The sequence below is a fragment of the Myxine glutinosa genome, chromosome 8 (assembly GCF_964187855.1).
Source record: "Myxine glutinosa chromosome 8, kmMyxGlut1.1, whole genome shotgun sequence".
Classification (NCBI taxonomy): Eukaryota; Metazoa; Chordata; class Myxini; order Myxiniformes; family Myxinidae; genus Myxine; species Myxine glutinosa.
This window is the reverse complement of record NC_136268.1, coordinates 93,055,657-93,127,089: the sequence shown is the minus strand read 5'-3', so window position 1 is coordinate 93,127,089 and position 71,433 is coordinate 93,055,657. Positions and strand designations below refer to the sequence as shown.

The following is a 71,433-nucleotide window of genomic DNA, read 5'->3' as shown; positions in this document are numbered from 1 at the left end:
AACCTGTTGTGCATTTTGTGATACAAGCACCAAATTTGGCACAAATGTACATTAATATGTTGCGAACATTTTCAGATATTGGGCCACTTGAAATTCCGTAATTTTTTTTTTCAAATTTTTTCAAATTTCGTAATTTCAAATTTTTCGGGTGACACCGTCACAATTTCGGTCTTCGAGGCCGGCCGATATAGTGGGGCGGCTTAGCCCAAATATTCAAAAGAATTGTGCATTTTGTGATACAAGCACCAAATTTGGCACAAATGTACATTAATATGTTGCGAACATTGTGTGGTCAGCAATGAAGACGAGAGTCTGAATTACATGTATGCAAAAGACCTTGTGAACCAGTGAAGCAAATACACGGGTAAGCATGAATTAAATCTAGGGCATGATATAATTTCCATGATGTTTACCTCTACACTCAATGGTGGAAGGAGGTAATGTTTTGATCCCAGCTTGTCTGTATGTCTGTTTGTCTGTTAGTCCACAAAATTCCAGACAAAGCTTGTAGTAGTGGTAGTTGTAGTGGTAGTGGTGATAACAGAAATTGTTATATAGAACTGAACTTATATTATTATTATATGCAGAAAATAACTTCATTTCTATATGCCCTGCAGTGGACAGGTTAATTGGTTTATGCACTGAAGGGGTCACCCTGGTGTGCACTGCTGTGTTCTGCCTCACTGAGTTGTTCAGGTATGATGTACTCAGCACAAGCTTCCGGTCGGCCCGGAGGTGGGGGTGCGGGGCCTGTTACGGAACGTCAAAACAAACGGCCTGCCGGGGCCGCCCAAAAGTCGGGCGTGAGGGGCGCGTCCACTAATGGAACGCCTCTCGCTTCCCAGATCGAGGGCCACGTGGTCAGGAGAACCTCGTCCCTTCCGGTCACACTTTGCCTATCGGCCGGCCTCGAAGACCGAAATTGTGACGGTGTCACCCGAAAAATTTGAAATTACGAAATTTGGAAAAATTTGAAAAAAAAAATTACGGAATTTCAAGTGGCCCAATATCTGAAAATGTTCGCAACATATTAATGTACATTTGTGCCAAATTTGGTGCTTGTATCACAAAATGCACAATTCTTTTGAATATTTGGGCTAAGCCGCCCCACTACAGCTGATGATCCAGTTGGGAAACCGGCAATTGCTCACAGGTTAAGGTTCTTATTTCAGGTAAATAAACTGTTGAAAGTTTGCAATATAAATAAAGTTGAATTTAGGAAGTTGTGAAAGTAGCATGATTTACATCAATCCTTTGAATTATAATGTGTTTGAGGAATTATTTGAGGAATTTTTGTGCGTAATATTAATAATAAGTATAATTGTGAGAAGCAGACATTTAAGAAAAACAAGATGTGTGTGTGTTTGTGTTTTAATTTAAAGAAATTGTTGTTAGTTTTAGTCAGCGAGCCTACCTTCTCTCAGTTGTCTCAACGGTAAAACTGCTGTGGAGAAAGTTGCGTGAGCGCACGGACGTGGAGACCACGTGACTTTCGCGCGCTTTGCAACCAAGAACCAATCAGGTTAATTAACCCCGCCAAAATTGGCGCACGTTTGTATGATTTGTCCTCCTCCCACCAGGAGCGGCGCTATGTCTATGTGCCATATTTACCTCAAGATAATTGTGGTTCTTCCCACCCTGAAATCCCGCAGTTATTAATTTGATTTCTTGCCTAAACCTTCCCTTGCACACCCCGATTACAACCACCAGTTTTCAACTCGATCTGTCTAGCGGTTCAAGAGTACATAGAGGTCAAACAAACACACAAACGAACACCTCTCAAATTATAGCATGATGTTAGGGAACCTATAATTTAGCACATGCACGATTATTATTGCTTAGTTCACAATTGCCTTCGTTGTAAATGCGTCGAGACTTGTAACTGCCTCTAGCACTCACTACACCGTCAGGCGCATCGAGACCGGTTGAAACACCATATGCCAGCACCTACAAACGGTTTGTCGGTTTGGTTTGTCCGTTAGGTTTGTCTCACCAACAATGTGGCACGAGTCCTGCGGTTATTGCACGGATTGCCCCTGCATGGTCACTTCAGTTTGGTTGAATTTGAATTCAAATTCAGGCAAAATAGCGGCCATTAGCTCAGGTTCATCCTCGGCAACACAACTGGTAGACAAACGCGGTCTCGACGGACAATCTGCAGTGTAATTTCGTTTTCGTCGGTCACAGCATAAGAGAAGCAATGCCCTTTCTAGCCAACAGTGTGGCCGGTGTTTAGTGGTCAGTTCAAAAGGTGAAGTGACACCCCAAAGGTGTGTACTCCACTTTTCCACAGTCCAGACAGACTAGAGCAAACTTCTCGATAACGCATTAATACAACATGACTTGGTAGATGTAATATACTGAACTAACGTTCACGTTGTAGCGACCCATGGGTCCCCCAAGCGAGACCAGCAGCAGAATCTCCTTGCTCCAGCCGGTGAAGTCACCGGCGGACAACCTCGGCGCCGGGGTGGCTGGTCACGTGACCACCAAAGCGTGCCGCGCGTGCGGTTATAATCCTTTGCACCTGTCGGTCACGTGACCACCGAAACACGCCTCGCCTGAGGGGCGTGGCTTTCGGTTTCGGTTATGCTTTCTGGTTTGGATATATATGCAGGCCGATAAACGGGCTTTTCAGAGTTCCCGAGTTGGTTTTTACAATAAATATCTTCTAGGACGAGTTTGTGCCTTGCCCATCATTTTGTCCGTCTCATGCCGGAGCACGGGCTCCTTCAACGTCGACGTTTCAGTATAGGAGCTGGGCCGAGTGAAGGAGACAAACACTGCCGACTGGCGCCATTACAGGACTGCTTTATTATGGCATGCGCCACCCCTCAGTCCGTCATCACATCATTCAACACAATACTGCAGTAGTGTGGCGGACACATTGTCAGTGGGCAATAATTCCGCGCACCAGTGGGTGGCGCGAGCGTCCGGGCGTGGAAGCGCAGCTCGGGCCATGCCCGGAGCGAAGGCGTCACGAGGCGCAGGGTGGAACTGAGGACATGCCCCGCCTTTCGGCCGACCGGCCACGATAGTCGAGCCCGCCCAGTGCTTACGTGTGAGCTGTTAATAAAGCATTTCAGTTTGTACAATGCGTTGTGGCCTACCTTCTTGGCAAACGAATCGTGTGTGCACAGCACCACACTGGTGACCCCGACTGGTTCAGCCATAGCTGACCCCTGAACGCGCTATGGCTACCAATGCTGTCGCCGTCAAACTCCCGGAGTTCTGGGAAGCGCAACCCGATGTTTGGTTTGTGCAGGCCGAAGCTCAATTCCAGCTCCGGGGCATAACGGCGGACGAGACCATGTACTACCACGTGGTCACCGCCCTCGGGCCAGGCACTGCCGCCCGCGTCGTGTCCATCCTTCGGCGCCCGTCGGGTGACCACAAGTACGCGGCGCTCAAACGTCTCCTCCTCACCACATTCGGGCTCACGGAGGTCGAACGCGCCGACCGCCTCCTGGACCTTCCCGCCCTCGGCGACACACGACCGTTCGTTCGGATGGATTTTATGCTGTCCCTACTTGGAGACCAGCGCCCGGATTTCCTGTTCCGAGCGCTTTTCCTCCGCCAGCTACCTGTGCAGGTGCGGCTCGCGCTGGCCGGTTCGAAATTAACGGAACCCCGCGCCCTGGCCGGAGAGGCCGACAAATTTTTCGCGGCCAGCGACACGCGGTCGGTGTATGGTGCTGCCGTAGTGGATCCCGGTGCGGAGGCTACAGCGCCCCCTGCTTCCCTCGTGGCCGCAGATAAGCCCCGCCCACTACCGCCGCCGCCACCACCACCGCCGCCGACGCGGCAGCCACCACCGCAAACCTGGTGCTACTATTATGCCAGGTTCGGCCGCAAGGCTAGAGCATGCCGCCCGCCGTGTTCTTTCGACGGGTCGGGAAACGACTGGGCCGGCACTCACTTGCGGCCATGAGCGTCGGCCATTCCGGCAGCCTCCTGTTCATCACGGACACCTCGTCTGGTCGTCGTTTTCTGTGCGACACGGGAGCGCAGGTGAGCGTCCTCCCTGCCTCCGCGTCCGACAAGCAAGCCGCGGGCCGGGGCCCCGCCTTGCTCGCCGCCAACGGAACACCCATCCGCACATTCGGGAAGCGTTGCCTCTCACTGCGGTTCGGAGTGTGCCAATGGCCCTGCTCGGTGCGGACTTCCTTTGTGCGCATGGGCTGTTGGTGGACGTTAAGCGTCGACGTCTCGTCCAGGCCGAAACCTTCAGCTCGCTCGCTTGTTCGCTGAGCGGCTCACCGAGCGGCTTATCAAGCGGGTTGCTGAGCGGTTCCGTCCCGGCGAAGTTAGTCTGTACGCTTCCGGCAGCGGACGAGTTTACCCGCCTCCTCGCCAGTTTCCCGGCACTCACACGGCCCACCTTTTCAGCGGTGGCCGTCAAACACGGGGTGGAGCACCATATCCCCACTGTCGGACCACCGGTCTATGCCCGGGCACGCCGCCTCGACCCCACGAAGCTCGCCGTGGCGAAAGCGGAGTTCACCACGCTGGAGCGGCTGGGCATCGTACGGCGCTCCAACAGCGCATGGGCCTCTCCTCTGCACATTGTGCCCAAGCCCGGCGGCGGATGGCGGCCGTGCGGTGACTACCGCCGGCTCAACGACGCCACCACCCCCGACCGCTACCCGGGCCCGCATATTCAGGACTTTTCCGCTCGGTTGGCAAACACGACCGTTTTCTCCAAGGTGGACCTCATCCGGGGCTACCACCAGGTGACCGTACAACCGGACGATGTACCAAAGACGGCCGTCATCACCCCTTTCGGCCTCTTTGAGTTCCTGCGGATGCCTTTTGGGTTGAAAAATGCGGCCCAGGCATTCCAGCGGCTCATGGACAGCGTCTTGCGCGACTTACCTTTCATCTACGTCTACCTGGACGACATCCTAGTCACGAGCGCGTCCCGGGAGGAGCACCTGCTCCACCTCCGCACGCTCTTCGAACGCCTGGGCTAGCATGGCCTGATAATCAACCCCGCGAAGTGCCGTTTCGACGTCACCGCCATCAACGTCTTGGGGCACCGCATCACCAGGCACGGGGCCATCCCTTTACCGGCCAAGGTGGAGGCGGTCAGGAGTTTCCCACGCCCCCGCACGATCAAGGGGCTCCAGGAATTCCTGGGCATGGTGAATTTTTATCACCGCTTCGTGCCCCACGTCGCCCAGCTCCTGCGCCCCCTGCACGAGGTCCTCCGGGGGAAGCCGGGCAAAGGTGACATCGCCTGGACGGAGTCGATGGCCGCGGCGTTTGCGGGCGCAAAGTTGGCCTTGGCCAACAACACCATGCTGGCGCACCCAGCGCCCGATGCACCAATCGCCCTCACCACCGACGCGTCGGACTACGCGGTGGGCGCGTTGCACGAGCAGTGGGTGAGTGGTGCTTGGCAGCCGCTGCCGTTTCTTAGCCGGCAGCTTCGCCCATTCGAACGCCGCTACAGCACCTTCGACCGCGAGCTGCTCGGGCTCCACGTGGCGGTCCGACACTTCCGCCATCTTCTCGAGGGCCGCCCGTTCATGGCTTTCGTCAATCACAAGCCCCTTGTTTTCGCGATGGCCAAGGTTGCCGAGCCATGGTCGGACCGGCAGCAACTTCACCTCTCGGCAGTGTCCGAGTACACGACGGACATCCGTCACGTCGCGGGTAAGGACAACCCGGTGGCGGATTGCCTTTCCCGGTCTGTCGCACACGCGGTCCACCTCGGGAACGACTATGCCCGGATGGCGGAGGACCAGACCGCCGACCCCGACGTCCAGGCCTTGCGGACCGTCGTCACGGGCCTCCGAGTCACCGAGGTGCCGTTCGACGTCGCGGGCACTGCCATCTTGTGCGACGTCTCCCTCGGCCGGCCTCGCCCCATCGTGCCCGCTGGTTGGCAGCGCCCGGTTTTTGACGCCATCCACGGCCTGTCCCACCCGGGCACGAAGGCCTCCCAGAAGCTCGTCGCGGCGAAGTTCGTCTGGCATGGCCTCAGGAAGAACGTCCACGACTGGGCCAGGACGTGCCTCGCGTGCCAGCGCGCAAAGGTCCACCGCCACACCCAGGCCCCCCCATTGGCCCCGTTTACGGTGCCCGAGCATCGGTTCGACCACGTCCACGTCGACTTGGTGTCACCTCTGCCCTCCTCACCATGGTGGACCGCATCACCCGGTGGCCGGAGGCCGTGCCATTGTCGGCGACGGCGGCGGCTGATGTCGCGCAAGCCTTCATCGCCACGTGGGTTGCCCGGTTCGGTGCCCCCTCGGACATCTCGTCCGACCGCGGCCCCCAGTTCACCTCGGAGCTCTGGGGAGCGGTGGCGCAAGGGCTCGGCGTCAAGCTGCACCGCACCATGGCCTACCACCCCCAGGCCAACGGCCTGTGCGAGCGCTTTCATCGCTCAATGAAGGCCGCGCTCTGGGCCAGCCTCCGCGACGGCAGCTGGGCCGACAGGCTCCCCTGGGTCCTGCTGGGCCTCAGGACGGCGCCCAAGGACGACCTGCGCGCGTCCTCGGCGGAGCTGGTCTTCGGACAACCACTGCGGGTACCGGGCGAATTTATCCCCGACTCCACGGCTCCTTGGTCCGCGGCGCAACAGCGCTCCACCCTGCAGGAGACCGCCAGGAGGTTCACCCCATTGCCGACGGCACACCACGGTTGCCCGTCCTCCCACGTCGCCCCGGAGCTTCCCACGGCGGAGTACGTTTTCGTCCGGCACGACGCCCACTGGGCAACGCTGCGGCCCCCGTACGACGGGCCCTTCCGCGTGCTGGAGACCGGGGACAAACATTTCACCGTGGACATCGGCGGTACACCAGATCGTATCTCCGTGGACCGCCTCAAGCCGGCCCACCTCGATCTGGACCACCCCCCGCAAGCAGCTCTGCCTCTGCGTCGAGGCCGCCCCCGGCGCACCGCCCCCCGGCACCCCCCAGCCCCGCCGTCGTGCTACCCCCCAGCCCTGCACCCATCGCCAGAGGGCGTTTCGGCCGGGTCATCCGGCTTCCCCGCAAGCTCACCCTTCAGGTGCGCGGGAATTTCTGGGGGGGCGCGTGTGGCGGACACATTGTCAGTGGGCAATAATTCCGCGCACCAGTGGGTGGCGCGAGCGTCCGGGCGTGCAAGCGCAGCTCGGGCCACGCCCGGAGCGAAGGCGTCACGAGGCGCAGGGTGGAACTGAGGACGTGCCCCGCCTTTCGGCCGACCGGCCACGCCCGGGGCAAGGCGTGGTCTCGGGACATATATGCGGGCTCGATAGTCGAGCCCGCCCAGTGCTTACGTGCGAGCTGTTAATAAAGCATTTCAGTTTGTACAACGCGTTGTGGCCTACCTTCTTGGCAAACGAATCGTATGTGCATGGCACCACAGTAGATACTGATATAAATACCTCCCCTCCCCTCTTTTAAATTTTTTTTTATTTTGTCCTCTTTCTTTGAAAATCAAATATGGTAACCCTAAATATGACCCCAATTAGAGTATAGGGGTGTTTTATGTATGCCGGTGGTCTTCGGGGAAGGGAAGAGGATTAGGGGATGAAATTCTCCATGTAAATGTGTAGGCTGTGGCGGACACGGAAGCTCACTGGCGTGGTGACATCATTCCGCGCACCTAGTGGGCGGCGGCCACGCCGAGGGGTAGGCGTGGCCTCAGGATATACACCGGGCACGCAACCCGGAGCGCGCCAGTGCTACAGTGACCTCTTGTCAATAAAGACTCTTTTGTTTTACCCGCGTTGTCCGCTTCCTTCTTGGTAAGCAAGGAGCGTGCGTAGCACCGCGCTTTATTGGTGACCTCCGACGTTCTGGTCAGCCGTCGCTGACCACCCGACATGGCAACCAACGCGGTAGCAATGAAGCTCCCCGGGTTCTGGGAAGCTCAGGCGGAGATCTGGTTCCTGCAGGCCGAAGCCCAGTTCAAGCTTCGAGGCATCACGGCGGACGAGACACGTTACTGCCACGTGGTCGCCTCCCTCGGGGCCAGCACGGCCGCCCGCGTCGTGTCGGTCCTGAGGACCCCACCGGCCAACGACAGGTACGAGGCGATCAAGAGTCTCCTCCTCGCCATGTTCGGCCTTACGGTGGACGCACGGGCCGATTGCCTTTTGGACCTCCCCGACCTCGGGGACACGCGACCGTCGGTCCGTATGGATCATATGCTGGTGCTCATGGGCGACAAAACCCCGAACGCCCTATTCCGGGCATTATTTCGACGCCAGCTGCCGGCACGGGTCCACCTCGCGTTGGCCGGTTCCGCCTTAACGGAACCCCGCGCGCTCGCTGCCGAGGCCGACAAGTACTACGCGGCTTTGGACACGCAGGCGAGTCTTGGCGCGGTCGCCGCGGCTCCCGAGGCTTTCCCTGATGTACCGCACCTCGTGTCCGCCGCCATGCCCCGCCCACCACCGCCACCGCCGCGAAGAAAACCGCGGCCTCCGCCGCCACAGCCGCCCACCGGGTGTTTCTTCTACGCCAAGTTCGGCCACGAGGCTCGGCAGTGTCGCCCGCCGTGCTCATTCGGCAGGTTCTGGAAAGGGGCGAGCCGACGCTCGGTGGTGGCTTTGAGCGTCGGCAATTCAAACAGCCTCCTGTACATAACGGACACCTTGTCCGGGCGCCGTTACCTGTGCGACACGGGAGCACAGGTGAGTGTCGTTCCTGCCGGTACGTCCGACAAGCAAACCGCGGGCCGAGGTCCCGCGCTGCTTGCGGCCAATGGTACGTCTATACGCACTTACGGAAAACGCTGTCTCTCTCTGCGGTTCGGAGGGCAGGTTTTCCGTTGGTCGTTCGTTACGGCCGACGTGCCCATGGCACTGCTCGGCGCGGACTTCTTATGTGCGAATGGATTACTGGTGGATGTAAAGCGCAGAAGGCTTGTCCAGGCTGAGACGTTCAGCTCGCTCGCGTGCGCGCTGCCCGGCTCGTTGAGCAGCTCACAGAGCGGCTCATCGAGCGGCTCGCCGAGCGGCTTGCTGAGCGGTTCGGTTCCGGCCAGGTTCATCTGTACGCTTCCGGCAGCGGACGAATTCACCCGCCTCCTCACGGGTTTCCCGGCCCTCACGCGGCCCACTTTCTCGGCGGGGGCCGTCAAACACGGGGTGGAACACTACATTCCTACCACCGGGCCACCGGTCTACGCCCGGGCACGCCGCCTCGAGCCGACGAAGCTTGTGATAGCGAAAGCGGAATTTGCTACGCTGGAGCGGCTCGGCATCGTGCAGCGCTCCGAGAGCGCGTGGGCGTCCCCGCTCCACATCGTGCCCAAGCCCGGCAGGGGATGGCGACCGTGCGGGGACTACCGGCGCCTCAACGACGCCACCACCCCCGACCGCTACCCCGTCCCCCACATACAGGACTTCTCCGCCCGGTTGGCAGGGATGTCCTTCTTTTCAAAGGTGGACCTCGTACGCGGCTACCATCAGGTCCCTGTCAGGCCGGAGGACATCCCGAAGACGGCTGTCATCACGCCATTCAGGGTTTTCGAATTTCTTCGGATGCCCTTCGGTTTGAAAAATGCGGCTCAGGCGTTCCAGCGCCTAATGGACAGCGTCTTGCGCGGCTTGGATTTTTTGTACGTCTACCTGGACGACATCCTCGTCGCCAACGCGTCCCGCGAAGAGCACCTTCATCACCTCCGCACGCTCTTCGAACGCCTGGGCCAGCATGGCCTCATCGTGAACCCCGCCAAGTGCCGGTTCAGCGTCACCGGCATCGACTTTTTGGGGCACCGCGTCACCAGGCACGGGGCCGTCCCCCTACCGGCCAAGGTGGAGGCGGTGAAGGGGTTTCCGCGCCCCCGCACGATCAAGGGGCTCCAGGAGTTCCTGGGCATGGTAAACTTTTACCATCGGTTCCTGCCCCGCATCGCCCAGCTCCTGCGCCCCTTACACGAGGCCCTTCGAGGGAAGCTGGGCAAAGGTGACGTTACCTGGACCGAGCAGATGGACGCGGCGTTCTCGGGCGCGAAGCTCGCCTTGGCCAACGCCACCATGCTCGCGCACCCGGTGCCCGATGCACCGATCGCCCTCACCTCCGACGCCTCGGACTACGCGGTGGGCGCGGTGTACGAGCAATGGGTGCGTGGTGCCTGGCAACCGCTGGCATTCTTCAGCCGGCAGCTTCGCCCGCCCGAACGCCGTTACAGTACCTTCGACCGCGAGTTGCTTGGGCTTCACCTGGCGGTCAGGCACTTCCGCCATCTGCTCGAGGGCCGTGACTTCACGGCCTTCGTCGACCACAAGCCGCTGGTTTTCGCGATGGGCCAGGTCGCCGAGCCGTGGTCGGCCCGGCAACAGCGTCACCTCGCGGCCGTGTCCGAGTACACGACGGACATCGGGCACGTCGCGGGAAAGGACAACCCGGTGGCCGATTGCCTTTCCTGGGCCGTCGCCCACGCAGTCCACCTTGGCATCGACTATGCCCGGATGGCGGCGGACCAGGCCGCCGACCCCGGGGTCCAGGCCCTGCGGACTGCCATCACGGGCCTCCGCGTCACCGAGGTGCCCTTCGACGGCGCGGGCACGGCCCTCGTTTGCGACGTCTCCCTCGGGCGGCCTCGCCCCATCGTGCCCGCAGGCTGGCAGCGCCAGGTTTTTGACGCCATCCACGGCCTGTCCCACCCGGGCACGAAGGCCTCCCAGAGGTTGGTCGCCGACAAGTTTGTCTGGCATGACCTTCGGAAGGCCGTCCGCGGCTGGACCAGGACGTGCCTCGCGTGCCAGCGCGCAAAGGTGCACCGACGCACCCAGGCCCCCTTGGCCCCGTTTATGGTGCCAGAACGTCGGTTCGACCACGTTCACGTGGACCTGGTGGGACCTCTGCCCCCCTCGCGGGGTTTCACCCATGTCCTCACCATGGTGGACCGCACCACCCGGTGGCCGGAGGCCGTGCCTTTGGCGGCGACGACGGCGGCGGACGTCGCACAGGCGTTCATCGCCACCTGGGTCGCCCGGTTCGGCGCCCCCTCGGACATCTCGTCCGACCGCGGCCCCCAGTTCACCTCGGAGCTCTGGGGGGCGGTCGCACGGGGGCTCGGGGTCCAGCTGCACCGAACCACGGCCTACCACCCCTAGGCCAAAGGCCTGTGCGAGCGCTTCCACCGCTCCTTGAAGGCCGCGCTCCGGGCCACCCTCTGCGACGGCGGCTGGGTCGACAGGCTCCCCTGGGTCCTGCTGGGCCTCCGGACGGCGCCCAAGGACGACCTGCGTGCCTCCGCGGCAGAGTTGGTTTTTGGACAACCGCTGCGGGTGCCGGGCGAGTTCCTCCCCGACCCCATGGCACCATGGTCCGCGGCGCAGGAGCGTTCCGCGCTGCAGGAGACCGCCCGGAGGTTCGCCCCGGTGCCGACGGCGCACCACGGGCACCCTCCTACACACGTCGCCCCGGAGCTCCGCATCGCGGAGTACGTCTTCGTCCGGCACGACGCCCACCGGACACCACTGCGGCCCCTGTACGACGGGCCTTTCCGCGTGCTGGAGACCGGGGTGAAACATTTCACCCTGGACATCGGCGGCACTCCTGACCGGGTCTCCGTAGACCGCCTCAGGCCGGCCCACCTCGACGTGGACCACCCACCGCCGGTGGCTCGGACCCCGCGTCGGGGCCGCCCCCCTGCGGGCGGACCCCCGGCACCACCCAGCACCGCCGGCACGCCGCCCCCCGGTCCGGCACCCATCCCGGGTACAGCCGGGGGCATCCCAGCTGGCATCCCTGCACCCCGGACGCCGCCGGTCGCCAGAGGGCGCTTCGGCCGGGTCATCCGTTTGCCCCGCAAACTGGCCCTCCAGGTGCACGGGAATTCTGGGGGGGGCGCGTGTGGCGGACACGGAAGCTCACTGGCGTGGTGACATCATTCCGTGCACCAAGTGGGCGGCGGCCACGCCGAGGGGTAGGCGTGGCCTCAGGATATACACCGGGCACGCAGCCCGGACCCGGAGCGCGCCAGTGCTGCAGTTACCTCTTGTCAATAAAGACTCTTTTGTTTTACCCGCGTTGTCCGCTTCCTTCTTGGTAAGCAAGGAGCGCGCGTAGCACCGCGGTTTAAGGCTATATATTGTGTAGTGCCACCTCCAGCTGGGAGAGAGTATTACAAATACAAGTCCCACCCTTTACGGTATTCCTGTCCTCACGTTTTCCAATGCAGTGAAGTGTTTTGAATTATAAGCAGTGGACATATTTTTGCTTCGTGCACGTAACTCGGATTTTTTTTGGGAAGGGGGGGGGGGGGAGAAGGAGGGTTAGGGTGAAGGTTATCGCTACACGGCACATACATGGTATGCAATTCAACGACTAGAAGACACGACATTGACAACATAGTATGAAATGTGTGTGTTTGGGCCCAGGTAAGGGCCTGAAATGACTCCTGGGGGGAGTCGTAATGGGGGCGACAGGCCCCGGGGGTGTCACAAAAGACACTCAACACGTGCCCACGTGTACCCGTGAGTGCAAAACCGGGTGCCCACCGACGCGCATGACAACAAATGGAACGAATGTCGTGGTCCTTTCGAGGGACGCTAAAGAAGATTGTGCTTGTGCTTGTGGTGTGTGTGCTGAAAATGGAAACGTTAAAAAAGTAGTTATATTTAGTTAACCCGACATGCTGTTTTGTTCTTTAAAAAAAAAAATTATCCACTCTAAACTAAGGGCTAAAGTGCTTTTAAAAAGACCTATGGTATATGGTGTGGTATGATGCAATCGACGATGGATGGAACGTCGTTACGTGTGCGTATACGTGCTTCAATTCAACAAAACGAACTTTGGATGGGTAGATATTTATGGATGGAGCGTCTGATGCAATAAAGAATAAAATGCCTCTGCCAGTGTTTTGTGGTGTGGCATGGTGTGTGTTGGTCCCTTCATCGTTATACATTCATTATGGCATGACGTGCTGTTTTTTGTGCGGGATCACAAAAATCGATGTGCTTCCATCATGTACGTATGGATGTGTCACTGAAAAACATTTCTTTTTTTAAAACTTGGAATCTCAAAAACATTCATTTCAACAATGAATGATAGTAGTCGTTTAAAAAGTAGTTATATTTAGTTAACCCGAAATGCTGTTTTGTTCTTTTTTTAAAAAGTATCCCCTCTGAACTAAAGGATAAAGGGGGGTGTATTCTGATAATGCCTAGGGTTTGTCTGGTGTAGTTGGCACACTAGGCAAAAATAGCAAATAACATGATGCATGGAGTGCGGTGGGATAGTTTTGTATTAAAGCGCGGCGTTACGCGCGCTGCTTGTGAGCAAGGAGGAAGCGGACAAGCGGTAACATATAAACGTCTTTATTGTAAGAGCACACTGTAACACTCAACTCCTCCGGGCTGGTCGCCCGGGGTATATCATGAGGCCACGCCTACCCCTCGGGCGTGGCCACCGCCCACTCGGTGCGTGGAATGATGTCACCACGCCAGTGGGCTTTTGTGTCCGCCACACGCGCCCCCCCAGAATTCCCGCGCACCTGGAGGGCCAGTTTGCGGGGCAGACGAATGACCCGGCCGAAGCGCCCCCTGGCGATCGGCGGCGTCCGGGGTGCAGGGATACCAGGTGGGATGCCCCTGGCTGCCCCTGGGATGGGTGCAGGACCGGGGGGCGCCGTGGCGGCGGGGCTGGGCGGTGCCGGGGGTCCGCCCGCAGGAGGGCGGCCCCAACGTGGGGGTCGGGCCACTGGCGGTGGATGGTCCACATCGAGGTGGGCCGGCTTGAGGCGGTCTACCGAAACGCGGTCAGGAGTACCGCCGATGTCCAGGGTGAAGTGCTTCGCCCCGGTCTCCAGCACGCGGAAAGGCCCGTCGTACGGGGGCCGCAGTGGTGTCCGATGGGCATCGTGGCGGACGAAGACGTACTCCGCCGTGCGAAGCTCCGGGGCGACGTGCGTCGGTGGGTGCCCGTGGCATGCCGTTGGCACCGGGGCGAACCTCTGGGCGGTCTCTTGCAGAGCGGAGCGCTGCCGTGCCGCGGACCATGGTGCCGTGGAGTCGGGGAGGAACTCGCCCGGCACCCGCAGCGGTTGCCCGAAGACCAACTCCGCCGCGGATGCGCGCAAGTCCTCCTTGGGCGCCGTCCGGAGGCCCAGCAGGACCCAGGGGAGCCTGTCGACCCAGCCGCCGTCGCGGAGGGTGGCCCGGAGCGCGGCCTTCAATGAGCGGTGAAATCGCTCACACAGGCCGTTAGCCTGGGGGTGGTAGGCCGTGGTTCGGTGCAGCCGGACCCCGAGCCCCTGCGCAACCGCCCCCCAGAGCTCCGAGGTGAACTGGGGGCCGCGGTCGGATGAGATGTCTGAGGGGGCGCCGAACCGGGCGACCCAGGTGGCGATGAAAGCCTGCGCGACATCGGCCGCCGTTGTCGACGCCAAGGGCACGGCCTCCGGCCACCGGGTGGTGCGGTCCACCATGGTGAGGACGTAGGTGAAACCCCGCGAGGGGGGCAGAGGTCCCACCAGGTCCACGTGGACGTGGTCAAACCGGCGTTCCGGCACCGTGAACGGGGCCAACGGGGCCTGGGTGTGCCGGTGCACCTTGGCGCGCTGGCACGCGAGGCACGTCCTGGCCCAGCCGCGGACGGCCTTCCGGAGGCCATGCCAGACGAACTTGTCGGCGATCAGCCTTTGGGAGGCCCTCGCGCCCGGGTGGGACAGGCCGTGGATGGCGTCAAACACCTGGCGCTGCCAGCCCGCGGGCACAATGGGGCGAGGACGCCCGAGGGAGACGTCGCACAAGAGAGCCGCGCCCGCGCCGTCGAACGGCACCTCGGTGACGCGGAGGCCCGTGACGGCGGTCCGCAAGGCCTGGACGTCGGGGTCAGCGGCCTGGTCCGCTGCCATCCGGGCATAGTCGATGCCGAGGTGGACTGCGTGGGCGACGGCCCGGGAAAGGCAATCCGCCACCGGGTTGTCCTTCCCCGCGACGTGCTGGATGTCCGTCGTGTACTCGGACACGGCCGAGAGGTGACGCTGCTGCCGGGCCGACCACGGCTCGGTGACCTTGCCCATCGCGAAGATCAGCGGCTTGTGGTCGACGAAGGCAGTGAACGCCCGGCCCTCGAGCAGATGGCGGAAGTGCCTGACCGCCAAGTGAAGTCCGAGCAACTCGCGGTCGAAGGTACTGTAACGGCGTTCGGGCGGGCGAAGCTGCCGGCTAAAGAACGCCAGCGGTTGCCAAGCTCCACGCACCCATTGCTCGTGCACCGCGCCCACCGCGTAGTCCGAGGCATCGGTGGTGAGGGCGATCGGTGCATCGGGCGCCGGGTGCGCGAGCATGGTGGCGTTAGCCAAGGCGAGCTTCGCGCCCGTGAACGCCGTGTCCATCTGCTCGGTCCAGGTAACGTCGCCTTTGCCCGGCTTACCTCGGAGAGCTTCGTGCAGGGGGCGCAGGAGCTGGGCGATACGGGGCAGGAACCGATGGTAAAAGTTCACCATGCCCAGGAACTCCTGCAGCCCTCTGATCGTGCGGGGGCGCGGAAACCCCTTCACCGCCTCCACCTTGGCCGGCAGGGGGACGGCGCCGTGCCTGGTGACACGGTGCCCCAGAAAATCGATTGTGGCGGCGCCGAACCGGCACTTTGCGGGGTTCACAATCAGGCCATGCTGGCCCAGGCGTTCGAAGAGCGTGCGGAGGTGGCGTAGGTGCTCTTCGCGGGACGCGCTGGCGACGAGGATATCGTCCAGGTAGACGTAGACAAAATCCAAGTCGCGCAGGACGCTGTCCATCAGTCGCTGGAACGCCTGAGCCGCATTCTTCAGACCGAAGGGCATGCGCAGGAACTCGAAGAGTCCGAATGGAGTGATGACCGCCGTCTTCGGGACGTCCTCCGGCCTGACGGGGACCTGATGGTAGCCGCGTATGAGGTCCACCTTCGAGAAGAAGGACCTGCCCGCCAAACGGGCGGAAAAGTCCTGAATGTGGGGGACGGGGTAGCGGTCGGGAGTCGTGGCGTCATTGAGACGGCGATAGTCCCCGCACGGTCGCCATCCCCCGCCGGGCTTCGGCACGATGTGCAGCGGCGACGCCCAAGCGCTCTCTGAGCGCCGAACGATGCCGAGTCGCTCCAGGGTAGCGAACTCCGCTTTTGCCACCGCCAGCTTTGTCGGCTCGAGGCGGCGTGCCCGGGCGTAGACCGGTGGCCCGACGGTGGGGATGTGATGGGCCACCCCGTGCTTGACGGCCCCCGCCGAGAAGGTGGGCCGCGTGAGGGCCGGGAAGCCGGCGAGGAGGCGGGTGAATGCGTCCGCTGCCGGAAGCGTACAGACCAACGTGGCCGGAACCGAATCGTTCGGCAAGCCGCTTGGCAAGCCGCTCGTTGAGCTGGGCAACGCACATGCGAGCGAGCTGAACGTCTCGGCCTGGACAAGCCGTCTGCGCTTGACGTCGACCAGGAGCCCATTAGCGCACAGGAAGTCCGCGCCAAGCAGTGCCATGGGCACGTCGGCGGTGACGAACGTCCATCGGAAAACCTGCCCTCCAAACCGCAGAGAGAGGCAGCGTTTTCCGTACGTACGGATGGGCGTCCCGTTCGCGGCAAGCAGCGCGGGGCCCCCACCCGCGGCGTGCTTGTCTGACGTGCCGGCGGGAATGACACTCACCTGTGCTCCCGTGTCGCACAGGTAACGGCGCCCGGAGAAGGTGTCCGTTATGAACAGCAGGCTGCTCGAACGGCCGGCGCTCATCGCCACAATTGAGCGCCGGCCCGGGCGTTTCCCGACCCGTTGAAGGAGCACGGCGGATGACACCGCCGAGCTTCGTGGCCGAACTTGGCGTGGAACCAGCACCAGGTGGTGGAGCTGGAGGAGTGCGGCTGGCTCCGCCAGGCCGGTGGAGTCGACGGGTTTCCCCGCGGTGGCGGTTTTCGCCGCGGCGGTGGGCGGGGCGTGGCGGCGTTCATGAGGTGCGTATCAGCATGCTGCTGAACCACAGCGTGCTGTAGAAGATGATGCTGTGGAACATCAGCGTGCTGTAGAAGATGATGCTGTGGAACATCAGCGTGCTGTAGAAGATGATGCTGTGGAACATCAGCGTGCTGTAGAAGATGATGCTGTGGAACATCAGCGTCGAAGGCCGTGACGGCCACGCCAACGCTCGCCCGCGTGTCCGAAGCGGCGAAGTACTTGTCCGCCTCGGCCGCCAATGCTCGGGGTTCCGTTAGCCCGGTCCCGGCCAACGCGAGGCGAACCTGCGCTGGAAGTTGGCGACGGAAAAGCGCCCGGAATAGCGAACCGGGGGCTTCGTCGCCCAACAGTGACAGCATATGGTCCATTCGGACCGACGGGCGCGTCTCACCGAGCTCGGGGAGATCCAGGAGGCGGTCGGCCCGTGCGTCGTCCGTGAGGCTGAACGTGGCTAGGAGTAGCCGCTTGAGTGCCTCGTACTTGTGGCCGTCCGGTGGGTGGCGAAGGACGGACACAACTCGAGCGGCCGTGCCGGGCCCGAGGGAGGCGACGACGTGGCAGTAGCGCGTGTCATCGCCGGTGAGGTGCCGAAGCTGAAATTGGGCTTCGGCCTGGACGAACCAGACTTCGGCCTGAGCCTCCCAAAATTCCGGAAGTTTGACGAAGGCGGCCATGGCGATGGCGTCGCGTGTGGAAGGATCGCTCCGGCAGATCCAACGTCGAGGGTCACCAGTAAAGCGCGGCGTTACGCGCGCTGCTTGTGAGCAAGGAGGAAGCGGACAAGCGGTAACATATAAACGTCTTTATTGTAAGACTACACTGTAACACTCAACTCCTCCGGGCTGGTCGCCCGGGGTATATCATGAGGCCACGCCTACCCCTCGGGTGTGGCCACCGCCCACTCGGTGCGTGGAATGATGTCACCACGCCAGTGGGCTTTTGTGTCCGCCACAGTATGACATATGACGTATGACGTATGACGTTGTTGTGTTTGACAAATCCTGGAATACAAAAACCATGAAATCCTGAAAACTAAACTACACTTACTTGTAGTGACGATCGTGTAATTCAAGTTAAATGAACAAAAACAAAATTTACCAAGCGACTCTTTCTTTCTTGAAAAAGGGGTTGTGTTGTGTTGTGTTGTGTGCGACACGACACGTCAGGTCACATTACATTGTGTGTTTATTCACATTCACAGCAAAAAATGGGTTGCTCTGTTGTCAGGCATGCATGGGTCATGGATGTGCATGTACCTCGTTGTCGTGGTTGGCCTTGGGGGGAAAAAAAAAAAAATCAATGTGTTTGGGATGCCTCGAAAATGACGTTGTCACCTCATCGTTGGTTGGAGATCTCGCGAGATCTTGGAGACGGCGGCAGGGATTTTCGAAGCTCCACACGGTCTCCACGTTTTTCGAAGTTAAGTCTGTTCACAATTGTATTTTGTCGAAACTGTATTTATCTTTCGGTGTGTGAAGTTATTGTGTGCAACTTTGGTTGTTTCTCGGTGTTTATCTTTCATAAATTGATCGTCTGTTTGCCGTGTCGCGAGCAAGGCCTTGTACAGTGTGCACTGTACAACCTTGAGGCTTTGTTTTTCTCTCAGTGGTCCGTCGTTTGTGATCCAATAACTTTCGTTCTCTGTATTCCCAGGCTTTTCACCCATAGCCTACCTACTTCCTTGTGTAAATCTCAACTCAAAAAAAAAAAAAAAAAAAAAAAAAAAAAAAACATTTCCTTCTCTGTTCTCATTCGTTTATTCATTCTTATTCGTTCGTTCGTTCTTCGACCACGTGTTTCTCCCCCATTTCCCCAGATAGTTTTCACTCATTAACCTTCAATGTTTACACTTTCCCCTCAAGTTATGTATTCCGTCATATTTTATAACACCTTTTTCTTCTTCTTCTTTAAAAGGCTGCTTTCGACTTGCTCACCAAATCAATTCATCCCCAAAAAAATATCCATCTCCTATAGTGCCTTTGTTCTACATTCCCTAAACTCTCCTGCACTCCATCCTCCATCCAGCGTCCTTAAACGTATTTTTAACTCGAAGGTCACAAGAAACTCATTTTGCAATAAATGTTCGTTTCCCATAAATCGTACACTTTCAAAAATCCAATCTCACCCCTCCCCTCCAAATCTTCCCCATAACCCCTCCCCTCCAAATCTTCCCCATCACCCCTCCCCTCCAAATCTTCCCCATCACCCATCCCTTTCAAATCTCCCCCCTTGCCCCCTCCCTCCTAAACTACTCCCTCACCCCTCCCCGCCAAGACGCCTCCTCGCTCCTCCCCTCCTAGACTCCTGCCTCACCCCTCCCCTCCAAATCTCCCCCATATCCCATCCCTTTCAAATCCCTCCCCTTGTCCCTTCCCTCCCAAACTCCCCCCTCACCCCTCCCCTTCAAATCTCCCCACCCTCATTGCTTCTCAATTTCCCCCCGCTCACTCCCCCTCCTCAAAGCGTCCTCCCCGCTTCTTCCCCCTTCAAACTCTCACCTCCATCTCCCCCAACCTTCTGCCTCGCTCTTCCCCCTCCTCAAATAACACCTCATTGTGGCTCACCCAATCACCATCAAACCTTTTGTCCGCCCCATCCTTCCCTTTCTCCGAGCTATTCTGAAATCTCTGACACACCTTCAACAGCTCTCCCTACCTCTTCCACCTCTTCCACATCTTACCCTACCCCTCCTCCCCCCTGTTCTGTATCTGATGCTCCCCCTTCCTCTTCATTAACGGTATGGACCTCAAACATCCGGGGCCTTCGTTCAAACTTAACTGATCTCTCCATACAGGTTGCTTCTGTCAAACCAGACGTGATCTGCTTAACAGAAACTTTCCTCCTTTATGATGTCTCTGATTCCATAGTATCTCTCCCGGGCTACTCCCTCCTCCGGTATGATAGACCTGAGCCTCGTCCTGGAGGCGGGGTTGCTATCTTTATCAAAAACTCTCTTCCTCACTCGCCCTGCACTGCACTCTCTCCACCTCACCCCCAGGAATACCTCTGGCTACGGCTTCCCCTTCGCTCCCACCTCTTGTTCATATGTGTGTTGTACCGTCCACCAAACAGTGATGACTCCATCTACATCTCGCTGTCTGATGATATGGACCAACTTCTATCTACTCATCCCAACTCTCTCTTCCTCATATGTGGTGATTTCAACTGTCATCATGCCAGTTGGCTGGGTGTGGGTACCTCTCTCACCAGCCATGGCTCCTCAGCAAAGGACTTCTGCGACTCACTGGGACTGACACAATCTGTCAATTTCCCGACCCGGATCTCAGTCAACGGAACATCTTCTCTTCTGGACTTGGTTATGACTAACTTCCCTGAAAATGTCTGCTGCTCTTCTTCTGCTCCGATCGGATCATCTGATCATGTCCTTGTTAAAGTGGACATCTCTCTGACCATCCTCAGGGAGCCTGCTCAGCGTTGACGAGTCTGGCATTTCACTCAGGCCAACTGGCACGGTCTTCAAGCAGCCATCAATCATCTGGACTGGTCTCCCATCTCTACCACCTCTGACATCAACTCATCCTGGGAATTCTTCCAAAGTAAATTGCTCTCTCTCATGCACAGATTTATCCCATCTCGTCTTCAGTTGTCATACCCTTCCTCCCGTCCATGGTACACGGAATCTTGTGGTGAGGCTGTTGCCCAGAAACAACTTGCCTTTGTCTCCTGGAAAGCAAATCCAACGGAAGGAAATCTCATTTCCTTTCACAAAGCCCGAAACAAGTGTGTGTCCACCCTCAGGAGAGCCAGGAAACAATATCTCTCCGTTCTCAAGACCGAACTCTCTTATCTGTCTCCCTCTTCCAAATCCTGGTGGCGTCTGGTCAAATCCGTTTCTGGTGTTTGTTCCCCCTCCATCCCCTCCCTTACCTCAAACGGCTACACAGCTGACTCCACACGTGAAAAAGCTGAATGCCTCAACTCTGTGTTTGCCTCTAAATCTTGTGTCCCAAACCCATCCCTCTCTGTACCCACTATACCCAGTCGTACCCTGCTGCTCCTGGACTCCGTGTCCTTTCCTCCTGACAAGGTGGAAAAGTTTCTGTCAACCCTCGACTCTGATTCTGCAACTGGACCCGACGGCATCAGCCCACGGGTCCTAAAATCCTGCTCTGCTGCTCTATCTCACCCTCTCTCTGTTCTCTTCACCCTCTCTTTTGCTCAAGGTCAACTGCCATCTGCTTGGAAATCAGCCAACATCACCGCTTTGCACAAAAAAGGTGCAAAAACAGATCCTAGCAACTACAGACCAATCAGCCTTCTCCCAATTATCAGCAAAGTCATGGAATCCATCATTGCTTCTGATATGAAATCTTTCCTCTTCTCCAATGGCTTGATCTCTGATCATCAATTTGGTTTCAGACCAGGTCACTCTACTCTGGACATGCTGCTTCTGCTGTCTCAACAATGGATGGAGGTCCTCAATGCCAAACAGGAAATTAGAGCTGTCTCCCTCGACATATCACGTGCCTTCGACACGGTCTGGCACCCCGCTCTGCTCACCAAACTCTCCTCCTTTGGTATCCATGGAAATCTCCACGCATGGCTGGCGGACTTCCTCTCTAGTCGTCGTCAACGTGTGGCCCTGAATGGGTTTCTCTCATCTCCTCTTCCTGTTCAGGCTGGAGTTCCCCAAGGCAGTGTTCTGGGCCCCGTGCTTTTTCTGGTCTTCATCAATGATCTCTCTGACTCTCTCGAAAATCCTCTCTATCTCTTTGCTGATGACTCCACTCTCTGCCGCTCCATTCCTCTTCCCTCAGATCGGCAGTCTGCTGCCTCCTCACTCTCTGAAGACCTGGACAAAATCACAGACTGGTCAAACAAGTGGAACATGTCTTTCAATCCTGACAAATCTCACACTCTTACTATGTCTCTCCGAAAAGATCGACTGGACAACCCTCCCATCTACTTTCTCAACAATCCTCTCCAAGAAGTTCTGTCGCTCAAGATTTTGGGTCTCACTATCTGCCATGATCTTTCTTGGGAAAACCACATTTCCAAGCTGGCCTCCAAAGCCAGTCGCCGACTGGGCATCCTCCGTCGTGCGAAGTCCTTCCTCGGCACACCTGAGCTCCTCACCACATATAAGGCTTTCATCCGCAGCTCAATGGAATACTGTTCTCCCCTATGGGCCGGTGCTCCTGCCTCACACCTAGCTCGGCTTCACGCTGTTGAAACCAAAGCTTTCAGAATTATTGGAATCTCCCGCGATGAAGCTATCTCTGAGGGCCTTTCACTCACTCACCGCAGGCAGGTAGGTGGTCTTTCTGTCTTCTACCGACTCCTCTCCGGCCTTGCACCCCCAGCTCTCTCTGTGCTCTGTCCCCCAAATATTCCTACAGGTCGCACAAGATCTGCCAGCAACCCTCTGATGGTTAAACTGCCGAAATCTCGGCTCTCCGCTCACCTTCACTCTTTCATTCCTCTTTTCTCCCGCCTCTGGAACAAACTCCCTCACTCCCTTCAATCCCACTCCTCCCTCCAGGTCTTTAAAACAGCTGTTCACCACCATCTCTTATCTTCCCCCATCCAAAACCTTGATCTTTTCTACCCCCGCTAATTCACCCCAGATCCACCTTGTTTGAAATTCCAACTTCTTTCCTGGAAGTCCTGGCAGTGTCCATATGTTTTATACCTCTCCCACTGCCCCCTTCCCACGCGCCCCCCCCCCCCAAAGCCCTCGCCCTCTCTCAGATCTCTCGATGTCTCCATGTCTCTCGGTCCCTGCTCTCAAATGTTGTGTTTGTGTCCTTCCCCCTCTCTCCCCATCTTGTCTACCGCTCCCTATGTTATATGTTTTATGTGTCGGTTTGTCTTTCTGTGTGATTAATGTTCGCTCTTTCACGAGCCTCGATATTGTATACAAAAAAAAAAAAAAAAAAAAAAAAAAAAATCCAACAACAGCAGGTGGCACAACATAGATCGCTAATTATTATGATTGTGCAAATTAATATTATTGTGGTGGCACAAAATAATATTATTGTGATTAAAGCAATGTTTAAAATATACATATCTATGTCAACGGCCATAGACAAGCAAACTCCAAATGGACAAAACTTGTTTATTAAACAAAAAAAACAACAACAAACAAACACCATGTACGTATGCATGTATACAGGGAAAAACAAACGAACACCATGTACGTGTGCATGGAAAGGTATATGTAACAAAATGTGTATATTTATTAAGGAAAAAATTGCGAAATTGCAATAAAGCAAATGTCTTTCAATTGACATTCTTTTCAATGGGAAAGAAAAACCAGAAATGTCTTCAATGATCCACACGCTTGCTCCACTCGACGCACTTGGACGGCAACCTCAACTTCACATGTTGCCCATGCATTTGCAAAGTCTGCAAAAAAAATGTTTGTAGTAGCAGAAAATCAGTGAAGTATACAAAAGTTTTGTATGACATATGACGTATGACGTATGACGTTGTTGTGTTTGACAAATCCTGGAATACAAAAACCATGAAATCCTGAAAACTAAACTACACTTACTTGTAGTGACGATCGTGTAATTCAAGTTAAATGAACAAAAACAAAATTTACCAAGCTGCTCTTTCTTTCTTGAAAAAGGGGTTGTGTTGTGTTGTGTGCGACACGACACGTCAGGTCACATTACATTGTGTGTTTATTCACATTCACAGCAAAAAATGGGTTGCTCTGTTGTCAGGCATGCATGGGTCATGGGTGTGCACGTACCTCGTTGTCGTGGTTGGCCTTGGGGGGGGGGGGGAAAATCAAGGTGATTGGGATGCCTCCAAAATTACGTTGTCACCTCGTCCAACAAGAGCAGGTGGCACAACTTGGATTGATTCCCCGATGTCTTCTTGACTTTGACAAGGGTCCTCTGTGTCATCGATTGCGCTAACTGCAGGATTTGGCAAGGCCTTTTTTGGGGGAAGCATTATCGGCGCGTCGGCTTGACCAGGGACAAATGGAAAAGTCTGGACACCGCGACCGTCTGTTCACTTTTTTTGGAAGGTTTGCTCCATCCAGCAATAATCCATTTGATGCCAGCACTTGCATAATGATGCAGGACTAAACGCACGTGTCTGCGAAGGTCGTCTTCGTCCCAGACGGACACATCTTCTCCAGTCTGCAAAAGGAGCACACGATTTGTTTCACATGCGTGTTGCAACGATCACTACTTTCATCGTCGTCTTTATCAATATCAAGGACCATAATATCACAGTAGTAGTGTAGTGTAGTGTAGTGTTAAACTTTAGTGAGTTTACTTACACAACTATTACATTACATTGCATTACTTACTGCACATGTTGGTGGCCCCTCATTACAATCATCTATCTATAATTCCAGTAATCTCTGTGTGTATGTTTGTATGTCTGTGACCGCTGTTTCTCGACAACCACGGGTCCGATATACTTGAAACTTGCCAGGTATATTGCTGGGGACCCGAGGATGTGCCTTTTCAAGGTTTGAAATTAATCGGACAAGTAGTTACCGAGCTATGGCGATTTAGCCGTTCGCCGTTCGCTTTGGCGTTGCGAATGGACCAAACCATTTCATGTAAATAGAGGGGGGGGGGGGGGGTTCTGTGGTCGTTGCGAATGGACCAAACCATTTCATGTAAATAGAGGGGGGGGATTGTCACTGTACTCGCAAGCCGTTCGCCGTTCGCTTTGGCGTTGCGAATGGACCAAAACATTTCATGAACCAAACCATTTCATGTAAATAGAGAGGGGGGGGGGATTGTCACCGTACTCGCACCCACGTACCCACGTACCCACGTACGGGCATTGCACCCACGTACGGGCATGCCCTAGTAATTTCAATTACAATATTACACTGACATCACACTAACACTAAATCTTTTGCTTCACCGAGATATAAACGCCCTTATGTAGTTACAAGAACATTTCGAATAACAAATCAACCAAGCATTTTTTAATAAAAGAAGAAAAAATAAATTCTAAAGGGCCAATGTTGTTGAACGTCGATGTAAACAAAGTCTTACCATGAGGTAAGCTGGGTGCAAAAAGTAAGTCCCCAGATCTCGCGATGAATACTTCACGGCGACGATGTTCATCTCCCGAGACGATATCCTGCTACTAAAAACAGACATAGCAGTCGACATTCCTCCATCCAGCGAAAAGCAGGTTTTTGTGTTGGAATGGACACCATCACACGCTGCATTGCCACATCCGAGCGGCAGTGGACATATTTTTGCTTCGTGCACGTAACTCGGATATTTTTTGGGAAGGGGGGGAGGGAGGGTTAGGGTGAGGGTTATCGCTGCACGGCACATACATGGTATGCAATTCAACGACCGGTCAGTTGCCTATACACCGCCCAAATAAAGATTTGCGTCAGGAGAACGTGTTGCATGCTTAAAACAAGATTGCCCGTAAGGCGGGTACTCTGCTAGTAAATGTAAAAATGTGTCTTTTTAATAAGCGGTTCTTGTGGTTCGTTGCCTGTTTCTTTACCACACGAGGTTCGTGACAAACGTTTCATGATACGTACTTTGCATGCATTGCTGAGAGATTCAAATAACAATCGATCCGATGAAAGAGGTCCGTCCCACAAACAATAACAACAACAGCAAATCCAGGAAGTGTTGCTGCCCCTCGTACTTCCTGTATTGATATCATGGCATGCTGCTCGTCCGTTGGTTTAGATAAGTTGAATTGTATTCATGTTTTATAACATATTAACTCCTGTGATGTCTACCTCAGCTTCAAAACCTTACTAGAGCGACGAATTAGACGAGAGAGAAAAAAGAAAAAGAAGCAGAAAATAACGTCGTTTCGACACGGGAGATGCGTCTGCCGTTCTCATCCATTGTGCTCGTGTCCATCGGCGCCGCCGTTGCAGCGCAATTCTCTGTGCGTGGTCGCAATGCTCTGGTGAGCGGACGCTTCAGAATTCAAGCCTTGACCTCTAATGTAATGAAGTGTTTTGAAGGGATATTGCTGAAATGTTTGTGCACTCAAATCGGCTTGTTTGACCAACGTCATTTAGCATATCAGAGAAATCGAGGTGTCGAGGATGCCATGCTTGTTTATCTTCCGATTGTACCATCATTTAGAACTCCTAAGTCCTTTGTAAGATCATTATTTATTGACTTCTCTCGTACCTTCAATACCATCATACCACACTATTAATTGACAGATTACTGAAATTAGATGTTACACGTCTCGAATTTCAAGATTAATTCACAGTTTTCTTACAGGATAGACCACAATGAGTGAAGTATAATAACATGGTGTTGTAGTGGTTACCTTATGCACATGTCACGGTTACCTTATTCACTTATCCGCATGTGACGGTTACCATTACGATGGGTTTGTTCTAACCCACGCACACAGGCCGGGCACGGCTACTTCGTCGCCTTCGCGCACACAGGCCGGGCACGGCTACTTCGTCGCCTTCGCGCACACAGGCCGGGCACGGCTACTTCGTCGCCTTCGCGCACACAGGCCGAGTACTGCTACTTCGTCGCCTCCGCGCACACAGGCCGGGCACGGCTACTTCGTCGCCTTCGCGCACACAGGCCGAGTACTGCTGCTCGTCGCCTCCGCGCACACAGGCCGAGTACTGCTGCTCGTCGCCTCCGCGCACACAGGCCGAGTTCTGCTACTTCGTCGCCTTCGCGCACACAGGCCGAGTACTGCTGCTCGTCGCCTCCGCGCACACAGGCCGAGTACTGCTGCCTGTCGCCTTCGCACACACAGGCCGAGTACTGCTACTTCGTCGCCTTCGCTCACACAGGCCGAGCACCGCTGCTCATCGCCTCCGCGCACACAGGCCGAGTACTGCTGCCCGTCGCCTTCGCGCACACAGGCCGAGTACTGCTACTTCGTCGCCTCCGCGCACACAGGCCGAGCACCGCTGCTCGTCGCCTCCGCGCACACAAGCCGAGTACTGCTACTTCGTCGCCTCCGCGCACACAGGCCGAGCACCGCTGCCCGTCGCCTTCGCGCACACAGGCCGAGTACCGCTGCCCGTCGCCTTCGCGCACACAGGCCGAGTACTGCTACTTCGTCGCCTTCGCGCACACAGGCCGAGTACTGCTACTTCGTCGCCTTCGCGCACACAGGCCGAGTACTGCTACTTCGTCGCCTCCGCGCACACAGGCCGAGTACTGCTGCTTCGTCGCCTCCGCGCACACAGGCCGAGTACTGCTACTTCGTCGCCTCCGCGCACACAGGCCGAGTACTGCTGCTCGCCACTCCTACTACTGCTCCTACGGCGGATCCCGAGGCTGATGCTGCTCATCTCTTGCGCATGCACGGCTGCGTTGTTACCTTCGCGCGCACTGGAGCCTCGTTGTCTTCGCGCGCACCGCTGCTCGCCGCTCCCGCATTTCCTACTGCTGCAACTCCAACTGCTACCGCTGCTCAGCACCCGCGGCCCGGCTCGGTTCCACCCACGAACTACGTACACGCCCGTGGCGTGCCTTCTGGGGGGGCGCATGTAGTGGTTACCTTATGCACATGTCGCGGTTACCTTATTCACTTATCCGCATGTGACGGTTACCATTACGATGGGTTTGTTCTAACCCACGCACACGGGCGTTTGGTTGTGTCATCGTGACGCACGCGCGGCTGTTGGAGCCACGCCCTCCGAAGAAGGTGCTTGTTTTATATAAGCCGTTACGACTTCCGTTCGTGAGCAGTTGCTGGAGATTTCTGTACAATAAACTACCTCTTGTACCCAACGAAATGGCCTCTTCTTATCGTCTTCGGCAACCGCTAAAGTGTCACGTGTCAGACTTTTGAGTCTAGGGGCACCACAATGTTGTGTTGTCTCCCCTATTTGGTTTTCCTCGTATACAGGTGACTGTTGCAGTTCAGGTCCGAAATGTAGTATCTATATAATAATAGCGTAAGGACTCGACTTTGTTATCCCTTTTGCGCTGCACCCAGTGACCCGATGCCCACTGCACCACATACGATCTACGAACCGCGCTCTTTGTTGATCACGTACAGCCATACTCGAAAAATCTGAATTAGCCGACGTTGGGGCCCAAAAGCATCCGATTAACTGCCGATACGACGCCATCTTACGACGCCATCGTATTGGCGTCTGCTGGGCGAAGGCGAAGTCCGCTGATTGGACAGGCGAAGGCGAAAGCAAGCCGTCCACTGAGTGGACAATCCAGGGCATGCATTTGTGCCGGTGATCGTTGTTCATATACGCACTCTTCATTCTCATCTTTCTTCCTAACTCTTACTCAGACAAGCAAATCCCCTATGCCATCCATAATGGTACACTCTATACATACACCACATCCTCCCTTCCGTGGATGTTCCACGGGTTTCGGCTAGTTATGAAATATGCTGATGATACAGTAATTAGTGGGCTCAATGATAACCATGAATACGTGAACTTCCTTCACAAGTTTGTAGACTGGTGTGACATCATTATTTGGTTCTTGATATCAACAAGACAAAGGAACTGATTTTTTTTTTTTTTTTTCAATGCAAAGCAGGTGACCATCATGCCAAGACCTTTTGAATACTCATGACCATAGTATAGAACAAGTCCCTGAGCGTATAATTATTTCCGATTTATGAATGAATGAATGTTAATATACGAGAAAACAAACACGACATAATAACAATAACCGAAGCTTTTGGTGCTGTACTCCTCAAGGCGATTCACAACAAAAGACCGGAAGATATGAGAGATATTGCATTTATACTTGTAGCGTGCTCTGTTCACAAGGATGTCTCTCCTATTTTTGAGCAGAGCTCTGAGGATTTGCTCACCTTGTAATCTTCCTGCTGAAATGCACAAAATCGTGAATGTACTCGGTGACATAATTAGGAGATATGTACACACATTTGTAAACACAACAAAGGAACCCGAGATCGGTCCTGACAAATGTCCGCAATATATTGGGATGCCATGGAAAGGACAATCATCACGAAGGTTTGAAGAAGAAATCAAACATGCGGTATCAAACACCTACCTGGCTGTGGAACCTCGAGTAATCTTCACCTCTCGCCGTCCGCTCAGGTCAGTCAACAAGGATGTTCTGCCCACCTCACAAATCAACAACGTTATCTATAAGTTTAAATGCCGATGTGAAGCTCGGTACGTGGGCCGTACAACCCAAAGGTTGGCTGATCGTATCAAACAGCATGTCCCCCTGGCAATTCGAGCAAAGAACTTGGGAGTGAGGACTCAACCGGTACAAGCATGCAAGAACGTTCAAGGACCGTCGGCCATTTCTTCTTCTTCTGCTGCCATTGCACGGCACTTGGCTGCCAACCCCGGTTGTGCACAACAGTACAATGCGGATATGTTTAACATATTGAGCCGAGATCGGAGTACGTTACATCTACGTATGTTAGAAGCAACCTTTATCCATTACACGGACCCATATATTGTGTCGTCAAAAGGAATTTGTACATTCTCTCGTTCTCTTTCAACACAGAAAGATTAAACGTATTTCCCTGACCGCTGTCCATGGTATGTCTGCAAATGTGGAATCCCCAGCTTTGGCGGAACCCCATCCTCCCTCCCTCCAATGTAATGATGCAAATCATCTTTAACGACTCAGCTCCAACCAATCTGAATCGGGGATAGTGGTGACTGGGTGGACCATTGGGTGTTCAGAATGCCAATGACGTCATGACTGAAGAACCAATCGGTGTCGCTGTTACTTAGACATGCTTAAAAATGCACTAGTTCTCATATCTTCCAGTCTTTTGCTGTGAATCGCCCTGAAGAGTACAGCACGAAAAGCTTCGTTGTTATTGTTATTATGTCGTGTTTGTTTTCTTGTATATTAAAGTTTTGTAGTACCAAACATCTGTTTAATTAATTAATGATTTACAATAACTAAAGGAAGCCAAACATGCTTTTGTAATTTGGAACTTGTTATATATATATATAGTTATTTTTATATTGTCTTGCAGGACAAAGCTGAGCAGAAAGCAGACGATGGCCACACAAACAACTGGGCAGTACTGGTAAGCACTTCAAAATTTTCCAACGTTTTGGCAGTGGAGCTCCAATTCCCCCTGCGCACCCAAACCCCTCATTTCAGAAAGTTAAATATACTTTGGATTCCTCTTGTGAATGTGGTGATTCCATTTGCCAACATTGTCTTATTCAGGTGTGCGCATCTCGCTTCTGGTTTAACTACCGCCATGTGGCCAACGTGCTGTCAGTGTATCGCAGCGTCAAACGTCTTGGTATCCCGGACAGGTTTGCCGTCTCTCATCTACCCACTCTTTTTAACCCCCTTTGAACAATGAGAATGTGGTAGAAGGTAAAACGCGCTTACTGTGAAATTTTAGACACTTTTTTAGCGTACGGTACTTTTAAAATCGACTGTACAAATATTACCAACAAAATGTTTTATTTATGTACTGTCACTGATGCGTTTCTAAACCTATGAAAAGATTTGATTTTGCAATTAGGTTTGTCACATGTGTTTTGTTGTAACATTTTTTTTCTTGTTTTCCAACCCCCTGCATTTTCCCATCTTTTTATACTTGTTTAAAGCCATATCATCATGATGCTCGCCGATGATATGGCTTGTAATGCACGAAACCCACGTCCAGCTACAGTCTTCAACAATGCCCATGAACAAATCAATGTCTACGGAGATGACGTCGAGGTGGATTACCGTGGATATGAGGTTTGTATTACCTGTTTTATTGATTTCATTTTTGACTGCCTTCACTGGGGTGGAGCAGATATTTTTGCAACTTGGAATTTTATTTGTCTGTTTGCTATGAATTTGCCTTCAAAGACATCGTAAAGATCTATTGATGTTTAATTTAAGGGGAATATTTTTGAACAGGTTTGCACAGGAACCTCATGCCTCAAAATGTTAAAAACTCAATAAACTAAGCATTGACAGGATATTGATTTGATGGCTTCAAAGTCTTTCGGCTTGTTTTTAAATGCAGGTTACAGTAGAAAACTTTGTACGCCTTTTGATGGGACGTGTTCCTCCCAACACTCCAAGATCGAAGCGCCTTCTCTCCGATGAGAGAAGCAACATTCTTATCTACATGACAGGTGTGGGATGGTCTATTTAAAAAGAAACACAATCAACACTAATAGAAGAGGAAAATGACAAATATGGAGGTTTTGTGTACAACAAAGGTCAATCCTGGACCGCCAATTGTAGAGTATTGCAGTGATCGTACATTGTATGATGTGTGAAGCCACATCTGGTATACCTTCTCATTGAAAGGAAATTGGTATTAATATTTAACGTTGTCGAGATCCCAGTTAAGATTAATGTTTGTTCAGAGGAATGGTATGTTGAACTTGAAAATTTGGCTTAATGAGAGACGACTAAGAATGATGCCTAATTTCTGAAATCGTCAAGAGACTTATTTACACGATAGGACAATGATGCTTCCTCTACTTTTAACCACCTGTTGACCAATACATTGAATGCAGCTGGCTACTTTATTTGCAATCCTTTTACTGCATTCAGTCATTGGAGGTCAATCCTGAGTTTGAATCCCTGTTGATCGCTGAATTAATGCCAGGGGGGGTTGACTCAGCCTGTCATCCTTCCAAGGTCGGCAAATTGAGTACCAGCTTGCTGGGATGAATGATCACGGTGTGTACCCAGATTTAGAATAGGTACACCGTATCCCTGCGCATCGTAAAAGGCGACTAAGGGTTGGCGTCAGGAAGGACATCCGGCCATAAAAACATTGTCTCAAACAGGGAACCATGATTGTCATGGGGCCCACAAGGCTAACCCCTGCTCTAGTGGGGAAAAATGGCCTTAAAACGATCATTCATTCATTCAGACATTGGAGGTCATTTTTGAACAACAAAAATAGACGATGCATCGCATGTTGCCAACAATCGTGGCCAACAGCACTCAGAGTTAAAATCGGTGTTTTCGGGGACGTAATTCATTAAGAGTTAGAATGTCCGCTCAAAAGAATAGAGCATGGACATATAGAGAGAGTGGGGAGGGAAGGGCCACGCTGCGTTTGAAAACCTCACCGTTCCCTTTTGAAATGATGGAAGAACAGGCATAAATAATGTTGATGCTAAATTTTATTTTGCAAGCAGGATATTTTGCCCTCTTTTTAGACAAATGTAACCTTAAGCTGCCAAATTGTGTACCACCTCCCGCCCAGAGCCTGGTGTTGGTTTAATGGTTAGGGTGCTGGTTTAGGATCCTAGGATCCTGAGTTCGAATCTCGGTCGATCGTTGAATTAACGCTAGGGGGGTTGACTCAGCCTGTCATCCTCCCGAGGTCGGCAAATTGTGTACCAGCTCTACAGGAATTGGGGCATTGCATCAGCAGCACAAACCCGCTTCCCGAGAAATGATTCAACCAGCCACCACAGACTGCATACCAAACAACAACAACAACAACCTCCGCCACCCGATGTTGCACCACCATTTTGCAGTGGGCGGTAGAAGTAGCTCAGAGCTTTTGGCTCTGAGTGAAACCAAGAGCGCAACACAAGCTTTCGAAAGTCCATGAAATAATTTAAAATCATAGATTAACTTCAACTTTTCCTGTCACTGGGGGGACGGGTACTTTTTCTTGTTTTCCCCATCACTAGGGAAGGGTTCACGGGTACCTTTCCTCGTATTATGTGATAACTCCACCTTTTGTGCACATATATATGGGAATTTTTTTTTATGTACCTGCTCCAAATTCTGCTTGCAGGCCATGGTGGTGATGGGTTTCTTAAGTTTCAAGACTCTGAGGAGATAACTAATATCGAGCTAGCAGATGCTTTTGAGCAAATGTGGCAAAAGAAACGGTGAGTAATAATGATTGTTATTTTGTAACTGAAGTGAAAAGTTCGATATTTGTGTGAAGAAGCACATAACTGTACACATTGTTCCTTCATCTATGTTCTCCTAGATATCATGAGATTGCTTTCATCATAGACACCTGTCAGGCTGTCTCCATGTATCAAAAGTTCTACTCACCAAATATTGTGGCTTTTGCTAGCAGCCATGTTGGCGAGGATTCTCTCTCGGTGAGTTGGTGTTGTCTTTGATATTTTTGTTGCCACCATGTTGAATGGTGCCTTTTGAAAGCAAAATGCATCTCAAAGACCGAGTTACTGGGGATGCGTGACCAGATTAATTTTATTGATACAAACATTTGCGGGCTGTTTCACAGCACCACTTGGTTGTCTGTGACATCAGGGTGAAAGGTGCGAGGAGAGCTCGGTGGGTGAAGTACCAACCGAGAATGAAGGTGTGGAGGTTGAAAGAGGTGACAGTAAGGGAGGCATTAAAAGAGAGGCTGAGTAGGGTAGAGGATGATGTGGTTGAGCTTGAAAGTGGTTGGATGTCAATGAAAGATAGTCTGTTGGGAGCCGTTGGTGAGGTATGTGGATGATCAAAAGGACCACAGAGGCACTCGGAAACATGGTGGTGGGATGATGAAGTTGGAAAGAGGATTGACGAGAAGAGGAAGAAGTTCAAGGAGTGGCAGAAGGCGAAGGGTACGGGAGCAGAAAAAGCAGAGCATGAAAGTTATAAGGCAGCCAAGAAGGCTGCAAAGAAAGGGGTAGCAAAGGCGCAGGACGCATGTAGGAAAATGTTCGGAGAACGCTTGGATTCGGAAGAGGGTCAGAGAGCGGTATTCAGGATTGCAAGGCAGATAACGAAAGAGAGGTGTGATGTGATGGGGGTGAGTTGCTTGAAGGATGAAGTGGGACAAATCGTTGTGGACCCAGATGGAATTAAAGGAAGATGGAAAAGATACATGGAAATGCTGTTGAATACAGAGAATGAATGGGATGGCAACATAGAGAGTAACCCAGTTTTAGGACCGGCAGAGAAGATAACTGAAAAGGAAGTTGAGGAAGCGATAAAAGCAATGAAGAGTAGAAAAGCGGGAGGGCCGACGGGAGTTGTGGGCGATATGTTGAAGGCAGCAGGAAGTTGGGGTGTGAAGAGAATGACACAGATCTGTAATCTGGTGGTGAAAGAAGGCCGCATTCCAGTGGATTTGGAACCGAGTACCCTCGTCCCTCTATACAAGGGGAAAGGTGACCCTCTGGAGTGTGGCTCGTACCGAGCGATAAAGTTATTGGAGCATGGAATGAGGGTATTGGAAAGCGTGTTGGAGAGGCGGATAAGGAAGAAGGTGAAGATCGACGAAATGCAGTTTGGATTTATGCCAGGAAGAGGAACGACAGACGCGCTCTTTATTGTGAGGCAGTTGCAGGAGAAGTACATGGAGAAGAGGAAGAAGTTGTTTCTTGGGTTTGTTGATCTGGAGAAAGCATTCGATAGGGTTCCACGCGAAGTATTGACATGGGAATTGAGGAAGTTAGGAGTGGAGGAATGGTTGATCAGAGTCGTGATGGCAATGTACAAAAGAGCGCGCACAGCTGTAAGGACGAAGGACGGGAACAGTGGTGAGTTTGAGGTGAAGGTGGGAGTGCATCAGGGGTCGGTACTAAGTCCACTACTATTTGTAGCTGTGATGGAGGTGCTGGCTCAGAACGTAAAGGAGGGTTTACCGTGGGAGTTGTTGTATACCGATGATCTGGTGTTGATTGTGGAAAGTATGAATGGACTGAAGGAAAAGATGAACAAGTGGAAGGAATGTATGGAGACAAAAGGTCTGAAGGTGAATATCGGAAAGACGAAGGTGATGGCAAGTGGTAAAGCATGTGGTGAGGTGGAAAGAACTGGGAAGTGTCCATGTGCTGTGTGCAGGAAGGGTGTCGGAGTGAACTCCATTCAATGTACAATGTGCGCTGAGTGGGTTCATCAAAAATGTAGTGGTCTGAGAGGGTCATTAACCAGTGTGGCAGCTACATTCAAATGTAAGGTGTGCACAGAGGGAGCTGCAGATGGAGGAAATGTTGAGTTGGATCTTGGAGACGGCGTGAAGCTGGAAGGTGTGAAAACATTTTGCTACCTCGGAGACATGCTGAATGGAGAAGGTGGATCAGACTCGACAATGGTTGCTCGAGTGAGATGTGCATGGAAGAAGTTTCGGGAACTGAGTGGCATGCTGATGAGGAGGGGAGTGTCGTTGAAGCTGAAGGGAAAGGTGTATGCTGCATGTGTGAGAAGTGTTATGATTTATGGGAGCGAGACATGGCTAATGAACGTAGAGCAGCAACGAAGGCTGGAAAGGGTGGAAATGCAAATGGTTCGGTGGATGTGCGGAGTATCGTTGAGAGAGAGAAAGACAAATGATGAATTGTGAAAGATGATGGGAATAGAGCCTGTGATTGATGCTGTGAAGAGGAACAGGTTGAGATGGTTTGGTCATGTGTTGAGGAAGGATGAAAGTGACTGGTTGAGAAGAGTGATGGAAATTAATGTAGAAGGAAGTAGAGGACGGGGAAGACCGAGAAAGACTTGGCTAAAGATGGTGGAAGAAGAAATGCGGGCAAGGGGGTTAACAAGGAGAGAGGCAGAAAATAGGGCAAAATGGAGAAGATTGTCATGGGGACCGCAAGGCTAACCCCCGCTCCAGCAGGGAAAATGGCGTTAAAATGCATGTTGTTGTTGTTGTTGATACAAACATGCTGCCATTATTTTGTCTTGACCCGTCGTTCAGCATCGCTTACATACCATTATCATTAAATTTAGATGACAAAGTGACGTAGCAAGAATGAGATGGCGCCAGAACATCTTTCCATCCAAAATTGCGCAACATCAGCTGCCAGAATTAAGTGGAAATCTCTGCTGTGATAGTACCTGTGGGCACGCCTGACTGACATATGCCTGGAGGAGAATTGAGGGTGATCTTGATGGCATATTTTGGTGTATAAATAAATTGATTGATAGAACATGAAACTGACCAGGCACATTTTGTACCGTGCCTTGTGAACTTGGATCGCTGCTCACTTGCCAAATGAACTTGGATCACTGAATTTTAAAAAGTGGTTCTTCACCGTTGCGAAATAGGGCCAAAAATGATATTTAGCCGGATATCTCAAAGAGTTGTGGACGGATTCAGACGAAACTTGGTGGATAGATTGGGTGTGTGACAAGACCGAATCTATTTGATCTTGGTGAAGATCTGAATATGGATTCGGATATGAGAATTATTTAATTAAGCGAAATTGGGTGAAAAGCGATATATAAACATAGTTAAAAGGTTGTGGATGAGTTATGACAAAACTTGGTGGACGAGTTAGTTAGGTGACGAGAACAAGCCAATTTGATTTTGGTTCAAGTCCGAATCCAGATCTGGCCTATCAGTGGGAATGAAACCATAAACTGTTCATCCTGGCGGAAGTATGTGCTCCTCCGAGTTCCCTTGTAGTTTGAAACTGTATTGTACCAGATCAAGTTTTGTAGGTTGGTGAACACATGATTGGTGAGCACTCTGCTAGTTGCAAATAGTGTGGACTCGCTGAGCACCAGTAAATTCCTCTAGGGGCAGAATACAGAGTGAGTTTTCTTTACCATGGAACCATTTTTTTTTTTACTCGTCATGTGATGTGAATAGAGCTGTCAAGTTGGGGGTGGCATGCGACACTGTTTCATTGGGGAGAATTGTCTTATCCTTCTTCTATAGTTTCTTATATTCCCTTATAATTGCTTTTGTTGGAGTGCAGCAATGAGGTTTTTATCACTTATTGCTTGCTCTTCTGCTCAGCATCATGTCGATCCCAGTATTGGTGTGTACGTCATCGACCGTTTCACCTACTACCTCCTCGAGTTCCTCGAGAAAATTCACCCGGCTAGTCAGAACACGATGGATGAGCTGGTATGGCTGAACAGGCACTATACGGCACAATATTCATGTTGTATTTAAGAAAATGAATTGAATGTCACAACAACAACACCATTCAAACACTACTTGATATACAATTTGCATTCTTTATTACCTCCGCCACCAGAGGTGGATGGAGGTTCTTTTCACCCCCTGTCTGTCTGTCCGTTTGTGAACAAAATATCTCAAAAGGTTGTGGACGGATTCGGACGAAATTTGGCAGAGATGTAGCGTATGTGACGAGGACGAAATGATTAGATTTTGGTGAAGGATCCGGCTACTCGAATTTTTCAAGTGATTCTTCACCATTGGGGTGATAGGGCCACAAACGATACATAGCAGGATATCTCAAAACGTTGTGGATGGATTTGGACGAAACTTGGTGGACCGGTTGGGTGTGTGACAAGAATCGATTCAATTTTGGTGAGGATCCAGAACCGGATCCAGTTAGTCGAATTTTTAAAGTGATTCTTCACCATCGAGTGATATGGCCAACCAGGCGGAGGTATGCTCTCTATAGAGTGCCGTTCTAGGTTCTTCTTTTTTGTCAATATATCCAAACGGAATCTTTATTGAATGTAAACGCTTCTTTATTCCTTTAAAATCATTTTAAAACATTTGGAAATGCTTCACTTTCCTTATTCGTCTATCAGGAGTACGCCACATATTATTGTTCACCACTATCAATTTCTATTCTTCCTCACAGATGATTTCCCAAAACTGTCTGTCAGCTAAGCGCTTGATGCATCAACCCTCCGCCCATACCTACAATACCACCTACCTTTCTCTTTGTCTTCAACATAAATTATTTCCACCATCACATTATCTTTATCTCCATATGTCCAATTTGGGAATCTTGAGAAGTCCAGTTTGCAGAGTTTGTCTGTTCATGACAATCAAATCACAATCGCATCCGTTAACGGTGTCGGTACCCTTCCACCCTTCTTCTACAAGCCTGCATCCTTCAAACCCCACTCTTTCTATGTCCCCCTCTTTAGCATTCCTCCACTTCATGCCCCCTCTTTCTCCATCCTCCCCCACCCCCCCTCACGCACATCCTTAAAGCTTCACATCCCCTCTTTCTGCATCACTCCTCACCCATCCCCTTAAAGCCTCCCCACACCCCACCCTCTCAAAGCTTCCCCCACACCGTGACTGGAACCTTCAACATCAAAAACCCTCCTAGCTACTTCCTTAACAATCCTCTTGAGGAAGTTCAGTCACTCAAACTCCTGGGGATGATTCTTCATGTGGCACCTTTTTTGGCCGACAGGGTAGAAATGAACATTGGGGATGATCTGAGATGTTGATGACAGTTACAGCTCTCTTGAAGCCTGGGAGTGGAAAATGACATTGAAGTGAATGTGGAAGTTGGTTACACAGGGGTAGGGGGAGAGGAACGAATGAGTGGAGGTGAGCAGTGATTCTGGATTTTTGGGAGCTTCACAAGAAGGGGGTTGATGGTGGACCGTGTGTTCCCTGCATAAACCTGGGGGTCGGGGGGTTGGGGGAAGAGAATGGGGAAGACAAAGTATGGTAATGGCAGAGGGTGCAAGACCAGAAAGGAGGTGGTAGAAGACAGAGAGACCACTGTCCTGTTTGTGATGGCAAAGTGATAGGCCCATGGACTTACATGTTCTTCATCGGTGGACAGGTACGAGGGCGTGTTGGAAAATAACGCCTCTTATTTATTTTTCTCCAAAATAGGTAAAGATATTCGAATGAAACAAAGACATGTACGAACATTAATCTTTATTCTACTATGGGTGCAGATTTATTTCTCAGCGTAATCACCACTGCTGTCCATACATTTCTGCCAATGTTCAAGTAGTTTTGTGATGCCGTCACGATAGAACTGTCTGTGCATCCTGATGACTTGACAAGCACTTCACAGCGGCCTTGACATTATCCTCGGAAGAAAAAATGTTCTCCAGGAAGGTGTTGCTTACTTTTGGGGGAAGAGATCTGTTTGGGAAAATGTCGTAGCCAAGTTAAGGCTGATGATCCTTTGTGGCAGTACTCCATTGAATGTATCTTACTCTCAGGATCGTAATGGTGCACACTACTCTCACCTCCAGTCAGTCATCCCAACTCTCACCTCCAGTCAGTCATCCCAACTCTCACCTCCAGTCGGTCATCCCAACTCTCACCTCCAGTCGGTCATCCCAACTCTCACCTCCAGTCGGTCATCCCAGCTCTCACCTCCAGTCGGTCATCCCAACTCTCACCTCCAGTCAGTCATCCCAACTCTCACTTCGAGTCAGTCATCCCAACTCTCACCTCCAGTCAGTCATCCCAACTCTCACCTCCAGTCAGTCATCCCAACTCTCACCTCCAGTCAGTCATCCCAACTCTCACCTCCAGTCAGTCATCCCAACTCTCACCTCCAGTCAGTCATCCCAACTCTCACCTCCAGTCAGTCATCCCAACTCTCACCTCCAGTCAGTCATCGCAACTGTCACCTCGAGTCAATCATCCCAACTCTCATCTCCAGTACTTCACAGCACAGACATTGTGCTGTCCTCTGCCATCTTGACTAACATAGCACTGAGACATCTGGTGTCAGAATGACGAAACGTCATACCTAGTAGTGGGAATAATTAATGTGCGGACTGCGCTTTGTTTCATTTGAATATCTTTACCTGTTTTGGAGAAAAAGAGGAGGCATTATCTTTCAACATGCCCTCGTATAATAATGGATGCAATCGATAGTGCGTTTCTTGAAGTTTACTCAGCACCGTCGGACGCAAGTAGAAGCTCTGATCTTTTTTGGGGTTAACCCAGCCAGGGCAAACTAACTCTGGTAACATGCACCTGTGCTTCAATTGTACATGCTGTGCTATACGTTTGCCTTTCCTCATTTTGCGCTCACCCTTCACATCAATGAATAATCTAATGCTGAATACCCCCAGCTGTACGTTTCTAATTTAGTGTCGTTTTTCTCATCTCTTCCTGGCACTGACTTTCCATGTTCGTTTGAGTTTTGCTGCCAGTGGTGTGCACTTCCATGATTGGTTGTTTATCACTTTTGTTTTTTTAATGAAGAAGGGCTGATGGGCTTTTGTCGGCCATACTATCTTGTCTGTTGCAGTTTCGTGTATGTCCCAAACGAGACTGCATATCCACTCCTGGCCACCGTACAGACCTCTTCTCGCGTGATCCCAGCACCGTGCTCATTACCGAGTTCTTTGGAAGTGTGCGGAAGGTGGAGCTTGTGACGCGTGTTGTCTCTGTTCCTTCATTGAACGACCTGCTGACTGCAGTGCCTGGGTATGATGAACTATTTAATCGATGGTATGGTTTTGTACCAGGTGTGGTTACTTCATTGGAATGCTGCCATTTGGAGTTGTTTTTTTTCTTTCGCTTTGTCCGCAGACTTGTGTACTGCTGCGGATTATTTGAAAATCTGTCTCATGTTGCATTGCTCAACTTAACATAAAAAATACCATAGATTCTGTTTGAATCGTATGCCCATAGTATTTTTGTGTGCATTTTGTGCCACACTTTTGAATTCTCTTCTTCGTGATCTTCTCAATGAGTGCATCTAATGGCCATTGTTCATTTTTGTCCCCAGTCGGACCGCGGAGTGAAAGGGGGACTATGGTTTTCCCGTCCGTCTGTGCGTGCGTGCGTCCGTCCGTGCGTGCGTGCATAAGCGAAGGACCGAATTCTAATTTGGTGTGTGGGTGCAACCCACGTCAAAATCCAAAATGGCTGCCGCCATGTATGTCTGAATCTTGTGAGCGGATTATCTTGAAAAATAAGCGAAATACCAACTTCTAATCTGGTGTGTGGGTGTATCTAGGCATAAGCAAGAACGCTATTGAAAATTGGGTCGCCACGTCAAAATCCAAGATGGCCGCGGCCATGTACGTCTGAACCTTTTGAGCGAAATATCTTGAAAAATAAGCGAAGTACCAACTTCTAATCTGGTGTGTGGGTGTATCTACGCATAAGGAAGAACGCTATTGAAAATTGGGTCGCCACGTCAAAATCCAAGATGGCTACCTTGCATCTTCCACTTTGTCAACTCGCATCACTTCACCGACGGGGGACCTAGGCGTAACGCTTGTTTTTATTATTTAAACCAATAGCATTATTATTACAATTTAATAATGGTTTCTTGACCACATGTGAGAGAGTTGTGCTCTTCCTTGTGTTTGAGGGTTGTACAAATAAGCCATAATCCACAATATTATGACGTTTAACAAGCTGTTTTCTGTTTTATTTACCATTTTAATGTATTGTTTGTTTATTTTGGCAAATGTTTTCGGTTACAACAGCACAGTGTCCATGTTTCGGGAAATCGGCAAACGTTTCAGAATTGGTACTCGTTCGTACGTTCATATGCTCTCACCTAAAGTCGCAGCCATGCAACACGTGGCTGCGAGTTTGCATCGGTTCCTGCAGTGGCACGGCAATGTCTCTGATGCGGTGCCCCCTATAGGTTAGAGCAGGAATTTGTAATTTTTTCAGGGTGCCGGCGATAGCTCGTCTCCTCGTCGTGAAGGACACCATGGGATCTTTAACCTCCACCAACTTATGCCGACAAATAGAACAAATAGAACATACCTCTGAAGTCGAAGCTATCCTGCCAGTCCTAGGGTTGGTACCGTAATAACAGCTATGAAAACAAGTTAGTCCCTCAGCCTCAGCCATGATGCAAAGCTGCCTTTGTCCACTGGAGTTCATTATTTTGTGATTTGTAGCGGAGGTTTTGGACGAGATGTCTTTCATAAAGCTGATTCAGCAATGCATATACATTGTAAGTAAAACCATCTAGTTGATTTTGGATCAAATTTATATGCTACTTTAGGAAATCTTATTCTTAATGTGGCCAAAGCTAATGAATGGATATATGTACATATTATTTTAAGGCCTTTGTCACTGTGTTTGCTTGGAACGAACGTGTGTGTGTGTGTGTGTGTGTGTGTGTGTGTGTGTGTGTGTGTGTGTGTGTGTGTGTGTGTGTGTGTGTGTGTGTGTGTGTGTGTGTGTGTGTGTGTGTGTGTGTGTGTGCGCGCGCACTTGGAACAGAAAAAAAGATGGCGTCAATGAAGATGTGACTTTGAGTAATGACTTTGCTGACCAGCTGCCTGTTGCTCAGATGGTGCAGAAGGTGAGCTGATCTCTCAATTCATAACTTTGTGATTATTCTTTTTCATTCACTGTAATTAAAACAATTAATTATGAAAGGTTTTCCATTGCTATAAATGTATTGCACACTTTTTGTTCCAGGGCAAGCAGAATGAATGGCACCCACCTGATGGCTTCATTCTTGCCTTCTGGGCGCTCGTGCTTCTTGTCTTCTTCAAAACCTATGGCATGAAACACTTAACCTTCATTTTCTGATGCTTCATCTCTTGTGTGATCTAGAATTATTTTGGACCCGTCTGTTCGTATTTGCTTTTATAACTCCATGGTTGTACTAGGACTGATATCAATAAAGAAAAAAAAATTGTGAGGATGTCACAGCTTCTTTAAGGAGCCAATAAAAACCACCTTTAGAGGCCATTTTTCCCCGCAAGCAGGGGTTGGCCTTTTTCGGGGACCGTGGTTGTTGTTGTTTTTTGGTCCCCTTTTTGAAGCAATGTTTTACGGCCGGATGCCTTTTGCCGCCAACCCTTTTTGTCGTAGATTCTCTTAAAAAAGAAAAAGATTTATTGGGAGATAATTTGCCAAAATTTTGTGTGCTCCGATTAATATTAACCATGACATTTTATGTTTGCTATCAGGATGAATCCAAACTGTCGAGTCACCCGTTCGGGAAACCGAGTCTCGAGCAACACGAAAAAGAAACGACCACTTTCAGAATAGCCTTTGAGTGCCGACTACCTTTAGGATTTTTTAAATCTCGCTACTGTCCCAGAGAGGGGTTCCATTAATATGGCCTGCCTGGAGTAGGGATTCTTGGTAGCCACTTATTTATGATCGAAAACACAAGACAAAAAAACCAAAAAGTTGGAGTGTGAATGGAAAAGGTTGAGGGGCCACTTATTTGAATGCAGGACTTTTCAAATGATGTAAGAATTCTAATGAGGCCTTTCCCATGGATGCGCTGTGTATGTTTTCAGTGACATTTCTACGAACTGGGGCTCTTTCAATCGGACATTGCTTGGGCAAAATCTGTAAGTAAAATACACGTGGTCTTTTTAGCATAATATTCAGTACTTAAACAGAGTGGAAATTCCAAAATCGTTAACCATAATTGTTGTGTTCCTGAATGCAAATCGGATTCACGGAAATACCTTATATAAAATACAAGAAATATCAGTGGATGAGAGGTGTCGAGTTCCCGTCATTTTATTTATAATAAAAAACATACACCTTTTTACCAATAGATGCAAAATTATTGTGGCCCAGGAACCAAACAAAAACATTTTAATAACAGCCCTCTCAGCTCCTGTAGTCCCAAAACTACCCCTCTGCACCCCAACCAACATGATTTATAGTAAATAACATTTTAAAAGTTTATTTTAAACTTACCCTGTGCATTCACAACTCCCAAATATGACCTCATCGCTGTTAAGAAGCACTCGAAGCAGATAAGGTGTGTCCCACAGGGAAGTCTGCCTGATACATCCGGCTCCCACATAAATAATAGCCGATCTTTGTGTATTTTCAGGTCGTGAACACGAGCTTTGTCGGAGAGTTGACAGCCATTACTTTGTTGGTAATGATGCACAGCTTCGTTTTCTCGCATGCAGACACCTGTTAAATAAATAACCAAGCCTGCCATGTTCACATGAGATACTCGAACAAGGTTCAAACTCCATTCACTGTTAATGATCATCAGGGAGTTTGGGTAGAACATGCCCATCCACAGTTCGGGCCTTGCACTGGCCCAAATCGTTGGGAGTTTTGCAGTACAAGCATCTGCAAGCTATCAGCTTTTTGGGTGCGCTGGGAAAGTTCTTTAACTATTTCGTTGTGCAGAGGCTCTAGTGGGGAAAATGGCCTTAAAACGATCATTCATTCATTCATATTCAGAGGCACACCCCTTTCTCTCAGGTACTTTTGAAGTATTTTTGGCTTCGTTTAGAAGCTTTGTGAGCAATTTTAGGTAACAATCCTTACATCGAAACACATGATATTCATTAACATTCCCCGATCAACATTGCTACTAAAGGGTGTCGTGACTACGTTTTATCACATTGGTATCAATATGATGACATAATACATCGGTGGTACTACTTTAGAGATGAGTACGCCCGCGTGTGTAATGGCGGTACAGCTACTCGAGGCTTGAATGAAAGTCTGCGGGGCCAAAGACCCATCTTCCAGAGGAAACTTCCTCTAAGAACTTTCCAGAGTGTCTCTGAGAAACGGGGAGATTAACCATTTGTGCATCACCTGGAGCAGAGGTTTTTCCTGCTGAAGACCTTTTGCTTCAAGCAACAAGCCAGCCTTCCTTTGAAGACCATCAGAGGTTTGGAATGTTTAAGTGATCTCTTCTACGGGACCATTGGAATTTCTGGATAAAGTTTTTGAATGAGGTATCGTACTTCATTGTTACGGACGATAAAAAAAAAGACGTCGATTCTTAATTGCTTTAATTTCCCTGAGCGAGACTGGCGGTTAGCCGCCCTGTGCCTGTCAAGGATTTTGTTTTCCATCCAACACGTGTGCGCCTCTTACAACCAAGAGAGATTATCGTTGCAACATTTTCATTATATTTTTCCTTTGCTGTAATCTACACTTTTATCAATATTGTATGTACTTTCACCTTGTTTCTCATAGAACAGACATATCCATATTTCCACATCGCCAGTGTTGAAGAATTAGAACAGACCCGTCTGTTCGTATTTGCTTTTATATGTTCTCTAACAACATACAGCTGAAATTTCAGAACTTGGCTGCTAAAGTTGAAGATGAAAAACAATCCGCCATCTCAACAGCTGTTGCTGCGGCTCATGCAGAGTTTTACCAAGAATGTACAACCCTGAGAAACCAAATCTGAGACCTCAGGCCTAGTCAGCATGAGGATCGGGATAATAGACAATAATCAGATCGCATACAGAAAGACCAGTATGTCTACAGTAAGATTATATCGATGTATGTAGATGTATGTCCACAGTAAGACTAGACTATATTAATAATAATAATGCATTTATTTTATATAGCGCTTTTCAGGAAGCCCAAAGACGCTTTTCAGGAAGCCCAAATATTAGAACATTTATTGGAGAAAACATCCCTGGTGTTGGTGTTGGGCTAGCGGCTAGGGTGCCGGCTTAGGATCCTAGGATCCTGGGTTCGAATCTCGGTCGATCGCCGAATTAATGCCAGGGGGGTTGACTCAGCCTGTCATCCTTCCGAGGTCGGCTAATTGAGTACCAGTTCACTGGTAATTCCCTGTTTGTCGTTGAAGGCGGCAAAAAGGGTTGGCGTCAGGAAGGGCATCCGGCCGTAAAACATTGCTTCAAAAAGGGGACCGAAAAACAACAACAACCACGGTTCCCGAAAAAGGCCAACCCCCGCTTTGCGGGGAGAAAATGGCCTCTAAACGGTGGTTTTTATTGGAGAAAACACTTCTAATGACACTGTTAGTGCTTTTAGGTAAAGTTGATCGAGCCTTAGAGAACCCCTTTTATATAAATTGCAAAGGTAAAGTGTTGTCTGTTGTTGTTAGATGGCTACGCTAGAGAGAAGTGGGAAACTTTGGAAGGGACTGCAAAGAACAACTCTTCATCAATTGTTGAAATGTTAAAAAGTAGTTGTATTGGCGCAATCCAGATACAGTCACGTGAAAAAGTAAGTACACCCCATGTAAAGTTTTGACTTTTTCAACATATTTCAACATACAGCTATTTCATCTTAATTTCAACAATATTGATAGATAAAGGTGATATAATATAACAAATATCATGAAACATTTACATTTTGTAGTCCATTGTATAATTTAAATAAACGTAAATGCAAATTTTGCATGTGGAAAAAGTAAGTACACCCCTACATTTATCACTACTTCAAATACCTAAAATTAGAATCAGGTGCACCAGCTCAGGTGCAAATGATTAGAACATCGTTAGAGAGGATCTTGGAGCAACCTGTCTTATTTAAACCTCAGACATTTCGTTTGGTTTGCTCTTTGTTGTTGAAGTGTGCGGCATCACCATGCCTAGATCAAAAGAGCTCTCTGAGGCCTTCAGAAAGAAGGTTATAGATGCCTACGAGTCTGGGAAGGGATTTAAAAAGATCTCCAAACAATTTGAAATCAATCATTCGACTGTCCGGAAGATCATCTGCAAGTGGAGAAGATTCCAAACAACTGCCAACTTGTTCAGGCCAGGCCGCCCCAGCAAGTTCAGCCTGAGAGCAGACTGCAATATGGTGAAAGAAGTCTCAAAGAACCCCAGAATGTCATCACGGGACCTACAGGTAGCTCTTGCCACTGTTGATGTCAAAGTGCACGAGTCTACCATTAGAAAGAGGCTTGCACAAATTTGATCTACATGGGAGGTGTGCCAGGAGGAAACCTTTGCTGTCCAGAAAGAACATCAGGGCAAGACTAAAGTTTGCCAATGAACACCTTGGCAAAGACCAGCACTTCTGGAACAATGTGCTCTGGGCAGATGAGTCAAAGGTAGAACTATTTGGCCACAGCACCAAAAGACATGTTTGGCAAAAACCAAAGACAGCATTTGACCACAATAACCTGATACCAACTGTAAAGCACGGTGGTGGAAATATTATGGTTTGGGGCAGCTTTGCTGCATCAGGGCCTGGGCAGCTCACCATCATGGAATCCACGATGAATTCTTCATTGTACCAGAGGGTGCTTGAGGATAATGTGAGGCCATCTGTCGGAATGTTGAAGCTCAACCGCAGGTGGATCTCGCAACATGACAATGACCCTAAACACACCAGTAAATCCACCAACGAATGGCTGAAAAGAAAGAAATGGAGGGTTCTGGAATGGCCAAGTCAAAGCCCGGATCTAAATCCCATCGAGATGTTGTGGGGGGATTTGAAACGAGCTGTGCATGTAAGAAACCCCTCAAACATCGCACAGGTGAAAGAATTCTGCATGGAGTGGGCAAAAATTTCTCCCAGTCGATGTCAGACTGATAGACAGCTATAAGAAACGCCTACTTGAGGTTGTTTCTGCCAAAGGGGGCAATACCACCTATTAGAGCCAAGGGTGTACTTACTTTTTCCACATGCGAAATTTGCATTTATGTTTATTTAAATTATACAATGGACTACAAAATGTAAATGTTTCATGATATTTGTTATATTATATCACCTTTATCTATCAATATTGTTGAAATGAAGACCAAATAGCTGTATGTTGAAATATGTTGAAAAAGTCAAAACTTTACAAGGGGTGTACTTACTTTTTCACGTGACTGTATATACATGCTCTATTTTATTCATTTAAGCTACCAAGAGCAGAAATGAAGGTTATGTGGCGTATGCAGATCGTTTGCATTTGCTGGCACACCACCATTATACGACCATGATGGGTGAGCACCTGGAACTGGTTGTGAAAGATAAGCTTCTCAAAATGTTCAGTATCCCCATGTGTCAGTACATTTATCAACAACTGCATACACAAAAAGAAGCACAAGATGCCTTATCCACCACCAGATGAATAGACTGTGTCCTTTTATGCACTGGTTGGTATGGCTTGAACCAAGGAGGCCAGAGACAAAATCTGGCTCCCACAAAGACTTTCGTCTGTTAGGAATGACTACGCCACTGACCCCCTATCCACAGCCACTAGACTTGAAATATCCGTCTGAAAGACCCGCTGGACACAGTAGAAGCTCTCCCCTTTGTACCTCTCACCCATTAAGTACACGTCTTCCCCACCCCATAGGCCCCGTCGCCGTGATTATGCAGATTTTGCTGCGCACGACACTTCGTGAGGATGCGTATTGGGATGACCACTGCCAGGATTAGGTCTAATACCCGAAGCCACATCGATTTAGTTCTCCTAGACGGCGTGGAAGTGATGACCGTGTGCCCTCCTCTTCTCACGGTTACTCACTTGCCCAGTTTGATCCCATGATTTATTCGAGAATGATACCTGCAGAGATACCTACCCTAGTGGATTTTGCAATGAGCTTTGGCCAAGTGGTTCCGGTCGATACAGGTCTACAGTCACGTGAAAAAGTAAGTGCACCCCATGTAAAGTTTTGACTTTTTCAACATATTTCAACATATTTCAACATACAGCCATTTGATCTTCATTTCAACAATATTGATAGATAAAGGTGATATAATATAAAAAATATCATGAAACATTTACATTTTGTAGTCCATTGTATAATTTAAATAGACCTAAATGCAAATTTCACATGTGGAAAAAGTAAGTACACCCTCGGCTCTAATAGGTGGTATTGCCCCCTTTGGCAGAAACAACCTCAAGTAGGCATATCTTATAACTGTCTACCAGTCTCTGACATCGACTGGGAGAAATTTTTTCCCACTCCTCCATGCAGAATTCTTTCAGCTGTGCGATGTTTGAGGGGTTTCTTGCATGCACAGCTCGTTTCAAATCCCCCCACAACATCTCGATGGGATTTAGATCCGGGCTTTGACTTGGCATTCCAAAACCCTCCATTTCTTTCTTTTCAGCCATTCCTTGGTGGATTTACTGGTATCTTTAGGGTCATTGTCATGTTGCAAGGTCCACCTTTGGTTGAGCTTCAACTTTCTGACAGATGGCCTCACATTATCCTCAAGCACCCTCTGGTACAATGAAGAATTAATAGTGGATTATATGATGGTGAGCTGCCCAGGTCCTGATGCAGCAGAGCAGCCCCAAACCATATTTCCACCACCATGCTTTGCAGTTGGTATCAGGTTCTTGTGGTCAAATGCTGTCTTTGGTTTTCGCCAAACATGTCTTCTGGTACTGTGGCAAAATAGCTCTACCTTTGACTCATCTGTCCAGAGCACATTGTTCCGGAAGTGCTGGTCTTTGCCAAGGTGTTCATTGGCAAACTTTCGTCTTGCCCTGATGTTCTTTCTGGACAGCAAAGGTTTCCTCCTGGCACACCTCCCATGTCGATCAAATTTGTGCAGCCTCTTTATAATGGTAGACTTGTGCACTTTGACATCAACAGTGGCAAGAGCTACCTGTAGGTCCCGTGATGACATTCTGGGGTTCTTAGAGACTTCTTTCAGCATCTTGCGGTCTGCTCTCGGGCTGAACTTGCTGGGGCGGCCTGGCCTGAACAAGTTGGCAGTTGTTTGGAATCTTCTCCACTTGTAGATGATCTTCCGGACAGTCGAATGTTTGATTTCAAATTGTTTGGAGATCTTTTTAAATCCCCTCCCAGACTCGTCGGCATCTATAACCTTCTTTCTGAAGGCCTCAGAGAGCTCTTTTGATCTAGGCATGGTGACGCCACGCACTTCAACAACAAAGGGCAAAGCAAACTAAATGTCTGAGGTTTAAATAAGACAGGTTCCTCCAAGATCCTCTCCAACGATGTTCTAATCATTTGCACCTGAGCTGGTGCACCTGATTCTAATTTTAGGTATTTGAAGTAGTGATAAATGTAGGGGTGTACTTACTTTTTCCACATGTGAAATTTGCATTTATGTTTATTTAAATTATACAATGGACTACAAAATGTAAATGTTTCATGATATTTGTTATATTATATCACCTTTATCTATCAATATTGTTGAAATGAAGATCAAATAGCTGTATGTTGAAATATATTGAAAAAGTCAAAACTTTACATGGGGTGTACTTACTTTTTCATGTGACTGTATCTCACCAGAAGACAGCCCAGGCAGCTATTCCCCTCGATTGAAAGGGGAGCATTCTGCCCATCACCCAAGCCCATATCAGCAATCACCTCAGCTTGAGAAAGATTCCAGCTCACCCAGAAAGTACCAATCCCGTAACAGTTCCCAGCCTGCAAGATACTCTCATGGTTTCTCACCACAGTATCCGCCACCAGATGAAAGAAAGGAAAGTCTGTTTGTTTCGGTGGCTGCTATATCTGTCGTCATTCGTCTCATTTTGATCGCCACTGTCCAAAGAACCCAAAACAACATGCGTACCCAAAAGTGCCAGCAAACCCATATCTGTTCTCGCTACGATTTGCGGTCAGTGCATCCATGCATTCTTAGATGGTGGTGCAGACATTTTCTTACTTGACGACTTATATCGCAGTCTTCCAGAATCAACAAAGTGGGAGTTAAAACCTGCTGACCTACCTGCCATTCACCACATGCGTTGTGTGATAGTCAGACAGCACTTTGATGAAATGTGCCGTGAGCAAGTCATCAAACCCAGTAATAGACCATGGAGATTTCCAATTGTTCACATCAAGAAACGTGATGGAAGCACTCGTTTCTACATCAATTTTAGAAAGCGTAAGGCAGTGACGTGTCACGACATCTACCCGCTTCTGGGAATTGACGAAACACTAGATGCCTTATCTGGAGCACGTTGCTTTTCAACTACTTACTTGATGTTCATAGTTATTTGGGCCTTGCTGGCTAATACAGACGGTTTATCCGACACTTTGCAAAATTGCCAAACCTCTTAACAAACTGGCATAGAAGAATAGTCGTTTTGTTTGGACTCCAGACTGTGAGTGTCTGTGTTTGAACATACGAAACAACTTCTGACATGAGAACTAATTTTGGCGTTTCCCACACAGTTACAGCTTCACACAGATTCTAGTCTCATTTCAGTGGGTGCTGTTTTATCCCAAATTCAGAACGGAAAAGAAGTGGTTATAGCCTCCGCTTCCTGAGCCCTGAACTTGGCTGAACGCAACAACTCCACGATCCAGTAAGAATGCTTGGCAATTGTCTGTGCTTGTTGCGTTTTCCGATGGTATCTGTATGGCCAATCATTTTTGCTTTTGCCAGACCACAAACCACTTCAGAGGAGAAAAAAAAACCCCCACCATTGCGGTTAACCCGCTGGAGTCTTGAGATGGAAGAATATACCTGCGACAAAGTGCTGCTCTGGCAAACGCCGATGCACTTTTACGTGTCAATGTCGACTGTTCAGCCAAATCAGTCACTTCACCCCGGCTTGACTCTTCAGCATTTACATCCACCGATTCTTCATCTGTATTCCTTGTAGCTTCCCTAGGAAGCCATTGTGGATGTTGCCCAAGAAGAATATTGTTACAGACGTGGCTTAGATGTTATTTACCGAGCGGTTTTGGTATGACCACGTCTGCACAAGTTACCCGATTATACCCGAACGTTGACTAATCGCGCTACGCTAGATCAATGAAGGAAAAGACACACGGCTGGGATTAAAATGACACGACACCATGGATACGGTTCTCAAGACCTCCGGAGGAGATTATATTCGTTCGGAAGGTCAGATTACAGGGACGAGAGGTACAGCATAGAAAGACAAGCACTTAGACACAATCTTATCTTAACCCCAACAGACGACAGATAAACGGGACAAAAGGCTGACTCACACGGGGATTGATGGCTAGGAAAGGCAGGATCGATGGCTCCAGGTGCACCTGGGCTCAGGGACAGAATCGACCCGGTCCGGTCCAGAGATGCGGGAGGTCTCACAGCGCTCGAGGTAGTGACTTGTCGTCTCAAGCTGGGGGCGCATCTGACCTCACATCCGGTGAGTCGCTTCGTATATCCGGCGGGGAGTGACACGCCCTCGGCTCGTTAGCTCCGCCCCAGATGGAATCGGCACGTCGCTTCTCATTGGGTGCGTGCGGGGGGGGGTTACCGGCTCCGCCCTTGACGGGGGACTGACAAGGAGCCCCTTCGTGGTAACCCCGTGGAGCGCATGGTCCGGAGCGCATTGTCAATGGCGGCTAACCGAGCCGGTGTGATGACGCACACTCCCCCGCGCAGCGTCGTTGTTGTTGTAATTGTTGTTGTAGTTGTAGTTGTAGTTGTTGTTGTTGTTGTTGTTGTTTGGGGAAGAAGATGGAAGGAGGTATGGGAAAGGTCCTAAACTCACTACTGGTGCCATATAATCACATTCTGGTGCAACGAAGAGTCATAATTAATGGAAACGAGTCCTTAACTGACATAGACTAAGAATAACTAGCAAGATGTCCGAAAGTTGTCTACATGAGATGCGGTGAACCTGGGTGCGACATTTAATGGGGGAAATAGGGGAAGGTCGGCTCTACTGATTGTTGTTTACAGACAATGGGACTAGGGAATGGGGGATTGGGGATAGTTGGGGAGTATTGGGGAAATAGGGGAATATTTACAAGCGGATATGGAGGCCAAATTCCATATTCGCAACATTGCACCCTTCTCTACCCTCGGGGCGTCCCGACCCGATAAATTTTTACCTACTTTAGTGTGGCACGCAATGTAGTTCCCTCTACTATTAACTCTACCCTGAGTGCGACAGTTTTACAGATATTCACAAATGAGTAAGTATGTCCCCCTGCGACGTTGCACCCTTCTCCTCACAGAAACACACCCACAGGATAACCGAATCCGGAAAGAATCCTCAAACTAAACATACAGCCGGTAGGGAGCATTATTTACACAAGACTACGCTGATATTTACACTACGATCCAGGACCTGTTTTTGGAGGGACACATGCAGATGTTATGCATAGAGAGAGCACGCATGCCAGCATCGATACACCAACCCACGAGTGCTCTGTGGCCTACGGCCTTTAATAATGTGCAGAGCACCCCTTCCAAGCATCAAGCACCACCCCATCACACAGTGAGCACCATCCGGTGCACCAATAAAGTGTTTATAAATCATGGTGTGGTGTCGCAGCCGGCCGATGTTCTGCCGCTGGTCTTGCCTTCATGTGGTGCACTTGGCCTTCTTACTTCTTTTTAAAAATCAAGAAAGGCGCCAACCGCGTCCATTTCTGTATTGTGGCCGTCAGGGGCCAACTAAGAGTGGTTCACCTGTTTGGCATAGGTGCCACGTTGACCCATAGGTCCATCCATGGGTGGTGCTTGGCCGCAAAAGAACTGCGGTCCATGGTGGGTGGCCACAAACATTGCGGTCCATATGGTGTATCGATCCAGGCAGCAAACAGCGAAAGTGCAGGCCCACAACTGCGAAGCCAGCACCTCTCTCTCCTCTCTCTCTACCCCAAAGCCAGATCCTCGGAGGTGGGAGACAAAAGAAGCAGACAAGTGAGTAAGGTGGTAAGGGCGCAAAAGTGCACGCAATGCAAGGTAATGCACACTGGGGGCACATGGGAACCAGGTGAGACAGGTACGTTCCTACCGTACGCTCCCCCCCCCCCCCCCCCACCAGGTAACCTACATGGCCCCTCCCTTACCCCTTACTGTATCCACAAAACACAACACTACCCATAAACATCTACTTTACAAATCAACAAACATCCCTACTGTCTTCCCCGTTCCTCCCATAAACCAAATTCGTCTTCTCTCCCTCCTAACCAATCAAATTTGCCATTTTCAACTCTCATCAAAATTTGCCATCTCCAACTCAACATCATAATTTGCCATTACCAATTCCTCATCAGTCCCTCCTAGGGAGGGAGAGATGGAATCACCCCAATGTCTCATCCACGTCGTGATGCGTCTCACTAATCCAACAGCAGTCCTTACTTCCTGCAACAAAACAAAGAAAACACAGGTGTGGAGTCATCATCATCACCACAGGTAAGTGGCTGCGTATGGTGCGACAGGTTCATCAATCCTAACTATCCCCTAAATGACTTTAACAACTTTACACTACCCGGGGTCTTTCTCCGGCCAAACCATTGGCCCTCTTACACTATGGGTTCTAAAAACCAATTCCCATTGGCCAAACTGTGGTGCTCTTCAATTTGGGGTCTCACTCCCCCCGATTCATCTCCCGGTGCCCTCGCACAATTTCTGGGCTGTGGCGTGTACCTCCCCCAGCGGGTCTACCCACCTGCACACCTCCACCACTGCAGTTGCCTCCGAGCTTACCTGCTCCTTACCCTAACCTAACTACCTGGGGAAGGCCCTCTGGCACTCTCCCCACTCGGTGCCCTCTCTGGCACTGGGCTACCCGATCCACACCCGGGATCCTCAGGCACCCACTCACAACTACCGGCTCCCAGAGCCCACCTGCGGCCTCACCTGGCCGACATCCTCACAATGGTGGAGTGCCCAACCAACTACACACACTAACAGGCTACACGCCCAGCCATTTCCACAACACTAATGCACCCATTCACAACACCATTCTGCAACCGCACCACAAATGCCAATATCCAACCACAATTTACCTGTACCCTCTACCTAACACTTACACTACCCGCCCCGGGTACTCGTGAAAGGGGTCCACTCTTCCCCCATCCACACCTTCGCACCATGCACACCACTCCGTACCACTTACTCCAACTCTCTCCACACACCTGTACCTGCACACCTGTGCTCTCACACCTGGTGCCACCTGCACCCTTCTCTCCCCAAGCGCATTCGCGCTGATCCACACACTCACTACTCATACACTGCTCCACACACCTGTCCAGTTGCACACCTGGGCAATCAAACCTGTTCAATTCTCACACACACGGCATCATCTCAGCTAACTACTCCCTTCTGAAACTTGCGCTTCCCAGTCGTCCCTTTAAACTATTGCGCTCCCACGTCATTATCATCCACACTAATCTACCTGCGTCCCCACTACAGGTATCAGTCACTAACTAACCTTAACGTTACCTACTGTCATCTTCGCTAGATCCCTACACACCATATCCTAACCCACCCGGGCTAGTTTTCACTGCCATACACCCCATAATCTAGTGCTCCTTTGCCCCCACGTCTGTGAGGGATGGTGGATTTGCCATCCCACCACATCGGGGGTCTCTCACTCACTATCAATTTTGCACATCAAATTGCAACAAATCAAAAATTTGCCAATCACTACTGCCAATCCCTTGCCAATCATCAAATTTTGTTTTTCTCTAATTTTGGGTCCAAAACACTAACCTCATCACCCAGTCTACTCACTACTGCCTCTCGGTGCGCCAATTCCTGTCCAAAGCCCGGCTTCGTAAAGCCGAGCAATGAATGTGGGTTGTTTGGTGCCAGCGGCTGGATACGTCCCGCACTCGGTGCAGGGACGGGGGCTTACCCGGGCCGAGATCCCACGCACCATCTCGGCGTGGAGCCATCCAATGTCCCGATCTCGACCTGCCGGACTGCCTCAACAAAAAGTGGTCGCCATAACGACCCTTCCTATCGGGCTGCCCGCTCCGCCTAGTGGAGCACGGACGCGGCCGTTCAAAGCGAGGCCCAGCACGCACCGAGGGCCCGACTCGGCTATAAGTCGTTCTAAACTCTACCCCGTCTAACGTCGATGCTTCACCTGGACGCTTACACCCCGCAGCCCGTTCCTTGCTCACACATCCAGCCGTTCCCATGCTCCTCGTACCTTTCCTTACACCCCCAGGTACCCTCATTCCACTCACAGCCTTGGTCACACACCTGACCACCGAACACTTTGGCACACATTCGTTGCTCGCACACCTCACCAATACACCGCTTCGCGCCCCCTCCTCGGTCACCTCCTCTGTGACAATCACAGGTGTGCCCTCATTCGCACACCCAACCACGTGCCTCACCACCAACTCCAGCGTGCATTCCCACTCACGCTCTACCATTCCAGGTGTGCATCCTTCCATCCCAGGTGTACATCCTCGCTCACCTGTCACAACTAACTCACGCTCCATGTCACTCTCACTACTCTCCCCACCACTCTTGACAACGCACTCACCCTTACTCTTGACAGCACACTCTTTCCTCATGCACCTGTCCGTCACACACCTTTCTCGCGCACACTCTCCCGTTACACCCTCTGTAACACTCACCACACCGCGCTTCCACGTGCTCCCTCGCACACGCGCTACGACCGACTCACTCTCGCCAGCACACTCACTCCTTGGCACGCACTTTTTCCTCACACACCCCAGAGTCGGACTTTCTCGCACACCTCCTCTTTCGCACACCAGACCTGTCGCACACTTCACCAACGGCCTCTCACGAACACCCGGGTCTATCTCGACCCCCAAGCTTATTAAATCCCCTGGCGCATCATACGCACGACCATATTGGTCACCACTTACACCGGGTCCTCTTTCTCTTCGCTTCTCCTCCATCACCTGCGAATCCCTCATCCGGTTAATGAGCACATCATCACGATCCGAACACAGACTTTGGACCAATTCTTTTACTTCCTCCTTTATCTCTTTCTTATCCTCCCTCCGTCGCTTCTTAATTTCGCTCACCCCTTCTTCCACTTCTTCTAATTTTTGCTTCATCTCCTTCATCTCTTCGTGCGCCCCTTTAAGTTCTTCCTCTAACTCCACTTTATTTTTTTCTATGTGCTCCCGCACCTCCCGCTCTTTAACCTCCATCACCTCTACCACCTTGTCCATTTTCCTCGTCAGGTCCTCATGTACCGTCTGACACTCTTTTTTAATTACCCCTACGTCCTTTTTCATCTCCTTCTGTTTCGATTTTAAACCCTCTATTACCGCTGTGTTCTTCTTTACCTGGTCCCCCAACTCCTTTTGTCCCACTGTCAGTTGTTCTACTCCCAGCGTCAACTCCTCTATACCACCTTGCAATTTTACAGTCCCCTTTCTCACCTCTTTCTCCATGCGCTCCTTACAGTGCCTCACCTCCTCGCGCACTCCTCCGACCTCCTCACTCACTCCTCTCCTGATCTCCTCTCCCATCACTTGCATCTCCTGCCCAGATGCCACCCTCATCTGCTCCATTTCCTCCCTGTGAGCATCCAGTTTGGCTTCTACCCCCGTTCTGACCCCCTCTATCTGCTGCCCCATTTGGTTAACTTCCCTTTCCGCTTGGTCCCTCATGTCCCTCAATTTGCCTTCCATGGTGTTTTCTAACCCCTCTAACCCTTTTTGCATCCCTTCCATTTGATTCTCTTGAGCGGCCATTCTGTTTTCTACCCCCGTTAACCCATGTTTCACTCCCTCTATCTGATTCTCTTGAGCGGCCATTCTGTTTTCTACCCCCATTAACCCATGTTTCACTCCCTCTATCTGATTCTCTTGAGCGGCCATTCTGTTTTCTACCCCCACTAACCCATTTCTCACCTCTTTTATCCCGTTGTCTAACCCCTCAAAATTATTGTCTAACTTCCCAAATTTCTTGTCTAACTCCTTAAAATTATTGTCTAACCCCTCACCGGTACCCCTCGCTTCGTCCCTCATTACCCCCATTTGGTTTCCCATTACCCCCAATTGCTCACTCCGAGCCCTCGCTTCGTCCCTCATTACCCCTATTTGGCCCTCCAATCGCTCACTATTCTGGGCCATAAGGGCCTTCATTTGTATTAAAAACAAGTTCAAATCCACCGGTGGCGCTGCCACGGTCGCGGGCGCGGTGACCAGCGAGGCGCCATTTTGTGCGTTTGCTACCCTCGCTGCTTCGCTCTCCTCCTGTCCCTCCTGTCCCTCAATTTGGTCCTGGACCGACCCTGCCTCACTCTCCCCTACCGGACCCCAGCTGTCTTGATCCGCCATAGCGCGACTTTCAAAATTCGGGTTTTTATTTTCGTATAACAAAATCAAATTTCGCCGTTATAATTTCGCGCGGGAAACGCGCTCCGAATCGACTCTAATTGTTACAAATTTGGGCCTAATAAATTTAGTCCCGGGTTCGAATTCCACTCCTCGACACCAATTGTTACAGACGTGGCTTAGATGTTATTTACCGAGCGGTTTTGGTATGACCACGTCTGCACAAGTTACCCGATTATACCCGAACATTGACTAATCGCGCTACGCTAGATCAATGAAGGAAAAGACACACGGCTGGGATTAAAATGACACGACACCATGGATACGGTTCTCAAGACCTCCGGAGGAGATTATATTCGTTCGGAAGGTCAGATTACAGGGACGAGAGGTACAGCATAGAAAGACAAGCACTTAGACACAATCTTATCTTAACCCCAACAGACGACAGATAAACGGGACAAAAGGCTGACTCACACGGGGATTGATGGCTAGGAAAGGCAGGATCGATGGCTCCAGGTGCACCTGGGCTCAGGGACAGAATCGACCCGGTCCGGTCCAGAGATGCGGGAGGTCTCACAGCGCTCGAGGTAGTGACTTGTCGTCTCAAGCTGGGGGCGCATCTGACCTCACATCCGGTGAGTCGCTTCGTATATCCGGCGGGGAGTGACACGCCCTCGGCTCGTTAGCTCCGCCCCAGATGGAATCGGCACGTCGCTTCTCATTGGGTGCGTGCGGGGGGGGTTACCGGCTCCGCCCTTGACGGGGGACTGACAAGGAGCCCCTTCGTGGTAACCCCGTGGAGCGCATGGTCCGGAGCGCATTGTCAATGGCGGCTAACCGAGCCGGTGTGATGACGCACACTCCCCTGCGCAGCGTCGTTGTTGTTGTAATTGTTGTTGTAGTTGTAGTTGTAGTTGTTGTTGTTGTTGTTGTTTGGGGAAGAAGATGGAAGGAGGTATGGGAAAGGTCCTAAACTCACTACTGGTGCCATATAATCACATTCTGGTGCAACGAAGAGTCATAATTAATGGAAACGAGTCCTTAACTGACATAGACTAAGAATAACTAGCAAGATGTCCGAAAGTTGTCTACATGAGATGCGGTGAACCTGGGTGCGACATTTAATGGGGGAAATAGGGGAAGGTCGGCTCTACTGATTGTTGTTTACAGACAATGGGACTAGGGAATGGGGGATTGGGGATAGTTGGGGAGTATTGGGGAAATAGGGGAATATTTACAAGCGGATATGGAGGCCAAATTCCATATTCGCAACAATATTATGTAACTCGGACTGTTGTCGGCTAGGTTTCAATTGACGTACGCCCTCCGGAACAAAGAGTGAATCATTCTCCCCCTATTCATGACTACAAGAAGTGCTTCGAGTGAAGGACAGCGTTTTGTATTTTCAAGGACCATTACCAAAATCGCTGACTGGCAAACGGTACATATTGGTACTACAATATAAATTCACCAAGTACCTCGAAGCATATGCCCTGTACAACCAAGAAGCTACGAGTGTAGCAAAAGTCTTTATCGAACAACTCATCCCCTATTTTGGAATACCGGACTTTACCTAGAAGTGGTCCAACTGATTCGGGCACAAACTTTACCTCGAAGCTGATGGTTGCTCTGCACTCTTCTACAAGTTAAGAAAACTCAAACAGCTCCATATACACTGAGCTGCAATGGACAAGTAAATATCCAACAAACTAATTGCCGAATTGCTCTGCAGCACAACCAAAGAATGTTGCAGTGGGGAGGAACTGTGGATAAAAAGGGGGAAGTGACCCTGTGCTGTCTGTATTTAAAAAAAAAAAAAAATGTGCAGGTAGCAACTTGATATTGTGTAAATACTGTGACTGTTGTGTGCACAAGAGGTGTGGTGGCATCAGGGGTAGAGTGCAGGTGGTTCCTGACCTTAAATATAGTCTGCACAGGTGAACAAGTGGCACCATTCAGAGTGGAAAGATTAGTTGATGGGGACATATCCTTGGAATGTGTAGATAAATCTTGTTACCTTGGTGATATGATTGCTGCAGGTGGTGGTGCAGAGGCAACAGTGATTGCAAGAATTAGAAGTGGTTGGAGGAAGGTTAGGGAGTTGTTTCTCCTATTGACATCAATGGGGATCTCTCTCCAACGAAAGGGAAAGCTTTATGCATTTTGCGTTCGAAGCGCGATGTTGTATGGCAGTGAAACCTGAATTATCAAATCGGAGGATGAACGGAGGTGTGAACGAAATGTAATGACAATGGTGAGATGAATGTGTAACGTGACACTGAAGGATAGGAAACCAAATGTGGAATCAAGAGATAGGTTTGGTATAGAGAGCATAAATGAGGTTAGGGTTAGGTTGAGGTGGTTCGGACACGTCGAAAGGATGGGGGAGGACAGCTGTGTGAAGAGGTGTATGAATGGGAAGGGGAGCTAGAGGCCATCCGAGGAAAACATGGAATAAGTTGCTGAGAGATAATATCAGAGTTAAAGGACTAAAGAGGGCGAGCAACGGAACGTGCAGCTGGAAAGCAGCCATAAGGTGAATCATGGCTTACACATGCAAGCATGGAAACGGCCATAAAACGATGATGATGAGGATGACTGGATCGTCTCATGTACATATGTTCAAGTCGGTACACCAGATATGAGGTAAATTTAATATAGATTCATTTTTTTTCTGGGAACAAAGCAAAAAATGTCCACCGTGAAATTGACAAATAAAAACTTGAGTCAAAGCTTTTCAAAACACATTGCAATAAATGAAGCCCTGTGTCTACGGTTAATGGACGACCGTGACTTGAGACTCGCCCTCAAAGACTTGATTTGGCTAAATTGACTTGTTGAATCTCTGCCATGTACAGTCCAGTGAGTTGTTGACATCTCTGCTATGTACAGTCCAGTGAGTTGTTGCCGTCTCTGCCATGTACAGTACAGTGACTTGTTGACGTCTCTGTCATGCACAGTAGTGACTTGTTGAATCTCTGCCATGTACAGTACAGTGACTTGTTGACGTGTGTGTCATGTACAGTAGTGACTTGTTGACATCTCTGCCATGTACAGTACAGTGACTTGTTGACGTCTCTGCCATGTACAGTACAGTACAGTGACTTGTTGACATCTCTGCCATGTACAGTAGTTTTTTGAACGGGGATTGAACATTACTGTTAAGAGGATCCAAAGTTGAAGTTTTTCAATAAAAATTCCACAGTTGCCGGAAAGTCGGGAAACGTTCCCGCAGGTGGTTTATCCACGGTGGTCTCGTCCCCGGTCCTGTATTTCCCAGTCTGCACCAGAAAGCCCATGATCCCGACATCCTGCGCGCCTTGCACGTCACCGCACACGTCATCTCCGATCATAACGGCTTCATGCGCCTCACAGCCCACGTTGGCCAGGACTCGTTGAAAGAAAGCCGCGGCCGGCTTACCCACCAGCTGGGGCTCGACCCCCGAGGCGAACGTGAGCGCCTCCACGAACGGGCCCGGTCCGAGAGCGAGTCCGTCGGCCCTTCGGTAATAGCGCGCCTTGTGCACCGCGATGAGAGAAGCACCCTCCATGAGCAGCCTCAAAGCCTCGTTCAGAGTCTCGGAGTTGAACTTGTCGGGAGCGAGCCCCACGAGCACGGCATTAGGTCTCGACGTGTCCACCTCTCGGAAGTCTTCCAGAGCACTTTGTTCGAGCAGCAACAAGGGCCGCACGCCCGTGACCTTCACCACGTCCCTGGCGGCCGAGAGCGACGTGAACATCTCGTTCGCGTGTAACTCGAATCCCATTCGCCGGAGCCGTTCGTACAGCGAGCGGCCGCTCTCTTTGGTGGTGTTCGTGACGAAGCGCACGACCGCACCGGCTTCCCGCAGCCTGGCGAGAGCGACGCTCGCACCCGGGACCGGCGCGTCCTCGACGTGCAACGTCCCGCTCAGGTCGATGAACACGGCGCGCAGTGGCCGCGCCATCGTCCGACCGTGAAACATTTACTCTCCACACGGTCCGTCGCGCGAGGGACGCCGATTCCCCGGAGCTGTCGTGATGACGTCGATTCCTCGGAGCCGTCGTGATGACGTCATCTCGATCGTGCGCCGTGAACGGCCTCACTGATCTCTATACTAACTGGATTGGAGGCTCGACGCCAAATCAACGCTAATCGGTCCATTCGCTGTGGTCACCGGAAGTAGATTTCTCGCCATATTGGTTCCCCCAAAAAATCTGGGTGTTCATTGTCTTTATCAAAAGAAAATGCCTGCTATATTTTATAAAATAATTTAATCGAAATTTCAACAAAACATTTGATTCAAATTGACTTTAGACAGCAAGTTGCTGTGAGGAAAGATGCCGTCCTGTACAGCGTATGGATGTACGAACTCCAATATATCAAGGGTCGAGGAAGACTGCCCTCTATCGGCTTTGTGGCGAGTATGGAAAGCATGAGAAAAACGTTCTCAGAACTTGTAGACAGTGCGGATGCCCCCATGAAGTATCTACTGACGTACAAATTCAGTCAAGACCATCTGGAACTTTTCTTCGCAGCGGTACGTTCATGTGGAGGATTTGACAACAATCCTACGGCTCGTCAATTTCAGTCGACCTACAAGCTCCTCCTAATGCGACATCATGTAAAAAATGGTACTGGAAACTGTTCCCTCCTAGATCATCACATTGACATTCTTCCAGTTCAGAACATTACACAATCGACAATCAACATTGCACGCAAATATGACATCATCGGCAGACAACAATCACAAGATGACCATGACTACACGTGTGTCAACGCCAAACTTCGAAACAGTTTCACAATACAAAGAGGCGGCTGTTAGCTACATCGCTGGCTATGTAGTTCGCATGATGAAGAAGAGAATCGACTGCGTGTCTTGTGCGACAGCACTTACTACTTCAGATGGTAGTTGCCATAATTTCTGATGAAAGACCACGGGGGCCTCCACAAAGCATCATCAAGCGTCATTGCCACATGCTAAAGCCCCTGTCACACCTTGACGTTTTAGCCAGCGTATGCCGACGTATGAAAAATTTGGCGAATACGCTGGCACACGTCGAATACGTTATGGGTAAGTTTTGTATACGTTAAGAGCACGCTGAAGCACGCTGGCATACGTCGTAGTACGCCGAGCTCGTCGACAAATTTCGTGCATGCACAAAATTTGTCGACGTATGCCAGCGTATGAATCACACCAGCACTCAATTTTGATACGTCGGCATACGCTGGCTAAATCGTCAAGGTGTGACAGGGGCTTTAGAAACAGAGAAATGTTTTCAACGACTACTGAAGACGACAAATGGGAATCTTCCTCAAGGATCCGGAATTTCAGCTGCAGTATCCATGGCTGTAATGAGCAATACTGTTCATATGGACTTATTTCCTGAACTGCACTCACACCAGTTTGAAACTGCAGTGGAAGATAATCATTTTCACAACCTCGTGAAGATAGCAGCTTCTTGTTATTGTCGAATCAAACTCTTTCATCTTGGGGAAAAGGAGACCGAAGCCATCACCGGAGAGAAAGTCAGGAAGCAGATGTCCAAACTGATATTGTTCAAGCACCAGTGAGATTATAGAACACACATGATACAGTGCACACACGTTGCTATTTTATATTCTGTAATTATAATTTATCATAATTTGGCAATATCCTGACATGTTTTGGAGAATAACAAAAATATTTACGATGACCATCATGTTTCTCTGCCCAGAAGTACAACTCAGAAGTTTGTTTTCACTCTAGGCCTACTCTGCTGATTCTGATTCTTTGATAAATGGATGCAATTTATTTTCAATGGTACTCACTTCAGGAAGAATATTGTGCCATGTGGAATGAAAAAACAAAACAAAACCAACACTTGTATACGTACCATATTTGTGGTCAAGTATTCACAGACCAATTTATTTTGCAGATCCATGTTATATTTATCAGCCATGAAAAAGTAAACGCAGTCCTATTTTCCTATTCTTAAAATTTTTAAAGAATATTTAATTACTATTAATATTTAATATTAATATTATTTAATATTTAATTTAATTTATTTAATTAATTAATATTTATTTTTATTATTAGAATATTTAATTTATTTAATATTTAATTAGAGGGAATTTAAAGAATTTAATATTTAATTATCAGCATATTTCCTACAAAAATTCCACCTTCCCACTTTATTTTATTCCATTCCGAATTGATTTTAATCCGTTCCGGGGTTGAAAAAGCATTACAGGGTTGATGGAATGCCATCCTACGCTGCTTACGGTTATAAAAACCGCAGCGGTCGATTTGAATGAAGAAGAGGAATCACATTACATCAGTAAATGACATTCGTTTTGGGGAATCGTGGGGGAACAAAGATGGCGGACAAATGGCTTCAAAAAATGAGCTTCCCTTCCTATCCAGTTAGTATAGAGATCAGTGAACGGCCTTCTGTGTCGGTCACGTGTTTTTAGGGTTAGCCAATCCGACTCGGATTACGGTGTGAAATCTTAGACGTCAGACTACGCAAATCTACCACCTGGTTTATCCTGCCATTTCTTGAGGGTACCACTTCCTCTGAAAATATGTACCTGTGACTTTGGAGGTATAATTGTATATATTAATTAAACACGTAAATTAGACACAAGTCATTCGGTTCATCATTTCTGCGCCACACCAATAACAGACTGATCTACGATATCAGAGAGATGTTGGTCTGTGTGTGTGTCTGTCTGTGTGTCGCCATTTTTCTCAGATGGCTGAGAAGGAAGACACCAGGTTTTAGAAAAGGGAGACAAGTTTGAAAGCTCATTCTTGATTGGATAGATGTTTTTTGGCTCTCCAGAGAGGAGACACTTGGTGTGAGCTTTGTGGAATGATGTGAAGTTGTCTTCAGAGGAGAATGCAAGTTGTGTTAAAGCAACTGTGTTACCCCAACTTTTAGAGAACCAAGAGCAGGAAGATGATAAGATAATGGAAGATATGGGATTAATGTAGAAGAATTCCCAGGGTGAATTAATATCAGCGGACAGGTTGGATGTGTGACAAGGAGGAATCGATTAAATTTTGGTGAAAATCCAGATCTGGATCAGAGAATTTTTCAATTTCTTAAATGATTCTTCACCATCGAGATATTGGGCAAAAAAAAAAAAAAAAGATAAGCTGTTCATCCTGGAGGAGGTATGCTCTCTACCGTGTGCCGTTCTAGTTTTTGTACTGTCAATATATGCGGATTGGAAAGCTGTGGCGAAACGTGTGTCCGCGGACGTCAAAGTCCACCCGGTACTGCAAAACTCGGGGTTATTGGAAGTATTTTGACAGGTTATTTGTGTACTCCAGTATTCAAATATACAATTAAATTTAAATAATAAAGATAGTAAAAATTGTATTAATTAATTAATTGTGGGTTTTACCACCATTCTAACCAGTGTCTATTACATCACCATATCTAACACATTCAAGTAATTATCCATGCCTGTTGTTTGTGTCCTTTATGACGTCCTTAAAAACAGCAAGTTTCCTGTTTGGAGTGATTCTCAATTTTTGTGTGATTACCAGTAAGTCTGGTGTTGGCTTAGCGGTTAGGATGCCGGCTTGGGATCCTCAGATCCTGGGTTTGAATCCCAATCGATCGCTGAATTAACACCAGGGGAGTTGACTCAGCCTGTCATCCTTCCGAGGTCGGCAAATTGAGCACCAGTTCACTGGTAATTCCCTGTGTGTCGCAAGAGGCGACTAACAGGGTTGGCGGCAGGAAGGGCATCTGACCATAAAACATTGCTTCAAAAAGGGGATCATGGTGCCCAAAAAGGCCAACCCCTGCTCTGCAGGGAAAAATAGCCTCTAAAGGTGGTTCTACCAGGCAGACAGAGTGAACTTATCTCACCCCAATCTGCGCAATTGGGACTAATTCAGAGCCAATGTCCGGTAAAATGAGAAACTCGTCTTCACATGTTCAAAATATAACAGATTTAATAAAGTTGTTCCTTGATCATAATCTGATAGGATAGACAGATATGAACCAATTGCTTTACTCTGCTTTTCACTTTGTGGGGTAATAACGAGGGTGACATCGATGGCACGCCATCACAAATCCCAACACATACCACGGAGAGCAGCAAAGTTGAAAGATGGCAAAAAGTTCCATCAGGAATAACTATCAAAATTGGAGGGTATGAAGCAGGGGTCAAATCCCCCAAAAAACGTTATATATTTCATGCGTCGCCCAATGGGGATGACCCATAATGATATATACAGTTTCATTTAAAAATGTGCGTGCAATTGCAATTTTGGGTATTTGACCATTTGACCCCACAAGCACTACTCTTGTACCATGGTGCCACATGATGATTATACTTATCAAGTTAGGCGACTTTCTTATAACGCGACAGACAAACAATTGCAACATTTCTCTTTATATTTTTATTGAAAAGCTTGGGGATAATAATGTACTCACTCTGCTATACTCTTCGAGTGTCGGTTCTGCCAAAGCAGTTTCTTCGCATGGGTTATAATGGATGGTTTGCCATTGCCTTCCCAGCAGTGTTTGAGGCAGGAATTTTCGAATTTGTTCAAGATGCCGGCAATAGCTCACCTACTCTTCACAAACATGGAGACCATGGGATCTTCAACTTCCAAACGGGACACCAGTTTAACGTCCATCCGAGGGACGACATTGATGAATCGCCCTTCCTGTGTAACACCAGCACAACCGTTTACAGCTGGATTGGGATTCAAACCCAGGTTTATACTTTCTGTACCAAGACGGTGAATACCTGGAACAGGCTCTTTAAAACTTTCTTTGGTCATTTTGTATCCAGGTAGAGTTGATTGAGACTTTCCTAAACATGGTATATTACTGAATGTTGAGACGTGAAGGTTTTACTTGTTTTTTTCATCATTACTGTCCTGGAACTTTGGTAAAGACGACATTGATTGTCCTGGATTATGAGGTCAGTGAGTAATACATGACCAGAGTATTGGCAAATCATAGAAATGCGAGAATCCTAACTACTCTCCCCAGGGAAGGAACAGGTGACAGCGAGACAACCTGAAAAAGACAACTTATGGACACTGACGGTTCTGTGATTTTTTCCCGGTGTATCGACTTCGATGGCCGTCAGCATTCACCCAAAGAACGCCGAGATCTTTACTGGTGCATAGGATTTGGGCAGGTTCAATTGTTCAAGAGAAGTTCAGTTTCATCCTCACAAACGAAACCTTCATTACCAAACTGCTCAGACATCCCTGCACGAATCTCACCCCGAACAGCTTTCCTCACTTCCTTTGACATGTTTCTACACAGGAAAAGTGCACAACTGGGTATATGTGTGCATGCATCCGTCTGTCTGCATGTGCGAATGGCCTGGATAGTTCAGGGACTTGCATCACGTTTCAATGGAATGCAATAAAGGTTAAGAGCATGGTCAGTTTTCCCCTTCCAGGGTCTTGCTAAAAGTTTCAGGAAGGACCACATGGAAAGATTGTCGAGTATGTAAAGGGTGAGGTGGGTTGGTCAACCGAGCTAAGAAATCCTTGGGAAATGGAATTGGACGGATCTCCATGTGACCAAAGGAAACCAGAAGTAAGAATGTTAGGGTTAGGGTTAAAAAAAACAAACAAAAAAAACCCCCAGTTTGGTTTACCAGGGAAAATTGCAAATTTGCAGCAAAATAATTCAGCATTGCAAATAAACTCGTGACCTATTTTATGGCACATGGGCTTTAAAGGTTCCAATATAGGACTGCTTTCAAACGCATTGGCATCCCTTATGTGCACAAACACACGATGTAAAATGGTTACCGTGGGAACCAGACAAAAGCCAATGGCAACAACCAGCATAATTTTAGGAACAAAATAAAAAAACGGGACAAGGAATCAGTTAGCGCTGGTTTATGATCATTGTTTAAATCATTTATACCACTGTACCCCTCATTCAATTCAGCGAAAAAATGCTTGGGTCAATTTATTTATTGGGAATCAATTCATTTGAAAATGAATCAAATAAATGCCTTGAGGGTCAAGGGTTTTTATTGTTATTATTTTTATATAAAAGTGTAGGTATACCATGTGAAAAAAAGTTAACCTTGATAGCTCACACATTGGGGTCAATTTTGCATGCTATAATTTGAGGGGGAGCAGAGGGATGGGAGGGCGCAAGGAAAAAAAGCAACATTCCACGTCAGGATTTATTTACAAATTAAAGAGCAATTTCAATAATTCAGTACAGTTTATGCTCTGGTTATTGCAAGCTAATTACAGAGCCAGGGAGAATAAATGGATATGTGGAGGTGATCAGGTATGACCTTTTGATTGAAGGAGAAGGTGGGGGGGGGGGGGGGAGGGATCAGAATACCAGAAACCATCTAAAATTGTGGTCCCACAGATGTACAAGCACAACACCCAGCTTAAAAATAAAGCAATGAAGTCTCAAATTGGTTCACAAGTTGCAAAATAAAAAATAAATCACATATAACGAACCACAGCATGACAGTCGACTGGATAACCTTCCCAATATAAACCGCAACTCACTATGTGGTATGCAATGTACAGCGAGGAACGTGTGTTCTGATTCCAAATGGATATCTGCCCTTACCCTGCCCATTTACAATGCTCGTCACACCAAGGACCACAATTTCCCAAACTCGAACAGCCACTAATGTGCAAAAGAAAATGTTTGTTTTTAAAGGAGGGTATTTATAAAAAGTGCTTGAAACTTCTCTGCAAACAATGCAGCACATGCTCGTACTGTAGAAGGGCCGAGGAAAAGGTGGATAATGACGGAGACAGAGACAGACGTACAATTGTGCCGATTCTGCAGAGTCAACAGACTGTACAATCGAGAAAGAGCCTTGCCGAAAGGTCTGACGTTCGACTCGGCACAGTCCAAATTATTGCATGCAGATTGGATGTCAAACACACCACGAAGGAAAAGCAAATATTTACAAATAATAATGCACCATGCTGAGAAAGGAGACAAGTAGCAGCGAAAACCAGATGACATCTCACCGAGCACAAACACCAATGCTATCCACCATCCACCATCCCGGACCTCCCCACCCACTCCTACCATCAACAACCAACTCAAAGTTCCTCAACCGGAGTTAACATTTTCATAAGGCCATGTGATCTACCCTCCAAACAATGGCAAAAGGACAATGTAGACCATTCCCACCACCACAGACAAGAGGAAATAATTCAGGAAAAAATTAGTGTGCAGTCTCAACAGTAACACAAGTCCAAATTTGTTACAAAAACACAATCGAGGGGGAAAGGCAGGGGTTAGTGGACAAATTTCCATATCGTGAGTGCAGATGTTCAATGGCATTGGCCACAATGTGAAGGGGTGGGGAGGGGGCGGGGGTCAGTCAAGCTGCAGAGAGCAAAGAGTGGACAAGGAAGAAGAACAAGGTCAAGTTTAATCTAGCAGGAGCAAGCATCCTTAGCTGGCTGAGTTTCATTTGCTAGCCGGCCTGGTTGGGATGTAGCGGGTTTGTGCTGGACACCAGATTCTGCAGCGTTTAGGTCCAGACTTCCATCCTGAATGTTCTGATAGATCTTCTTCGCAGTCTCCAAGAAAGCTTCCTCCACATTGTCGCCCCTGAATTGAACAAGGGTAATGAATCAACCATTTGGGCAAGTTGCTTTCATCTGATACAATATAAAAATGGATGCAAATCTACAACACACTTGTGGGACTTGGTGTCATGAATGCAAAATTAATCTGTTCTTACGTTTTTGCACTTGCCTCCAGGAAGAGCAAACCTGTAATGAGAAAGAGGTCTTCACACACGGCAGGAAAACATTTGATCACGTAAGACTTATTACCTTCGCAAAAGCGGAAGGTTATGTTTTGATCGCTGTGTATTTATTTGTATGTCTGTGTGTGTGTGTGTATGTTATTCGCATAACTCAAAAAGTATTCAACCGATTCGCATGAAATTTGGTGGGATGATAGGTTATTATCCGGGAACCATTTGATTAGATTTTGGAATCGATCGGGTCAAAGGTCAAGGTCAAGGTCATGAAAAGGTCAAAATCGTCTTTTTACCATAGCGCGGTCAATTTGTGTCCAATTTGTATGAAACTAATGCCAAAATGCTTTGCTACACAGATCTTGTAGTCTTTTATTTTGGCAACAAAAGTAGCTGCGGCGAAGGTATGCGCTCTACCGAGTGCCCGTTCTAGTTTGGGAATGAAGAACTACTAGTCTTGCTGGCGAATGTCAATCTGCGTCGGTGGACTGGTAGAAAAATGGATGGAATCAACAGGATGTTAAGAGGTATGATTTTAACTGCCGTGGGAAGCAAGGAGAACCTGACGTTTTGGATGTTTACCCTTTGTCAGAGAAAAAGATGAGCTTCATTGCTCCAACTAAGGGTAACTGCTTTTTATCCTCTTTTTTTTTTTTTTTTGCTTAGCATGCCTCGATCAACGGCCTATTAAGATTTATTTACAGGATCTTAAGCTCATAGTGGTACAGGCACATGCACTCGGAGCTTGGGGGGAGTGCCATCAATTTCAGGGGCACTCAAGCGGGGCATTTCCTGAGGATTTTCCTTCTCACAATGAATGCCAACTTATGGGGATTGTCGGTGTTCTTACACTTTTAAATACTGAACATCAAGCAAGAAAGTAGCACGTACCATTTTTAAAGTCTTTGGTGTGATTCGGCCGGGGTTAAAAGTAAAACTGTTGTCCTCCCAGACTCGGAGTGGACGCTCTAACCATTACACCAGAGTCTGGTGATTTCATCCAGCAATTATTTTGCAGTATTAAAAAAAAATGCCATCAATTTTAAAAGCAGCCATTTATGGTACACAGGTGGGGGAGAAGAAATGTTGCAAATGTTATTCCTCCCCAAGAAAACTCCTTTCTCTGACACCCTAAAAGCATGGTGTTGGCTTGGGAGTAGGTGAAATGGGAGTAGGTGAAAGGATACCGTAGGGAAGGTAGGATTGTATAATTGTAGCATGGACAGTGGATGTGTAGGAGAAATCTTGATGTACTCAAGTAGGGAAACTGGAGCTTAGGATTGGTTATGTGTCTTCACACAGGGGGGCAAAGCAGTGCTAATTAGCTATAGGGATTAAGGCAAATTTTACCCAGTACATAATTTTCCCTCTGCAACTTCCCCTTTATGTTTTGCTGACAAAGCTGGCCATGAAAATCTCCTTTAAACAACATTTATCACACTGGCAAGAACCCAAGCAGAGCCCATCGGAAGCCCCACCCCCCAATGGGCCTAATGACGAAAAGGCCATGCCCCCGGAGTGGTGCGATGGGGAGGTGGAGAAAGAGCCGGCAGGCCACGCCCTTGAAGGTCATGATTGGCCCAGTAGTTGTGGGCTGAGCATGGGGCGATTTGGAAAGAGCTTCACCATTGGTCAGTGTGACGTCATTGAGAAGCTTCGAGAGACCCTGGTTCTTGGTTTTGGCCAAAAACAAGCTCGCCATTTTTGTGCGCTTGGTGCTGACAATTGTGTGCGGATTTTGAGGTTTTGGGTGGTGGTGCTCTGCCATGGAGCTGAAGGCCACGCTGTTCGTCCCCAGGACAAAGAGGTGGAGAAATTGAGAGGGCCATCTTCACGACCTGTCTCCACCCCTGTCACCCACGGTGCCTTTGACGTGCGACGTTTTACCTGGCCATATTGGCCAAGTTTTCCGCTCGAGTGGCTCCGAGCCACCTTGCACTGCCGATCTCACAAACAGAACTTATTATTAGCCACTTATTGGGACCAGCTAAGTGCTGACTGAAAGGGGATTTATTTTTATTTTCTTACCTTTCCCCTGTGTAATCGTATTCGAGTCCATGTGCGGAGGTACCTCAGTTAGGAATTTAATTTACCTCAACATTTATTTCGACATTTTCACCCCTTGCTTTATTTTCATTAAATTATTTGGTGAATTTAGTGTCGTGTTTTTGTTCGTGGGTTCGGGAATAAACACGTGTTGCTTTCGTTCCGTTAAGTTAAGCGTCTCGCAGTCTCCATCTCACGCACGTTCATAACCACCATTTTCGGCCTGCCGCCTCAGGAGTAAAAACGTTCGGCTATTCGTCATCCAGCGGTCTGAATCACTGGTGACAGGACAATATATTTTGACTGACCGACACAGACACCATTTTACAACCAGTAAGTTTTCTACTCACCATTCTCCTCAGCAAACTGTTTGGCTTCTTCGTAAGTCACATCACGTTGAGCCTCCAAGTCAGCCTTGTTTCCGATCAGAAAAATTACCTGCAAGAATGCAATGGCAATCAACACAATCAATATATTCAATGGAAAGGTGCTCATTATAGGCTGGGGACAAAGCCACACCGACAAAAAGTTTTCCTCTTTTGTACCCCCATTGGTAATGCTAGAAACAACATAACTGCACCAGTCCAACTTTTAATTGCAAAGTTAAAAGTAACCTCTGTTAATATCCAGTAAATATGGGAGTAAAGGACAATGCTT

The 71,433-nt window shown here is 49.4% G+C and overlaps 3 protein-coding genes and 1 long non-coding RNA gene across 7 annotated transcripts in view; 1 reads left to right on the top strand and 3 right to left on the bottom strand.

Moving 5' to 3' along the window:
* Positions 1-15,029: 15,029 nt before the first annotated feature.
* On the top strand, positions 15,030-42,032 carry PIGK (phosphatidylinositol glycan anchor biosynthesis class K). Of its 3 annotated transcripts, none has more exons than XM_078783540.1 (12): positions 15,030-15,088; positions 25,591-25,761; positions 29,785-29,838; positions 29,985-30,076; positions 30,377-30,512; positions 30,787-30,898; positions 32,533-32,629; positions 32,734-32,851; positions 36,454-36,564; positions 39,662-39,840; positions 41,608-41,689; positions 41,809-42,032. In XM_078783540.1, exons 2-12 carry the CDS (start codon positions 25,675-25,677, stop codon positions 41,920-41,922), a joined length of 1,182 nt encoding a protein of 393 aa, XP_078639666.1. In that variant the 5' UTR covers positions 15,030-15,088; positions 25,591-25,674; the 3' UTR covers positions 41,923-42,032. The 3 variants fall into 3 exon arrangements, with proteins under 3 accessions (XP_078639666.1, XP_078639664.1, XP_078639665.1); XM_078783538.1 differs by lacking the exon at positions 15,030-15,088 and adding an exon at positions 24,904-25,011; XM_078783539.1 differs by lacking the exon at positions 15,030-15,088 and adding an exon at positions 25,444-25,493.
* On the bottom strand, positions 22,785-25,164 carry LOC144893303 (uncharacterized). Its single transcript, XR_013624350.1, has 3 exons — positions 24,870-25,164; positions 23,594-23,990; positions 22,785-23,241 (listed from the first exon to the last, which is right to left on the bottom strand). It is a non-coding gene; the product is annotated as an uncharacterized LOC144893303 (long non-coding RNA).
* Positions 42,033-57,337: 15,305 nt separating the features above from the next.
* On the bottom strand, positions 57,338-61,421 carry HDHD2 (haloacid dehalogenase like hydrolase domain containing 2). Its single transcript, XM_078783528.1, has one exon. It carries the CDS (start codon positions 60,977-60,979, stop codon positions 60,176-60,178), a length of 804 nt encoding a protein of 267 aa, XP_078639654.1. The 5' UTR covers positions 60,980-61,421; the 3' UTR covers positions 57,338-60,175.
* A 5,505-nt stretch (positions 61,422-66,926) lies between these two features.
* Positions 66,927-71,433, bottom strand: part of RAB14 (RAB14, member RAS oncogene family) — a 51,185-nt gene continuing 46,678 nt past the window's right edge. For both annotated transcript variants that reach the window (XM_078783527.1, XM_078783526.1), the window contains exons 6-8: positions 71,127-71,214; positions 68,710-68,740; positions 66,927-68,576 (exon numbers count right to left, since the gene is read on the bottom strand). In XM_078783527.1, coding sequence (XP_078639653.1) covers positions 68,399-68,576; positions 68,710-68,740; positions 71,127-71,214 — 297 coding nt within the window. In that variant the 3' untranslated portion in view covers positions 66,927-68,398. The remainder of the gene's footprint in view (positions 68,577-68,709; positions 68,741-71,126; positions 71,215-71,433) is intronic.

Bases quoted from the DNA above. Each gene is read 5' to 3' on its own strand.
- PIGK (XM_078783540.1), top strand. From the start codon at position 25,675: ATGCGTCTGCCGTTCTCATCCATTGTGCTCGTGTCCATCGGCGCCGCC. The intron at 36,565-39,661 runs GTATGGCTGAAC...TGTCTGTTGCAG, and splicing joins AGAACACGATGGATGAGCTG to TTTCGTGTATGTCCCAAACG. The intron at 39,841-41,607 runs GTATGATGAACT...CACTTGGAACAG, and splicing joins CTGCTGACTGCAGTGCCTGG to AAAAAAAGATGGCGTCAATG.
- HDHD2 (XM_078783528.1), bottom strand. From the start codon at position 60,979: ATGTTTCACGGTCGGACGATGGCGCGGCCACTGCGCGCCGTGTTCATC.